This window comes from Ceratotherium simum, chromosome 3 (genome assembly GCF_057802395.1).
Source record: "Ceratotherium simum simum isolate JZ-2026a chromosome 3, ASM5780239v1, whole genome shotgun sequence".
NCBI lineage: Eukaryota > Metazoa > Chordata > Mammalia > Perissodactyla > Rhinocerotidae > Ceratotherium > Ceratotherium simum.
This window is the reverse complement of record NC_141902.1, coordinates 43,509,884-43,581,972: the sequence shown is the minus strand read 5'-3', so window position 1 is coordinate 43,581,972 and position 72,089 is coordinate 43,509,884.

Here is a 72,089-nt window from a genome sequence, read left to right as displayed (position 1 = left end):
GCTCTATGTGGGACACCGCCTCGGCATGGCCCAACAAGCAGTGCTTCGGTGCACGCTCAGGACCTGAACCCGGGCCGCCAGTAGCAGAGCTTGCACACTTAACTGCTAAGCCATGGGGCTGGCCCCTGAACTTATTAACAAAAGCTGTTTTGAAGTCTTTGTCTGCTAAATCCAACATCTGGAGATAATCAGGGACAGTTTTTATTAACTGCCTCCCCACTCCCCCACCCCTAAATATTGGTCATACTTCCTTGTTTCCTTACATGTTTTGGAATTTTTTTTTTGGTATGTATTTTAGATAATAGATTGTAGTAACTCTGGATTCTGACTTTTATTACCTGAGGGATGTTGCTTTTTTTATTTTATTCATTTGTCCGTTAAGTAATTTGCACGGACTAAATCTGTGAACTCTCTCTCCCTGCAAGTTACAGCTGCTGATGTTTTCATTTGTTTCATTTTTACTTTTAAGCCAACTTCCTAGGTATCATCTCTGAGTCTGCATAACTTAGTGTTCAGGCAAAGACTGGTCAGAAGTTATGCTCAAACACCTTGAGCCAGTAAGGCTTCCAATCTCTGCTAATGGATCTGGGTGTAGGCTGGGGAGCTCATTAAAATTTCAGGCCATTCCCAAGTTTGTCCTGGCTGTTGCTTCCTTCCTGGTTTTTTTCTATTTCCTCTGAGAACGTGGGCATAATCCATTGACCAGGGATGCTTGGATGGCTTGAGCCTGACCCAGTCTTTCCTGTATAGCTGCACGGTGTCCAGTTAATTCAGGACATGTAAAATGCTTATCAATCCCCTTATGCCTATTTCACCTCCCAGAACTTCCTGTTAAATCTCTGGCTTTTCTGACAATCCAGTCCACTGATTGCCCCAAATAGGAATGCAACCTCAAGTTTTTGGAGCCCCTCGACCTCCCTATTAGCTTGCTACTACGCTGACCACTTTAACTGCCAATGCTCCAATATAGGTGAGCATTCTCCAACACAGGTAGCAAGACTGCTGGTTTTCATGAGCTAATAGAGTTGGGAGAGAGATGGGAGAAGCCACTGACAAGAACATCACAGACTCATACCGTTTTTAGCTGAAGTTCAGTACTTTTCAAGAATAAATCCTTCTTAATTTGTTGTATGCCTTTGGTTGATTTCCATAGCACTGAATGGTTGTTTCTGTCCAGTCTTACAGTTGCTTTTTTGGGATACACTTTGTTTATCTTCCCATTCTGTCATGCTTGAAAAAAAATCTCTTATTGCAGGAGTTTGGGGTTTTTTTTTTTTTTTTTTTTTTTTACCAGTCTTGTCTTTGATTTCCTCAGCATTGTGCATTTACTCTTTGATGTGTCCTTACAATGATGTTTTCCCAGATGCCTTTGGTCCTAGTGGCTTAGGAGATAGACTAGACCGATTCTGGAGATGGCTGAGCCAAATAAAATAGATGGAACTTTCATTTCCAATCTCTATCTCTAGAAAATAATGAGCTTATTCAAGCATCCATGCGTTTTCTCATCTAATTATTAGCACTCTGGAATGTATTACCTTCCCCTTTTCAAACCAGTTGCTTCTCTAAGACTCTGCTCAAGATCATCCTCCTTTATATAAAGTCATTGCTAATTACTTCAATCCACTCCAACTTCCCTTCTCTTTGAACTCTTGGTTCTTATTGTTGCCATTATTTTTGGAAATTACACAGATTCTATCATATATTCTTCTCCTAACTATTCTCTTTATGCACTATTCTTTCTTATCTCCCCAGAAAAATCCCATTTATTGAAGGCAGAAGCACAGCTATTATTATTTTGCATGTCTCATAGATTTTACTGAAATCCTAGATAACTAGTGCACAATTTAGAGTTAGTTGAATTGAATATGATCAAGTGAATGGTTGCCTGATTTGTGATCATATCCTATACTTTTAGAAAAGTTGGAATCATAAAAAGATGTTTTATACTCCTCTTCACACAGAGCAAGTCTCTGCATGCCTAAATCACCCTACTTTTCAAAGTTTAGATAAAATATCTCCTTCATGAAGCCCTTCCTGATTCCCTCCTTCCTGAACTTGCAATGTATCCTGTACTTTGCCTGTGGTGTTTATCACTTTCCATCCTGCACCGTAGCTTTGTGCACATGTCTTTTTCTGTTAAATATGAACATCAGGTTCAGGCAAGGATTTATCTCTGTAACCTCATTGGTAGAATGTCCTGGTGTACAATTGACTTGGTACTTGCATACTAAATGAATGAATGAATGAATGAATGAAGCTCAATCTTGCATTTATAAATTACACTCAGTTTGTAGAATGTAATGGTTGAATGTAGAGAATGTGTCCTGTAAAGTCAGAGGAGGTCAGTGCTGGAAAGAAACCTACAGATGATCTAGAACAGTTGTTGCTTCTCAGATGGGATCACTGAGGTCAGGTGAGGTGAAATTACTTGATCCAATGAGTTAGTAGCAGAGGTCTCTGGATGGCTGATGAGATTGCCTCACATGCTTTTTCCAATTCTTCCCTCAGGAATGCAGAGTGAAACTGGCTTTGCACATGTTCCACACAACTATTGGCCTCAACAGAATTCCAGGTTTCATTTAGTGCTTCTCTTCATGGCAATGAGTTTATATTCAAATCCTTGCACCACCAATAGGTCAGCTGACCTTGCATTCCCTGTAGGGTAACAAATTAATCGTCCCACTCTAACAGCAGAGTTACTAGCTCTAACAACCAAGGCTCTCCCTTGGATGAAACGAAGTTAACAGACTCCAATGTATTGACTGGCCCTTAACAAGGAAGTAAATTCAAAACTAACAAGAAAATGTAAACCTGATGTGATTTCCCTAATGAAAACAGAGAGCAAATAGGCCCACTCTCTGTGAAGTGTACAGCTACTAAACTTTAATGACAATATCATTTCTGCTTCATGAGGGCAATAGTAAGTCCTTGGTTCATCTATTATAAAGATTGGAATTCAGGCTGATTTCACCGCACTTGGCAGGTGGCCGACCATTAGCGAGTTAATGCAGGCCATATTCTAGCTCTGTTGAGTGAAGGCAGCACCCAAGACATCAACTTCAAGCAAAAAGCTTATCTACATATCTGGTTCAAACTTAACACTATAACATTGTGTTTGCCAAGTTGCTGATGTTTAATAGCATGTTAATGGCAAGTTAAAGAAATAGTAAAATCATAATTGTAGGTTCTTCAAATTAAATCTGTGCTTTCATTTTAATAGGGTGAGGGTACTTTTGGAAAGGGCATTAATACAGTGTGACATGCACCCCCATAGACAGACACTTCCCTCCTGTTCTTTTAAAACAACCCATGTTTACATCTTATAATAAGCTACCGTAGAATTTTTCCTAGGGCCCTTCCCTAGGCCCCTTCTGCTCCTCTCCACCATCTTGACTCCTCCTCTAGCATAGAAGAATAATACAACTAGAGATAACTGCTTTCCCTAATTGAGAATGTATTATACTCCAGGCTCTCTACTGTATGCCTTTTAGTGTTTATATAATCATGACAAATCTTTTTTTTTTTTTTTTTGATGTTTTAATGGTTTCTAACATTGTGAAATTTTGGGTTGTACATTTTTGTCTGTCCATCACCACATATATGACTCCCTTCACCCCTTGTGCCCACCCCCCACCCCCACTGCCCTGGTAACCACAGTCCAGTTTTCTCTGTCCATGTGTGGTTTATATTCCACATATGAGTGAGATCATACAGTGTTTGTCTTTCTCTTTCTGGCTTATTTCACTTAACATAATACGCTCCAGGCCCATCCATGTTGTTGCAAATGGGACAATTTTGTCTTTTTTATGGCTGAGTAGTATTCCATTGTATATATATACCACATTTTCTTAATCCAATCGTCAGTCGAGGGACACTTAGGTTGCTTCCACTTCTTGGCTATGGTGAATAATGCTGCAATGAACATAGGGGTGCATAAGCCTCTTTGGATTGTTGATTTCAGGTTCGTTGGATAGATTCCCAGTAGTGGGATGGCTGGATCATAGGGCATCTCTATTTTTAATTCTTTGAGGAATCTCCATACCGTTTTCCATAGAGGCTGCACCAATTTGCATTCCCACCAGCTGTGTATGAGGGTTCCTGTTTCTCCACATCCTCTCCAACATTTGTTGTTTTTTGTCTTGGTGATTATAGCCATTCTAACGGGCGTGAGGTGGTATCTTAGTGTTGTTTTGATTTGCATTTCCCTGATGATTAGTGATGTTGAGCATCTTTTCATGTGCCTATGGGCCATCTGTATATCTTCCTTGGAGAAGTGTCTGTTCATTTCCTCTGCCCATTTTTTGATCGGGTTGTTTGTTTTTTTGTTGTTCAGTTGTGTGAGTTCTTTATATATTATGGAGATCAACCCCTTGTCAGATGTATGTTTTGCAAATATTCTCTCCCAGCTGGTTGGTTGGTTGTTCATCTTGATTCTGGTTTCATTTGCATGACAAATCTTTTAAATTAGGCATTGCTACATGCATCTTAGAGATGAGGTATGCAAGACTCAGAGAAATTAACTGACATGCTCAGGGTCACATAGCCAGTAAGGGGTAAAGACAGATTTTGAACACGCGATCACCTTTGCACTGACACCTTGATTTCATATTTCCATCCTTGATTTTGACTTTGGGCACCCCAATGACATCACTCCCAGTTACTGTTCTCCATCTTCTTTGTCCTAATCTCAGAGAAAAGAAGTGCACAGACCTAGCCCTGTTATAGTCCCCTAGGGCTCTCCGTTTAGAGAAAAGGGCTCCATAGTAGGGAAAAGTAATTGGGGAAAAGGCACTTTGCATAATTTTTCTCATTTAGTTCTGTATGCCCAAAATATCTTTGGGGAGCCATCCATGGTGTACACTTCTATAGTGTGGCCTGTAAACAATAACAACAAAAAAAAATACAAGAAAAGCTATGAAACCTTTTACTACTGTATTATATGAACAATGCCAGGCCTAGTGCCTCATATATAACAGATGAGCAATACATACAAATTTGTCATTTTTATAAGGAAGTATTCTCCCAAAAATTCATTTCTTGGTCTATTTCATATGATAATCTTTGCCTATCCATTACACACAGTTATAGTGTTAAGTGAAAAAAGCAGAGAATAAAATCTTATCCATGCTATGATTACAACAAGGAAAAATTATCAGTGCATATGGAAAATAATTGGAAGGAAATGCAAAAATGGAAGCAATAATTTGTTGGTGTGGTGGGATTGGGGGATGATTTTCTTCTTCCATTTTGATTCTGATTAAAGCTATTATGGTGTTGTTTGTGCAATAAATAATTTTTAAAAGTATAACAGTGAATACCAATTAAAAATAAAACACATAAGGTGTGTACCAACACCATCAGGAAGCATAAACGTGGCATTTCTATTTCTGCTGGAATTCTGGCTTCTAGTGAGATCTTTATTCTCATTGTCACAAAGTACAGTCAATCCCCAGCCAACTGTATTAATGGAGGGAAGCACTGATGAGGGTCATCTCAACACAGGGATACCAAGGGGCCCGGGGCATCCTACCAGGTACTCCACTGGAAGCTTTTCTGTTGTTTGTGGGCCTGAAAGCCTGACAGGCATGGTTCTGTAGATCATTTCTAAATAATTTACACTGAATACCATGGAAGTATCTATACTTTGTCTTCCTTAACAGAATTTGACCCAAATTGCAGTCATCACCTATTACATCATGTGATTTGATAATGACCAAAGGCACAGCAACGTCTAAACTAGTGGCTTTCAAGTGTGGTCCCCGAGTAGTAACTTTGGGGACTTGTTAGAAATGCAAACACTCTAGCCCCTCAGTCTTTGTGAATCAGAAACTCTGCGGGTGGGCCCACAAACAAGCCTCCCAGGTGATTCTGATGATCAGTAAGTTTTGAGAACCCCTGGACTAAACATACCCATCTTGTCCCCAGCCTCCATTAACCAAAGGGTATAATATTTTACCTTTCTCAGGATCAATCACTTAGTTCATATTACTCACTTTACTATTTCAGGTTAAAACAATGAAAGTTATTTCAATGCAAATGTGTTGGGTAGAAGAGGTGGTCGTGTTTTAAGATGTTATGTGCCATTAACACATTAGATTGAATTCATTTGTCAGTTTGCCTTGAAAGAACAGGTTCTTTGGGAGTTGAGAGTTGAACAACAGTGAGCAGTTACGAGAAGATGAAACATGACTGTGGGGCAAGAGAGGCTGTCACAGAGGTAGTCGGGGGTGAGCAGCATTGGGACACTCCTGAAAAGGGTATCCGAGTCATGCGAACAAAACTCGCCTATCTCTTAGACTGCACAAAGCAGCATCCTATGCATTCAAACCAGCTCAATGTCTTTGGGCCATGGCTCCAGTCTACCTCTCCCCTTGTAAGTAAGAGATGGAGGTATCCACTCTCGGAACATACATGAGGGATTTAGTACTTAAAATGGGCCTGCCAGGAAGCCTCAACTCTTGTCCAGAAAACACTGCCTTCTTATGAGATGCAAAGCTATTTTCAATCAGAGCAAAAATAATGTGCAGCTCAAATCTTGTCTTCACATATAATTATGAATCATTTATCCTGGATTGAGTCCTGCTGAGAGTGGTTTCATCCTCGGATCACCGTAATCCCCCTGAGAACACAGACCTCCTTGCTTCAGCACTTCCCCACTGAGGGCTTATTAGAGAAAACATACAGGAGCTACACGAGCAAAACAAAACGTTTACCTGAGACTATCAAAGATGTTACCTACAGCAGCGACGTACACTGGAGGACCTCAGGGTCCGTGTACCCGTCAGGTAACGCCACCATTCATTATCTGTGTGTCGCTTTCGGTTTGGCTCTGCAGCCACAGGTCTTGCTAAAAATGAGCAGCAGGATGACAAAAGAGTGAAAACATAAAGCTGCTTTCTTGGGCATTAAAAAAACCTGAAGGCTGAAATCATTAACACACATTTCCTGTCTAGGTAGGGCCATGATCAACCCTACGCCGATTTATCCTGAGACGAAGTTTGTCTTCTTCCATCACTACATCCTTTTCTCCCCAAAGAGCACCTCCTTTTCTGAAGTGCCAACCCCTTGTTCTGTAGCACCACACGGATTGACTGTGCTCCTTTCCTCAATAACTTGCATTCACACCTTGTTCCTGCTCCTCTTCAGGCTAAATATCTCTAGTCTTCTCTTTTCTCATGATTAAGGAGGGAAGCTGGAGAGAATAATAATTATGCACATGGGCTCTTAAGCTGGAGTGTCTGAGTTCAAATCCTGTCCCCACCACCCAGTGGCCATGTGACCTTGGGCAAGTAGTTTGACCCTCATGCTTGTCAGCTTTCTCGTCAATAATGTGGTGACATTTAGAGCTACCTCACGGGGTGGTCAGAGAGGGTTCAATGAGATAATATTTAGAGACCCGCTGGCACACAGCATGTGCTTATTTTTATTTTATTTTATTTTTTTTGTGAGGAAGATCAGCCCTGGGCTAACATTCATGCTAATCCTCCTCTTTTTGCTGAGGAAGACCGGCTCTGAGCTAACATCTATTGACAATCCTCCTCCTTCTTTTTTTTCCCCAAAGCCCCAGTAGATAGTTGTAGTTCATAGTTGCACATCCTTCTAGTTGCTGTACGTGGGACGCGGCCTCAGCATGGCAGGAGAAGCAGGGCGTCGGTGCGCGCCCGGGATCCGAACCCAGGCCGCCAGTAGCGGAGCGCGTGCACTTAACCCCTAAGTCACGGGGCCGGCCCAGCATGTGCTTAAATAAAAGTTTGTTTCCTTTCTCCTGCCATTCTACATCCTGTCTCATCCTTGTCTTTCTCTTCTGGTCACACTCCTTTGTCACCCTTCTTCCTAAAATGGTTGCTAAGGGCACAGTGTACCTGGAATGCATTGTGCCTGGGGATGGTTTTCTCCTGGACCTTATATTTCTCTAATGACATATTCATCTTTATATTTAACTCACTTTCTAGAACAGAGTTTGAGAAAGCCCCTCAGATGCAATCTATTTGTTTACAAATATTTTACCATTCTTTTGCCTTCTCATCAAACAACCCTGAAATGCTCTTTTTAAGATGAGAATAATATAGAAAAAAAATGCTTGGGCCTCGCACACAGCTGAATGAAGCCTGGTTTGCACCCCAAACACAACTTCAACCTCATTTCTAATCATGATTTAAAGGCCTTTTACCCCCCTGGTGCTCTCGCTTTCAAGTCCAATATTCGCTGGTACAATACATCAGTAGCTTTAAAATGTCTCTTTGAGGCAGGAAAAGTGAGCTATTAGCAGGGCTATAATATGCCAGCTGAAAGGAAAAGGGTGATAGGCGTGGGTGTGGGCAAAACGTGTTTTATGCGACCTCACTGGGACACCATCACTTTAGAAAACAATTTTACAGCCATATAGTTAAATTAACTGGTAGTTAAAGGCAATTACATGATAAAGTAAAAATATTTATGTTCTTTAGAGCTCCAAAACTGTCATTTGAAGTGTGACAAATTTTTAAGTAATTTCACCTGCAACTTTTGAAAGATTAGTTCTATGACTAAGGGCATAAAATTGAAACAGGTTGCCATTGTGAAATAAAATCAAACCTATCTCCTCCTTGTAATTTTGCTTGAATTTAGTGCTCACGAGATGTCTCACTGCCATAGATCTCACACTCAAAATCTTTGTTTTCTACACAACCACAACTTGGAACGTAAGATTTAAGAATGCCATCGCCCCCTGGGAAACCTGCAATGCGTGCCTGTACGCATGCAGGCTCACATGCACACACTTCTGGGTGCCTTGCCCTACAATTTTTTTCGCCGTTTTCTTGATGATACACATAAGCTCACACTTTTTCCCTTATTATTGTTAAAACGTATATTGGAAGCCATAAGGCATAAAGAAAGAAAGAAATCACCTGCCATCATATCTTCTACATAGCTATATTATGGTTGCTCATTACCATTTTTGTCTCTGATCATGTACATTTACATTTTTACACAATTGCAACCATAGTGTATTACAATTTTGTGGTTTTCCTCAGTATTTTATATTGTGCATTTTTAGTGTTGTTACATAGTCTTCACGACCATCATTTTAACAGGCTGCACAATATTCTTTTGAATGACTGCACCATAATTCATTATATTATTCTTCTACTCTTGGGCACTTCGATGGTTTCCAGGACTTCATTACTGTACATGGTGGTGTGATGAATATTTCTATGCTTATAGCTTTCTCTTTCTTTTATTCCATTTCCCTAGGCTAGAGTTCCACAAGTGGGATTACCAGGTCAAAACATACCCACTTTTTACTTTGGTAGCTCTTGATACCTAAGGTCAAATTGCTTCTCAAAGTGTTTTATCAATTTACATGACCTCAAGCAATATATAAGTTCATCTACACCTCTGTGTATTTCAATTTCACAGCAACATGTTTCTATGGTTTCAATAATAGTATACATAATTCTAAAGCATTTACTACGTCTCTGAATCTTTGGCCTTGGTTGAAGACTTTTGTTCCAGCAGCTTTAGTGGGTGTTAACATTAGCATTCAAATGCAAGGGCATACACAGACACACACATACACAGCCCCAGATGTTAGACTTCGGGTGGGGTGGGGGATGTCAGTTAAGTATTTGCCTTTCTGTACTGGAAGCACTAAGATGTGAAGAAAAATGAAAAGTAGTATGTGGAGTTCAGTCTTCACACTTTCTCACTTCATTCTCATCTCTTTCCACCAATTCCAAGCCCCAGTTCCTGCGGAGGTTGTATTGTCTTTTACTCATGACAGGACGCCAACCTTTGTGCATTACTGTTGGTCCTCCTGGCCTTTTGCCATGGTCTAACTGCCTCTGAAAGTCACAGTGAAAATACGTGTATATTCAGTCCATCCCTCTCCCAGCCCTACAAACTACCCCTAACCAAATACACAAAGGACTGACCGCAGAGCTATGCATGGAGCAGGCCCCTGGACTGCAGAATAGCACAGGGGATAAGCATGCTCCTGGCTGGCCAAGCAATGGATAACCTCTCTGAGCTCCCACCAAAACGGATCACGAGTTGTGGTCATGTAATCATGAAAGAATGGATCAGAGACAGCAGCTCATTTCACATGGTCACTCAGGAGCCCAAGATAGAAATCAATTTGAGTCAATGCAATCAAAAGGTGAAAACCTCCATATGACTGGAGGTGTAAGAAACAAAGCTTATGGATATCTTGAGTTGCTCTAGGTCTCATAAAAAATCATAGCTTTAACCTTTCATATACAATGGTTCTAGTCTAATTTTTATTATAATATCATGAATAATGTATGTCTATTTTATAGCAAATGCGTACTTTTGAAAATGATAATGCCCTATTTACTTTACATTTTCTTCCACATATAATTTCTTCCCATTTTAGGAAATTTCTACTTGGGATGGCAATCATAAGTGTCAGCTCCTTGGGGTTTATAGGATATTAGCTTCCCAGCCACAGGAGAGTAAGTGAGATAATAATACAGGCACCACGTATCTCTGAAATAATTCTTGCAAATGAGCTTTGAGGGTTACTTGAGTTTGAAAAAAGAACCGCTCCAGACTTTGATGAATATGATGCTCACTTGTCCATTGCAGCTTAGAACTGGGCCCACATGGATGAGTGGGTGGGTTTCACTAAGCAGCTGGATTAGCCCATCAGTGGAGATGAACATAGTCATAGATTCTCCTGAGAGCGCTCCCAGATTCTTTTGCTATAGTTTGGTTCTGACATTAGGGAATACATTTTGTATCCTATAAAAATGGTGTTGTTTCTATGAAGATTTATATATACAGGCATACCTCAGAGATATTGTGGGTTCAGTTCCAGACCACCACAACAAAGCAAATATCTCAATAAAGTGAATCACACAAATTTTTTGGTTTTCCAGTGCATATAAAAGTTATGTTTACACTATACTGTAGTCTATTATATGTGCAATAGCATTTTGTCTAAAAGACAACTTACGTACCTTAATTAAAAAATACTTTGTTGCTAAAAAATGCTAACAATCATTTGAGCCTTAGTGAGTGGTAATCTTTTTTGTTGGTGGAGGGTCTTGCTTCGATGCTAATGGCTGCTGACTGATTAGGGTGGTGGTTGCTGAAGGTTGGAGTGGCTTTAGCAACTTCTTAAAATAAGGCAACAATGAAGTTTGCCACATCTATTGACTCTTCTTTTCACAAATGATTTTTCTGAAGCATGTGATGCTATTTGATAGCCTTTTACCCACAGTAGAACTTCTTTCAAAATTGGAGTCAATCCTCTTGAACCCTGCGGCTGCTTTATCAACTAAGTTTATGTAATAGTCTAAATACTTTGTTGTCATTTCAACACTCTGCACAGCATTTTCACCAGGAGCAGATTCTGTCTCAAACAACCACTTTCTTTGCTCATCCATAAGAAGCAACTCCTCATCCATGAAAGTTTTATCATGAGATTGCAGCAACTCAGTCACATCTTCAGGGTCCACTTCTGATTCTAGTTCTCCTGCTATTTCCACCACCTCTCCAGTTACTTCCTCCACTGAAGTCTCAAACCCCTCAAAATCATCCACGAGGGTTGGAATCAATGTCTTCCAAACTCCTGTGAATGTTCATATTTTGACCTCTTCCTATGAATCATGAATGTTCTTAATGGCACCTAGAATGATGAATCCTTTCCAGATAATTTTCAATTTACTTTGCCCAGATCCATCAGAGGAATGACTACCTATCGCAGCACAATAAAATGAGGCGTGCTTGTACAAAATTAACTGAGAGCAGGAGCAAACAGCATAACTATCTGTCATTTAATGGAAAGAAGTGAGGGAGAACATGGTATCTGGGTATTTTCTCTTTTGCCCCTCTTCCTCGATAACTCTGCCTCTCCCACCTCCCCTGCAGTATTAGGGGAGTATTTGAGTTTTGTTTTACTTTGCACCACTAATGTTCAAAAATGGACCCAGAAAAGATGACTGGCCATTCTTCCCTAGGATCAAAACTTCAAAACTTGGAAGGAAAGGAGACCCTAGCTCAAAACTTTATTTTTTCAATCACTTTTGCTCACTCTCTTTTAAGTTTAGCTTCCTATGATATAATAAAATTAAACTCTCTTGAAAGGTTATAAAGTAAAATAACAACAAGTTCTATATTCTCTCAAACATGCCAGCAGGTAGGCAGCAACACCTCTCTTCTCTCTCTCTAATGAGAACTTAGACTGCCCATGGAGCATCTTAGGATGAAAGAAGAGAACACTGAGAGATCCAGATTTCAATGACCTTTGTCACCATCTCCTGTGCACTTTAGGCAAGTACCGGGACTGGGCCTTTAACAAGAATGAGACTCTCAACGGTTGGTGACACTTGCCCAGGTCTATAGTGAAGAAAGACTCACTTTTCACACTTCTGGAATCCCTTTCATTTTCTTAAAGTTAAAATATCTGGGGTGGGGAGAGGAAGGGCTATACAAAGCTGAACTATAAATGTTTATAATCGTCATCTTGGTTTCAATAACTCTAAAACTGGCTTTGGTTATGGTTATGCTATTTGGTAGCACATAAATGAATTTATTTCCTTGTGCATAAAACCCACAGTCAAAAATCTGTTGATATTCTAGGTTTTTAAAAAACCATATTTAAAACATCTGTTCCATTTACTATAAAATGGGATTAAGTGATCCCCCCTCACATGACACGGCATAGCACTGTAGACATGGAGAATCAGACACCACCACTGACTGACCACAGAGTGGCTTCATGCCCTGAGAGGAGTTTCATAGGAAAGAAGCAGACTGTGCTGGTGAAAGTAAAGGACCCTCGAGTATACCATGACCTTGTTACCAGAAGGCTGGGAAGCCTCCCTTCAGGCACACAGCTGGCACAAAGTTTCCTAGGTTTCCCTTTCCGGGGAAGCCTGGGTGAGCCCTCCATCCGCCACTCCCACAGCTGACTGCAGGCTCTCCTGCCATGTGTTTTCTTTGCCAGTTGCTGTGGGGAAAAAAAGTACATGGGTGGCTCCACAGGGCCTGGGGAATAGTGATACACATAGCTAAGTGAATAGTGCATTTTCAGCCCCAGGGTTGGATGAGTGGATTCAGATCAAAGTGTAATGGTCTTCAGCAGCATGTCCTCATAACTCATGAGGCGACTTGGAAACTGTGGATACCACACTTCATGCTCCATGGTTGGTGCTGTTAATAATATTGATGATAATAATGACATTATAATTAATAATAATAATGATAGTAACAGACAGGAAGTTCTCCCAGGAACATATAAATTTATGGGATCATACTTTCCTGTATTTTTATAAATGTTTATAATGGACATATGTTATTTTAGATTCAGAAAAAATTATACATGTGTGTGCATGTGTATAATCTTTACAATACATATGTCTGTATACATATATGAGTGTGTGTGTGTGACACATACACACACATACATATATATATCTCTCAATCATCACACTGAGGGGGATTCTCTTATTCTGTCAACCATTTTTTGTGAGCACAATGTGCTGTCCTAAGAGCATTCATGCTGCTTTGAAGAATGTCCACATGGCAACTGGGATGACTCAGGAGAGTTCTACGAAAGCTACATTGAAAGGACAATGGCTCTTTCCATATTTTTTAACAAGTGCAAATTCCCTTGCCTACACTTTGTATACCTCCCCATTTCTGTGTTTGCTTCCAGAAGGGAGAGGGCCAAGAAAGCTGTGAACTTGTTCCAAAGGGAGGTGTTTCTGGCAGGTGTGAGGATTTTAAGATAATAAAAACGTGTAGCAACTAGCAGTCCCCTCAGCTGGGCAGCAGCTGCCTCTCCACTCTACCTACTAAAGCCTGCTTTGGACATGTTCTTGGCTTCAGAAACTAAGCGGACCCACTTCTGTGTTTTCAGCCATTTGATCTTCTTACCACTTAGCCCATCACTGGGGATTCCCAACTACTAAATTAGGAAAGTTTGCAAAGCTCTTCATTTCAACACCAGTTCCCATCAAGTGTGGTAGGCAGAACACATTGTTTTATCTTAAGCGCATCATTTTCCTCAAGGAACTTTTGGCAAATAAAAGTACACAGGGATAAAACTGAATCAAGGGGAAGAACGTGTCAGCAGTTACATCTTTTGGGGGAAAACAAATTTTGACCTTAGAGGTGGGAAATTCCAGAATCTTCTGTGTTTCTGGGGTAAACTTAGCAGAAATATAGGTGAGAAAATGGAGTTTTCTTCTTTATTTGGTTAATGCGGGTGAGAGCCACAGTGAGCTGATGTTGGATTCATTTTGATTGCTTTCGTGTAGGTAGGAGAAGGATATTAATAATGTTTTAGACATACATTTTTATAAGAGTTTTAGAGGCCTTAGGCCAACGTGGCTGGTTTTCTAAGATTTCTTTTATGCCGTTTGCACATTTTTGAGCTTCAAACTAAGATTCTATGAGCCTGCTACTTTCAAGTGCAGATACAACATGATTGAAACAAATCTCTATTAAAGAAGAACAAAGATGGATGACCACGTTTTCTTCCATTTTATTGAGACTTACCAAATGTTTAAAGTTAAAAAAAAAAAAAAGTCAAAAACCAATATAGCACAGAAACAGGAGCATTGCTGGAACGCTTGATGTTTAAAACAAGAACAAAAGCAAAAATCCTAGTCAAGATATTTCACAAAAATTAGTAGTAAAGTTGTAAAACAAAGCATTTTGGTCTGCAGCAAGGTCTTTCTCAAGCCTCGGGCTATATAAAACTAAGCAGCGGGGGCCGGCCCCGTGGCGCAAGCGGTTAATTAAGTGTGCGCTCCGCTGCAGCGGCCTGGGGTTCCCCGGTCAGATCCCGGGCACGCAACAACGCACCACTTCTCAAGCCATGCTGTGGCGGCATCCCATATAAAGTAGAGGAAGATGGGCGCGGATGTTAGCCCAGGGCCAGTCTTCCTCAGCAAAAAAAAAAAAAAAAAAAAGAGGAGGATTGGCAGATGTTAGCTCAGGGCCTATCTTCCTCACACACACACACACAAAAACTAAGCAGTGAATATTAATTTAGCCCCACAACAATTTTCCTCAGTTAGTGGTAATGGTGTTGTTGCTAATGTTTCCGGAAGGATATCAGGGGCTTGTGTGGTATAAGGGTTTATAAACTGGCAGATTTTGATATGGGTCGTGTATTTTCATCATTTCCCTCCTGTATTTTAAGGCTGTCTTGACTCTCTAGTCACGTACATCAGGATCCCCCCAAAATAATAATCTTCCCAACAAGTATTTATATATGCATAATTTGCTTTACATGTAAAAATAGTGTCATTTCACAAGTGCACATAAAGTCAGAAGTATTTGTGTGTGTGTGTATTTTTATAAGCAATGATCCCATCATCAACTCTCCCCAGAGCAGCCTAAGCCAGGAACAGGCTATTTCTGTCAGCTAGAATGTCTGGCTCTTGATGCACGAGTACTAGACAGAACTGGGTTACAACATGGAGTGATGGGGCCAAGGTCACAGGCTGGACACCAATTAGCTTTGCACAGAGGATACAACGGTGTCCTAGGGGCACAGATGCCCCCTGGTCATCTGACCAGGAGCTGCATATGGTTGATCTCAAGGGAAATCCAAGTGTGAATGGTGCAGTATGACCAGTCGTGTCCACTGAGATGCACACCAAATGCACATGCCTCACCACTATGGGTTTCTTCTTCATGGCCACAGGGTGCTGGTTATGTGTCCTAAATGTAAAGGGTTGGTGGGGGATGGGAGGAAAGCTCCTCTGAGTTCCACGGTGTTATTTTCTAGCCACTTTTAAGCCAAGATTTGATTGTAATCCAAAACCATGTTCTGCACTGAGAGAGAATCCTATTTCAAAACACTTAGAGATGTAATATACTTACAGATATATACCCACACCTATCTAATACGGGTTTATTGGCTAGATTTCATTAGACAGCAAGGCAACAGGGTAGTCAGAAGAAGCTCAACTTTGGAGTCAGACAAATTTACATTAGAATCCCAACTCCATACTACTTTCTAGTTGTATAACCTTGGGAAAATTAAATAATTTACTGAGCCTCCATTTCCAAGCCATAAAATGGAATACGTTTGATACCTCTCATTTGATTTTGGTGATACTCTGACCTCCTCCTTGTCTTTCCTCACACTATTTTCCAGCTTTTTTCATTTACATGGCTTTGGAGTTTTAAGTTTCCCTAAATGAAAACTTCCTATGCCAGTTCATAACAACTTTGAAAACTGCCCTACCCCTGCCAGTAGGATCAGTTCCAACTGACCCCTACGCAAATGTAGGAAGTGTGTGCGCACGTGCGTACATGCTGGAGATGAGAGCTTCAGGCAGTACTAATCCCCATGCCCTACACTTTTCCACCCTGAGTTGTGTGAAGCTTTCTGCTTCCATCTACAAGGGGACTGTCACATGGCCCAGCACTGTTGCTGCATCGAAGGGGAAAGAAGAAAATGAGCAAGAAGGGCTAGGAAAAGGTGGTGTCACACGTTAAGGACAGAAGACAACATCTAAACTGGAACAAGATAGGATGTCATTCCAAGGCTCCTTTCATTCATTCTGTCCTCTGAATGGCAGAAGATATATATTTTTTCATCTCCTAGCTCTTTCGTAAAATATGAGGGATACTATGATTATATATTAAAAATTGATCATGTTTACTTACATCTTAGAAGCTAGATTTAGAGTAACCTATTCATGGACAGGCAAAATAAAAGAAGACTATGTAATTCAATTCAGAAACTTACAAATGGGGAATACATGTTGATATTCTGAGCAAATAGCTATTAATATCAAGAAAGTGTGATGTCTTGCTACTGCCCTATGGTAAGGCTGATGTAGCATGAGGCAAACTCTAATCTGATTAGGTATTATAGCCTAAGGAATGTGCCTTTCAGGATAGACCACCACCAACTTTAGTTATTGATCATCCAATCCAGAATAGGTATTGGTAGATAGAGTGTAAATCAATAACTGTCCACTGTATTCACCCAGTGATGGATAACATAGCAGCCTATTTCAATATACCTTAATTTGCAATTCAATTGGTTACACATTTTCCCTCAAAGTGTTAATCAATTTTCAATCAAAGCAGATTAAGTGTCACCCTGGGTCCCTTCAGAGTCCTAAAACATTATTTATTCTGGAAATAAAAACTCAACCCTTTGGTATATGTCTAAATTTTCCTGGCAAGCCTTGAGCTATAGATCTGTTGGTTTACCGACCTACTTGTATAATTAAAGGTCCATCCCTTCTTCCCCCACCCCATGCCATCTTGCAAAAAAACCAATTCATGTACAATTTCCCATTATGGCAGCTTTAGATAAATTTTAATGACAATTTGCCCTTCTCCAGATTTAGATTTTTCCATATAGTTATCTTTCAAAAGTATTTGTCCACTTACTGACTAACACAACCATTTAGATCACTTAACAGATTACTGATCTAAGTTCTTAAGACAAAAAAATACTTGCTGCAGGCTGTAGCTGTATTGAAGGCTGTCCAAAGAAAATACAAATCCCCCTGCCCATATGTTTCCCTCTCTGTTTGCTCCTTCTGGCTCCCCTAAAGCTGTTTGTATTACTAGAGCCACATATGGGAGCATCGTACCCTGCTGTATATTACCAAAGTCCTTCATATTCTAGAAACCTTCCTGGTTCCTTTCTCCACCAGAGTTTAACTACCCTGAGTTCCATTTTCCCAAGATTTTTTGGATGACAAGTACTAATCTGAATTATTTGACCTCAGAGGTTAACGGGCTATGCTGGCCTGATGTTACAACACTTTAGTATATTAAATTATAAGCTGCACAAGAGAATAGACCATAGTATTATTTTAATTTACTTTTGAGGCCTAAGTTCCCAGCACAGTGTCTAACAAATAGTAAGTACTCAATTTTGAGCCCTTAATAAGTATTCAATAACTATATGTTGAATAAATGAATAAAGGATACTTATTTGCATTCTAACAAGAGTCTTCAAAGTTTTAACCCAAAGAGGTTTATGATGATGGTGATATCAAAACTCAGAACGCACTTCAAAGGAGTAATTTTGGATCGGGGTACTCCAGAAAGCATGGTCAATGCTGCATACTATTGGTTGTCTGATCTACCACAAGTAAGGTTAATAAAATTAATTTCACAAAAATAAGTTCTTATAAAATACCTGGTAACATCCATTTAGCAGACATTAAAATGTTTTAATTGAATTTGAAATATTTAACTTTGAGCCTACATTCTTTAGTTTGGTTGATTCCAGTGATCGAAATTAACAAAATAATTTCTTCATCTACTATGTTAGAGATGAATAGGAAATCTTCTGATCAATGGCAGACTTCTGAATACTCCAAGACAAGTCTACCAAGTGACTATGGTATCTTTATTTGGGCAGTTCACTTCTTCTAGTCTGGCAAATTCTTCATTTTTCGATCTCTCGCATGCATCGTTTTAGCTTTATTCTTATTTGTTCGGAAGAAATCTCCCCCCCTCCATTTGGCACTGTGAAGGTACCCAGAATCAATTTTATTAGGTTAACATCTTATCATAGAATCATAGGATTGAAATAACCCTCTAACAGTTACAGAATTCCAGAGCTGGAAGGAAACACTAGAGATCACTTAGTCCAAACCCTTTAATGGAAAAAACAGATTTGACTTAATAACTTTCTCAGGGTGACATGGCAAGTTTAGACTAAAATTTAGTCCCTTTAATTCCTATTCCAGGATTCTTCTGTAGCACAATGGTTCATCCTTAGTCATGAAGTCATTAATTCATTGAAAACCATTTTTATTGAACATCTATAATGAGTCAGACACTGCTAAAGCACTGGTGATGCAGGGATGCAAAAAGTGCTAGCTTAAAGATACCCTGCTGTACTGTCCCTGCCCTCAGGGTGCTCACAGTCTAACGAGCAGAAAAGATGTCTAAACAGATAACTACCAGCAACATAAAACCACAGGGCATTGTGGGAACACCCAGCAGGGCACCTAGCTCAACCTGAGGTGAGAGAAGACACCTGAGCTGAAGCTTCTCTTCTAAGCCCCATCGCTAACCTCATCAGACATGGGGAATCATTGCTGAGAAGAACATCTGACTTACTGGGCAGGTTTCCCCCTGCTTTTGTGACATTCTAATGATCTGCTCTATGTAGTATTGACTATAACCAGCAGAAAAGATTGACTAAAAAAACCAGATGTCTTAGAGAAAAGAGAATAGCACTGCTCCAAGCGAAAGAGTATTCTACATTTTTAGAATGGACAAGAAGGAAAAGCAGGAATGCCAAAACCTCTAGCTTGGTAAGATGTTACAGCCAAAATAGGTCACGTGTTCAATGGTGTCATTACTAGTGAGCTGCACACAGGCTTGACCAGTCATTGTGAATCAACGGGCAAAACAAGCAGGTTCACAGGGCTAGAGTGCAGGAATTGCACATGTAGACTCAGGCATCAGATGCATTTCTAGGGTCTGCTGAGAGAGAGTGCAGCTATGGCAGAAAGGAGCTCCTAAGGGTAGTGACTTGTTGCCCAGTTCAGGAAGCCATGTAAGTTCTCCAAGGTTTATATATTCCAGATAGCACAGGATTGGCTTGCAGTCTAATCAGCTCTTCACCAAAAATATTCTTGTCAGACCAGTGGGTAATTGTGCGTTGGAGAAGAATATTTCTTGAATATTATAGTGGAAGTTAGAGGAAAACAGAACATAATATTATAGGAATGTATGATTGGCTGATTATATAACATATCCATAAACTGAGGTGCACCTGCCATTCAGTTCTGTGACGGGTCTTCATGAGGATTTCACTGACTGTCAATGTCTTCATTTTTTCTTGTTGTAACAGCAACCTCACACTGTATATATGCATATATAACAGGTTTTTAAGGGAATGTGAAACATTTCAAAGGGTCTTTTTAAAAATCAAATAAGCAGCTGCAAATGGGGAAATAACCATTCCGACTCTGTTTGGGAAACAGCTCTGATCACTCAGGGTATTCAGCAACCACACAGGGAACTTATTTAGAACAGCTCTGAATACACCATGAAAACCAGCCCTAAGCTAATTCGTCTGATTGTACTCTTGGCAGCTCTTTTTGGATTGCTAACACTTTGCAGCTGTAAAAATAAAACAAAAACACCCTTGAAATAAGTTAGGTGCATATATGAAAAGCACAGCTGGGCTACTCCCCCAGATCATCTGTAAATATAAGATTCTTTTTTGAATGCTGTTTTGCAAAGGGGAAAGACCATGGCCATCTCTGAAGAAAAGCCAGAACTGCAAAGAGGATTCATTCACAGTTCTTTTCTCCCCTCTCCACCTTTTCTCTCCCGTGTCTCTGGCACCATTTTACTGAGCTCCATAGAAACTGCTGTTAGAAATATCAGTTTTGGCTCAGTCCACACAAAACCAAGCAGAGATCAAGAAATTTTTTGGAGGCCCAGAATAACAGAGAATCTGGATGATTCTAGGCATGAAAGTTCTTTATTTACTATAGGGATTCTTTCATCTTGAATTCTTTGGAAAATTGTTTATGTTCACATGATCTTCATAGGAACACCCTTAGAAATTATGGGAGTCAAATTACCTCGTTGAATTTTGAAGCTAAAATATCTTTCTGGAAAACTTTCAGCCCATCTCCAGCCCACCTAATAGCACTTTTAGAACCACACACTTGAATATCCCTTATTTGCAATTTTCTTTACTATGTTGCACATGAATGTTTTGTTATGTCCAAACTTCAGAGAGCTCCCTGGGGGAAGGGTCTACATCTCTTCTTACACACAGCATCCTTGCATAATGCTCATCACAAATTTGATTGTGTCATTAAAGGTCTTTCATGATTCCCCTTTGTCTTCATCATAAATCTTGTAATTACACTTGATTTTTACTTCCTGTTTAGTCTTCTCTCCTGCACTATATTCCATCAGTTTTATTCTCCATCAATAACGAATTACTTCTTCCTGCAACACTCCACATTTGCTCACACCTTTGCTTTCACAAAAGCTTTTCCCTCCGTCTGGAATATGCTCTCCATTTCTGCCTGGGACGCTCCACTTGTCCTTCCTGTTCACTATGACCTTCCTTTTGAAGCCGTGTTTAACTTCCCCAAGGCAGCCCTCCCTGTCCTTTTCCCAGCTCTTCCTGAGGACAGCGTGAATTACTTCATTATAGGATCGATCATATTGCTTTTCAATGATATGGAACACTCCCTGGGGCCAGAGCCTTGTCTTCAGAAGTGATATATAGGCAGTGACCAATTAGGACACCAGCCACACATATCCAGTTCATCTGTACTGGTGCATGCTGGCTGAGTGCAGCCTGCCTGTGTTGCCAGTGCCAGCAGCTGCCATACACTCATTCACCATTTACTGAACAAATTGAGAGATTCGATGGATGAAAGAATGGATGAATGAATGAATGACTGTTTTTTCAATATGAGTTTATGGAATAGCTTACTAACTTCTCTGTTGGTAGCAAAGGATGCTTTTCTAATTTTGAAATATTATCTCACATTCAGAGGTCACTCACCATAGAAACCTGGAAATACAGTTTCCAGACATTCTATTCAGATCCTGTTTAAAGTGCATCTTTCTGAGCTACAGGCAAATCTCATTTATATGTGGGTGGATTCTCTGAATTATGGTTTATTCACAATAAACCATGTTTTAAAGTTCTTATTAAGAATTAGCACCTACTCTAAATTAATTAAGTGTTCACAGTGTGGCTTCATTAGATGGTTTGAAGTGTTGTGAATTCCCAGAGCACCAGACACATCCATATTCAAATGTAAGCACACACAAAAAAATTAAAAAGCACATTACATAGCTAAATATAAAACCTTTAGGTCATGCTCCTACTCATTCTTACATGAGCAGAGTCCTTTACAGTCTCCAAAGTGCATTCTCATGCATTTTATGAGATGAAGGAAGCTGATATCATCCCCTTTTACAGATGAGAAAACAGGTAAGGTCAGGATCAACGATTCCCCAGTGAAACACAATTTAATAACGACAGACTAGGGCCCAGATCCACCGTCTCCTGGATCAGACCTGGACCCATGCCTTCTGTCCATTATCTTTTGGGCGACATGTCTCTGCAGTGGTACCTGTGTTTTCAACAGTGCTAAGCACAAGTAAACAAGAGATGTACTTCCTTTCTCTGCTTCTGTTTGTATATTTATTTCCTTGGTATAAAACTGAGCCAAGGATTATGTGGTGAATGGCCTTTGTCAGAGGCATTTAAAATTACATTGCTATAATATTATTAATCTTTTGATTATGTGAGGCCATTTCTTTTGAGAATAAATTTACAATGTTTTAATTGTCACCAGGGTATGTGGTAGCTAGTGACATAGTTGTAAGCAGATGTTAGTAGAAATTTCAGTGGCAGTACCAGGTGATGACAAGCATATCACAATATAGGAAAGACTGAAATAAAATTTTTATGTTCTAAATGATCTGGCTAGATCATAAAATTCAGCAAAGCAGGATATTTCTTGCAATATGCTTTCTAACACCTTGTCCAGGGAAGGCATGATTATCAATTTCCCTGAAGCTTAAGTCACAGCTCGAACATTTTCAATAAGAAGAGGATTTTTTCAGGATTCTTAGCTTAATGTCCCTTTTCTTAATTTTATCCTGTGAGCTCTAAGTAGATCTTCTTGATACCAGAGAAGTTATTTCTTTTCTTCCTCTGGGTTTGCTGCGTGGTTGCTGAAGGTGTGTCTGTGCTTTCTTTCTCTTTATTTTATTTATTTTTTTTGTGAAGAAGATCAGCCCTGAGCTAACATCCATGCCAATCCCTCTCTTTTTGCTGAGGAAGACTGGCCCTGGGCTAACATCTGTGCCCATCTTCCTCTACTTTATATGGGACACTGCCACAGCATGGCCTAACAAGCGGTGCATCCATGCGCACCTGGGATCCGAATCCGGGCCGCCAGCAGCAGAGTGCGCGCACTTAACCACTAGGCCGTGAGGCCGGCCCTCTTTCTCCTTAAATAACTGAGTTTCCTAAAGTAAATTCCTTTTGATAATATTTGCCATACATCAGTGTGCTGACACCAAATAATAATTTTAATAGATTTTATGACCATTGGAAAATCCTGAAAAGGTTATTTGTTATTAAGCTTAATAAAAAAGGACTTTTTTATTAGAACATTAAAGTTTGCCTGACCTAAGCCTATTTGTTGCTGTTTCAAACAACCACACTCTCTCAGATATTATAATAAATATCAATAGCTATTGTGCTCAGCTCACAAACCTATCAACAGACCAGTGGATTCTGGTACAGATAATTAGTTTGACTCTATAAGATACCTTTGCTAAGCTGTCTGCTTTCTCTTCTGAAGTTGGTATGATCCAAGTTTACTACTAGGACTTGGTTTGAATTTTTAATCCAAAGAGCTATAAAATACCTGGTGCTTTTTTAGCCCTCAACTTGCCTGATGTGCTCCTGGGCCCTTTGGGAATTAGAGCGGAAGGTGAGACATATGGAAAAAGTCTTTAATCCCATTGTAGCAACTTCCAAGTTCTTAAAAAAATTTTTTTTTTTTTTTGGTAAATATTTATTGACCAGTCACTGCGCTAGAAGTGGGAGATACCATATGAGCCAACATAGACACATTCTCTGACCCCGGGTAGCTCAGGTGAAAATGAAAGAAACCACATTACTCAGATCATATAAAAAAGTTAGTTACATCTGTATCAGATACTTCCAAGGAGAAAAATATGATTTGATGAAAGTATATAACAGAGTTTATCTAAACAAGAAGTAACTGGTAACAAATTTAAGTTGATCTATTATAGAAACTCAAAGATGATTAAGAAGACTGGCATAAAGGGCTGAGGGCTGAGGACAAGCAGAAAAATAATAGGTAATACAAAGAGAGACATAGAAGAACAGAAGGGAAAAGAAAGGGAGAGGAAGAAAGGAAAGATGGGTGTAGGAGACTAAAAGAAAGTTGATAGAACTTCACACAATGGATTTAACATCTAGATTTCCAGACTACATGGGATTTGATGTGCTAAAGAAACAGAAGATGGTGATAGGAACAGACTAAGATTCATAAAAGAGTAGAGATCAGAACAGAGATGGATGTGAAGCAAAATCAGAATCAGGAGGGGTTTGGATGGAAAGAGAAATGAGGAAGTAGAAATTTGAACTATGGACTGTATTCAGAATGTTCTTTTTTTTTTTTAACATATTTTTTTTTAATTTTATTTATTTATTTTTCCCCCAAAGCCCCAGTAGATAGTTGTATATCATAGCTGCACAACCTTCTAGTTGCTGTATGTGGGACGCGGCCTCAGCATGGCCGGAGAAGCGGTGCGTTGGTGCACGCCCGGGATCCGAACCCCGGGCTGCCAGCAGCCAAGCACGCGCACTTAACCGCTAAGCCACGGGGCCGGCCCCACAATGTTCTGAGTCTTGAGCAATTAGAAAATATATGGTTCTATCAAATTACTATAATTTTTGAGAAAATATCTCATCATGCTTGCCCTTTTACCTCTCTGATCACATCTCCTCAGTTTCCCTACATGGACCCCGTTTTGTATGTGCTCTCAAGCTTTGGTCTTCCATCCTGGCTTCTTCCTGAATCACCCCTTTGAAGAGCACATCTAATCTCATATTTCATGACCACAGCCATATCCTTGACGTGCAAACCCACTCTTTCAACCCTGACTGCTCTCTGCACTGCAGCCCCATATTTTAAATTTGGATAATCTGTTGTCAGTTCCAACTCCACACATCTAAAACCAAACTATACATTCTCCCCTCTCTACAGGATCTTCAGCTCAGCATTCCCACTTCTGTTAATAGCCATGTACTGTCCCAGACACAAAGTACAATCCCTAGAGACATGCTTTCATCATCCTTGACTGCTTCCTTCCTCACACCTCCATATCCAGTCTATCCCCAAGCCCCCATGGTTTATCCTTTGAAATGACTCTCAAGTTTGCCCCATCTTCTCATTCCACCTGCCAACACCCTGGCCCAGGCTTATGTGGCTTCAAGTCTGACTTATGGTTGAGCCTTTGATCTGATCCCCCAGGCTCCAGGGCTGTCTTCTCTCCAATTTATTCTAAAAAATGTTTGTCTAATATTCTATAAATTAAATTTTAAACATGTTTTTCTCCCTTTTAAGAACTTAACAATGGCTCCCTAATAGCTTATAGCATCCAGTCTAAACTCTTTGCCTAACTTAGTTAAGCAATCTCCCCACTGCCTCCCTCTCAGGCTGGGATAATCTCTGCCTTCTTTCTACGTTGTACTTCGATTTGCCACAATTCCTGACCAACAAACGTTGTGCCCTCTCCTCCTAACCCATACAAACTGTATTTTTTCTTTGGGTCTACATTTCTGTTTTATAATCTGTTTAAACCCATCCCTACTAGCCATGATATATTTGTCAAGCTTTACTCTCTATTATTTGTATTATGAAAATAAGAATGTTTTTCTCCCGTTTCAAATATAAAATTAAGTCATATTTATCGTGATTTTCTAAATTATGCACCACCTGCAAGAGATTGTGGTAACTAGCATTCCCTGTTGAGAATCACTGGCTCTACTCTTCTAAGACGCTTCTTACGCCACCTTGGTCCTTTCTGACTTTTATATCTAAATGCTTATAGATGCATCACAGCGATGTTTTCTTAATTAAATGCTATCATGCACTATTATTTAAATGTATCATGAAGATTCTTTAACTTAGACAAATTGTAATGGTTTGAATCATTTTTACTCTTTATAAGTAATGAAGATAATGATATCAAAATAGTTTCAAAGAATTCCCTGTTTAGACCTGGTGAATACAAAATTGACATACAATTTTTGGAAAAAAGAAATATTTTGTAAAATAAAGCAATAGGAATTCTTTAAAACAGCATGCAATGCTTTTACATCTTCCTTAAATATTCAGAGATAGCTTATCTGAGTTGGGCAACTCTCTTGGTTTTTCCATCTTGCCAGGTATCTCCATGACTTCTGCTTTGTAGAATAATATGGTCATTGAAAATTGTGGGTTTTCTTGTTAGTGACCCAAATACATTCTGATCAGCCTAGTTATAATGGATGTGGAACAGCTGATTGTGTTTTGTTCTTGACTACATTTTGTTTTCTCAATATTCATAATCAATATTTACCCTGGAAAAGACATCTTGGGACCAGTAACGAGATACACTTTCCATGTGAAGACATGGACATCATTATTCATTTTTGCACACTAGTAATTCTTCCAAAGTGTCCCTCAGTGATAGAAATCATTTGGTCTGAATCTGGAAGCCAACTGTGCAGTCTGACAAGTGTGACTGAGCTTGCACTGGCTAAGAGAAAAGAAACAGGCTCCTCATAAGTTAATTCTCCAAAAGCCTTCACTGTGCCCCAGTCAGAACTGATATCCTTTTCCTCCTGGCCTTCGCAGAACTTTGCACATCCTCGTAACACAATACCTGCATGGAGCTCCTCCAAGTCAGGGATAATATCTTATTTATTTCTATTTCCCCAAACCCACCACGAAACCATGTTCCTAGGAGGTTCTAGATATGATTATTCCATTGAATTGAACACAAATGAACAACTTTATCCACCTAGACATTAGTACTTCAAGTAACCAAGTCATTGGATTAATCTTCCCAAAGCATAGTTGAAAAATTTTTCATAGTTCCCAACCAAATAAAATCCAAATACTCTAGGTAAGGCATTCAAAGCTCCTCATGGCCTGAACCTGATTTACTCTTCCTGCCTCACTGCCCACTCATGAAGCCATCACAGGCTAACAAACTACCTGGTGTTCCCTGTATCCACCCACATTTTTCTAACACTGTTTTCCCTTACCTGAATATCCATCCAATCTTCACATATCTAAATCCAATTTATCTTCTAAATGTCCCCTTCATGAGGCTTTTCCTCATACACTCTCCCTCTCTACCCACATCCCTTAACCCCTATTAACCGGAAATGAATCGCTCTCTTTTGAGAATTCCCATACTATTCATCAGTGCCTTCTTTTTTCTTTTATTTAAGTACATTCTACCTAATATTATAGTGGTTTTTATAGCTGTCTTAACTCCTTTTAGGGTAGCAGTCTATCTGATTTATTTACTTCCCCAAGTACCTAGCACTACTGCATAGTAGGTGCTTGAAAAGTATTAGTTGAATTGCTAATAAAATGGTTTCCCAGAATCAAGAACTATCTAGTCCCTCTGCTCCATTTTAGGGACAAGGCTTGGGGCTGTATAGTACACTCGTTAATAGCATGGACTTTGAGGAAAACTGACTCAGTCCATATCCCATCTCTGCTTCTTCCTAGCCAGTGAGCTTGAGCAAGTTACTTGACCTCTGTCTGCCTCCATGTTCTGATCTATGGAATAGAGTAACACTCATATGTACCACATAGGGTGTAGAATTTAATGAGTAACATATATAAAAACACCTACAACAGTACCTGGTACTTAGTAAATATCACATAAGCATTAGCTCAACCCCTCAGAGTTTTCTCAGATTCTATTACTAATTTTCTGAAAGGTTATTCCCTTTCATCTCACTCGTTTCCTGTCACATTCTTTCCTCTCATTCCTCTTACTTGCTTGATCCTGAATCACCTGGTGTTGAGTGATTTTTCCCCCCATAGCTGTTCTATTCCTTATTAAGTTTATTTTTAGTTTTCTTGAGGTTAATATTACAAATGGCTACATTTACATTTACTATGCATAGGCTAATGTCCATATATAGAACAAAGTAATAGACCTGTAATATGCAAATGACAAATGAGTTTTTTGTCAGTATGGCAGGGAGAGATATGGGAGAGGCAGTATTGTGGTAGAAACAGTATTATAAAAGGAATTGGTGTGTGTGCATGCAGGTAAGGGGGAGTGAGATAGGGCAAAAATTCATGCTGGGTGAAAAACTAACCTTTCCACACGGGAACCTTCTTCAAGAGTCAGAAATATTTAGAAGTGTTGCATGCTTTCCTCAACAGCAGGGTACTGTCAGCCCAAAAACCTTGTTTGCATGAGCATATGTTTATGACAGTCAACGTATTAACATATGCGTAATATAATTGTATTAAGTTTAGTAACTATTCTATTTCTTTTTAATGAAAATTGTATTATTAGGGTGCCTCAGCATTTAGCTTTAAGGAATAAACAGTCATTGGCTTAGATGCATTTTTGCCAGTGACACATATAGGTGGACACATACTTAGTAAATTTTCACATTCTCCTCTCTGCCCTGCTCCCTCTCCAGGTAATAACCATGCTGACAATCTGTGCCACAAAAACCTATACAACTTTGGATTGATTTCATATGTGATGATTTAATATCACATACATATCTCTGTCTTTGCACTTCAAAGTTAACACCTCAGTAACATTTTCCAGTAAAACTTTTAAAAGCACTTACATTACTCGCAAATCTGACACGATTCTGCCATTTTGAATTTTGAGTCTTTTACCCAATTACAGCAATCATAGCACATTCAGTCTGAGCATCACAGGCCTGTGCGACAGCCCCGTTTGGGCTGTTAACGTTAAACTCAGAAAACAAGTTCCATCCATCCCCCATCCGTTTCAGAAGCCGAAAAGCTTCTCTTTGCACGTTCTTTGTCCAATTGACCCCCTGTCCTCCCACAAACAGAATATAGTGGTCTGGGAGGCGCAAAGGCAAGGGGTGCAGCTTTGGTAGCGGTAATAGCCCCTCATGCCTCTGGCAGCCATCCACCCCTTAGAGCCCAGCTCAGCTCAGTGAACTGTCACTTCTCTGTGTCTCCACTTCCTATACTTCCCACACACCCCACAGAGAGCAAACCTACAGACTTTATTTAGAACTTTAAAGAAATGACCAACTGAAAACTTCCTGCTGACTATTGTCCTCTCTACGATATTTCAAAAGATAAAATAGCCATAAACAGTCATTGAATAACCTCCATGATATGTTTTACAGATAAATACTATATTCAATTTATTATCACCATGCCTATGCTTGAAGTGTTTTTTTTTTTAATTATTTTAACAGTTTCCAGAAGGGAGTAGAGCCTGTCTCTCTGCTGCCTTGAAATACTTTTTTTGTTGGGTTTATTGGTTTACACTTATACGTCCTGAACTAGATTCAAGCTTTCTTTTTGCAAATTTTCAACTAAGTGATCATTATAATTTCTTATTATCTACAGAGCTATTAGGCAGGTAGGAAAAGAAAATGCAACATTATCTCAGGGATAAAAATTTTAGATACCAAGGACTTCTCAATTTTATTATAGCCATTTTGTGGGTTATCAGTGGTAGCACATAAAATATTAATAATGTCTGAGGACTTTTTTTTCTATTTTACTTGTGAATGTGACATATAAGATGGGCTGATTCTTCTTCAGGCTTAGTAATCTCATCATTATCATCATCATTAATATTATCAAGCAATTTTTATTAAATGATCAAATTAGAATGCCATTGTACTGAATAATATATACTTCACTATATACCCATGCCGACTAAAATCGGCAATGAGAACACTCAAATGTATATATTCAAATCGTGAATTTTTTGTTATCCAGCAGTACTGAGATTTGAAATGTTTAGCTTAATAAAAGGTTTCAGTGAAACTGAGATATTTAGTCAATGTGTCAGGCATATTCAACTTCCCCTTCTGGTTTAATCTGCCATGGATAATAGCCTTGAAGGGCATATCTCCACAGGAAGGGCATATCTCCACAGGATCTCTCCCAGCCACTGCTGATTAGGCCAGAAGTGGACAAGAGACCCCGGAAGAATCAATCCACTCACTGACCAGCCAACAATTAAATATTCCTTCTTAAGAATTTGAACTGAGAGAACCAGAATAACAAGGTGGGATTCAACTCTGACATTTGATAGACGTTTGGGGCCAGAATCAGTGTCATAACAACATAGAGCTTCAGGAAAGCGAAAGTGATGGGGAGCTAGAACTAAGAGCCTTGAAGAAAAGTCAGCGTGCAGTGAGAACAGAGCAAGTGTACAGCAGCGGTGAATGGCAATGCCCACCCAGAGGACGAGGGAGAGGGACGGACAGAGGTTCCACGAAAGTCAGACTTCATGAAATTGGATTTTTATGAGACTTTACTGTAGCCTTTTAATTAATGCCTATATTCATTGAGTTTCGCCCCCAGTGGGAGAGGCAAGGTGTGTAAAATTAAACTATTCTTGACAAAGACACTAGTCCACTAAGACAGGATAACTTTCAGAGGATTAAAATATATTAATGCCCATTACAGGAAACCTTCTTGGACTGTGATGTGATTTCGCATTGATGCTTGAGAAAGTTCTCCAGGATCTTGCTGTGGCCAAGATCTTTGGAGAACAAAAGAGAGGTGGAGGGGATTAAGCGCTGGGAGTGGGGCTGGGGCACATAGAGTGCAGCGAAGAGTACAGGTGCCATCCTACCCCAAGGAACATTCTATTAGTCCACTGGGTGTTTTAGAACCAGAGCCACCCCACATCCCGCCCCCAGCACACACACAGAACAGTGCACAGCAACATGATCTCCAATCAGTAACTCTTTTGGCAAGTGAATAAATAACGATGGCTAGGTTAGGGGTGGGCAGGAAGAAGGGAAGACAGCTGTAACCAGCCAGAGCCCTCTTCCATTGATTCCCAACACTCCATTTTGTCCTGACAGTGACCCCCTAGAGGGGATGACTCTGTGTAGAGACTAGTGGTGTCCCCCTGTACCCTCACCAGTCCCTGTTCTAATGAACAACCACAGCCGAGGAACTGGCTAAACTACTGGATTCACTTGGCAAAATGCATATGCACATATGCATAGTCCTTTTTCCTGAGAACATGTGCAATGATATAAAGTGCTATTTAAAATAGCATCTGCCAAATGTGCAGCTCTTTTGTAACACCTGATAATTTTGGTCAAAACTATCTACAGAGTTCAGTGTGTGTGGTCATGCAATGAAGGCCCAAATGTAATTTGTCTATGCATACAGAGGCAAAAGGGCAGAAATGAGGTTATGATGATGATTTCCTGTTTGAATTCTAGTTTTCTGTGCACTTCAAATCACAATCTTAATGCCAAGCTGACGTTTTACATGTATAATTTTAAAGTGTCTATTTGCTATATGCATAGTTGTAGCAAACTGACAGTACATAGCTTTTTTCAACAGAGTCTAATTTGGTGGGAAACTTTTCATACACACATAAACAGTACACATTTTTGACCTATTTTTATTTTCAGTTAGATTTTGTTTTTGTTGTACAAAGACAAATTGGATAGACTGTCATGATTCATTTTTGCGTATTTTAAATTTTTTCTGCAAATTTGTTATATGTAAAAAAAATCATACCAATAGTAATGTACAATTATTGAATGCTTATCCTGGCCAGATAGTGTGCTAAGTTCCTAACTTGAATTATTTCATTTAACTCTGTCAGCAACCATATGGAATAAGCATCATTAGCCATATCTTACAGATAAGGAAATTGAGACTACAAGAGGTTTTATAACTTCCTCCAAAATCATCCAGCTAGTAAGCAGCAGTGGCAGGACTCATCTCCAGCTTGCCTGTCTTAAACTTGACCATCATCACTACTGAGCCACACTGCTTTCTCTCTATGTGTATCTCCTACAAAGGCAGATGATGTAAGCTAAAATTTGTATTCTGGGAAGGTGGATCTTAAAATCATCACTTCTGCCTTGTAACCTTTAGAAATGCCCTTTAGTACACTGAGTGTATTCAATTCATCTGAGGTCTCTTTAAATGTCTCATGATCTTAATTACATAAACTAACAATGTTGAAGAAATAATGTCTATGTCGAAGAAATAATCATAGAGGAAATTTTTAAGGGAGCAGGAGGGTTTGAGTTTAGGTCTACATTTTATCTGACAGTAGGCTTTTGTACAAATGGTCCAATTTAGGGGATCATTGGTTAATTATGAAGTGCCTAACTCTGTTGTTTTAAATTAGGGCATTTAGTATTCAGAACGAAACATGTCAATGCCTTAGTTCAGTCCCTTTGGATTACTCAGAAGTTAGATGTTCTGTCTAAAGGAGTTTGTCATGACAGGGAAGAATGTGGGAAAGTTTTAAAAATATGAAGTCTACCTTTTCTAAAAGTGATTCTATTGAACTGAAATTACCCTTCGTCTACTATTGTGGTGTGTGTCTGGCACAGCAAACAGTTTCTCCTGTTCTGTCATGTGATTCAGGGACTGAGACATCACTGAACAAGCATCTTCTTGGTGTAAAAGCACATGAAGAAATTAAGGGATGGTGTCCCTTTGCTTCCGTCCTGACAGCTGAGCTGGGCTGTGGAAACCGTCTCCTCTTCTCTATGGGGCTTGGCAAGCTGGGATCGAATCATGACACGTGGTGGGAGCTGCATATCAGACTGAGAGTATCACCCAAAGAATGAAGACAAAATATGTAAGGCTTTAAATATCCTCCCGGAACACACACTTCCAAACTCACAGCAAATCGATGGAGCAATCAGCCCTTCACATGAAATAACCTAAAGATTAAGAAAAATGTAGGTTTTGACAAACAAATGTGATATTCTTCCCCAAACCCTACATCTCCAAGAGGTTTATACCAATGATTTTCATTTGTGGAACAAAAAAACTCTTTCTTAATGGAGATACTGAAGACATTATTAATAAAAGATTGAGAAAATAAATGAAGAAAAGTGAAAAATATGCCTCAAAGTAAGGCTGACTTTTTTAGTGCCACAGTTACTTAGTGCTAAAATAGGGAAAGACTCAGAAGAATAGGAACCTCTTTTCTGAGTGTGAATTGGTTAGCCTTAGGAAAGTAGTTTACAGCTTATATTGAAGCCTACCTTCTCCTACCCTCTCACCTCTGAGCCTTATCTACTGGCTCAAATCTTGTTACCCAATATCTACTTTCTCCTTATTCATAGTAATAGAATTATCAGTTGGGCACATGGACGCCCAGGATAAAGACTACATTTCCCAGCCTCCCTTGCAGCAAGATGTTGCCTAGTTTTGGCCAGTGGGATGTAAGAGAAGATATCTCAAACTTCTGCACTGCAAACTTAAAGGAGGGGCTTTTCCCTTCTTCTATCCTGCTACATGCTGTTGGGCCTTCTTGGACCACACATATAAGAGCAACGCCCTAGAGAGCAAAATATTCCTTCATTCCACAATGAGAGATGAGGCTTAAAGTCTTCTAAATGTTGGCCAACTAAAAGAGATGGAGGGGAATGAAAGGATAAAGGTAAGACTCAAGTTAAATGGTCCCACAGACAACCTTGTCTATTTTCCAACACTACTCCAACTTGAACTTCCTTCACTGAATGTTGAGGACTGTACTCTTAGTTACCTTCAAAGAAGGATTGGACAATTTAACCTTAGGAGACATGGAGTGATGAGAAAGATGGGGGCTTTCCTCTTGGGAATTTTCTCCTTAATTCTTACCTAAGTAAAAACAAAACCAGGAATACATAATAATTTGTTATGCCTCTGATCATTTATATAGTGAATAAATGTGGGGGAGCTGAAGAAGCATCACCTTACTCAGCTGACAATGAATTCAGTGTTCACATTAAAGTTTAAAACACAGACTCAGGATTACATCAACCTGGTGCCTTACACTTTCCTTGGCTTTGTTCTGGGTGCAGTCAAGCATGAGGTGTTGAAGTTCTGACCCTCCCACTCAGAATCTGGCTGGCAATAAAATGATACTACCTTTTGTCAGCTAGGAAACGGTTCCTCACATAGCACAGGAACTTCTCCTGTTGAAGTAATACTGGAAACCTGGTCTTAAAAAAATAATAATAAAGAATTGTGCTTTACTACACTGACATGCAATATCTTGAAATCTGCAGGGGATTTTCCTACCTGCTGGGGGTTATAGAGTGTGAAAAAACAGCTGTTAGCGTTTCAACAGTGGATTATTTTACAGATATTTTCATGAAAAAAATTCACATGCATTTTCCAGTATTTCTTCTTTTTTTTCCTTTCTTCAGGAAGCATCTAAGGAAGAATATAAATTTAGTTTTTTTCTTTTTTTCCCCACTGTTCTGAATGCCCTAAAGGGAACAAACGTGGTGGGGAAATAAAGTAAGACTACGAGTTTTATAAGATTGGCATACAAAATTGCCTTCCTCATTTTGTGCTGTGAACTCAAACACTTTATTTTCTCTAGGAAAAAAATCCCACACCCAAAAACACACATATACAAGAATACCTTTCATCAATTACTTTCACAGAAAATCTTTGAGAACTTGATTTTCTTGTTCTTCTTTGGAACTAGGTCTATAACAAACTCTAGAACACTCAACGTGATATCACAAGATTTTTTTTTTTTTTGTCATTTCCCTAAAATTTGAGGTCAAACGCCCTTTTGCCAAAATATGTATCCAAGATACTCATACATTTTTAAAACTCTTGTATAATAAAAACAAAACATTTATTCTTTATTCTTTTCAAAATTTCCTCTTAGCAAATGTACATATTTAGTATGTCACTGCCAGTTTGAAAATTAGAGCATTATTTTTTTGGAGGAGATTATTTTGTCTGTTTCTGCCCTTTTATTAGAAAAGCACAATCATCATGGTTCAGGCCCAGTTTGCACCGACTCAATCTGACAGGACTCTAAAGTATTTGGCAAACATTTCTCTCTTGGGGGTAATTCCCGTCAGGAGCCGGTTGTTGAGCTAACTCCTGAGACACTGAATAAATGATGGACAGTCCAATTAAGAATTGCTAGTTCCATTTTGGAGCCAAATAACAACCCCACCACCAAAACCCAAATCCAAAACAAACAAAGAACAATTATGGCAGGCCAGGACAGCTGGTTGCCCACCACCATAACGATGATACTATTTACTGATTACAGATCCGAAATTTAAATATCCACTGCACAGGCATTGCTGAATATTGGCCATATCTCCAAAGGACTGGTTAGACACTTTGATCTGAATAAGTCTCATCCTTGGGGAGATTATTAATAACATTCAGGTCCCCAGTAGTGCTTCTCAAGTCACAGCTTACCTCAAAGCCAGCCTTTCATGAGTAGATATTTGCCTACATGGAACATTTTTAGAGATGCTGCTCTGGACTCTCAGCCCTCAAAAAGTTTCCCCCTCTTCAGATTTCTTCTTTCAATTATGGTACATGCAAGTTTTGAGGTCTTTTTCAAGTTCTCTAATAAAAGGCAAATAGTTGTAAGAAGTGGCCATAGGCCCTTAGTAGTTCCACATGAGAGAAATACAAGTGACAGCTAATAGAGAGCAAAGTCCTGGAGGAATGGGGTACCAGCTGGTAGAAGAGAGGGAAGCAACAAAAATAAAGAATTAAGGTACAGATATTAGAGGTAAGAAGATGCCAAAAACTGACTTTGGTGAAGAACCCAAACCCTATTTTTATTTATTTATTTATTTATTTATTTATTTATTTATTTATTTATTTATTTATTTATTTATTCCCCGCAAAGCCCCAGTAGATAGTTGTATGTCATAGCTGCACATCTCAAACCCTATTTTGAGAGCACAGAATTCCTCTTTCTTACTGCACTGCTTGCTGAAATCCCACAACTTATCAAAGAGGCAAGCGTTTTATCTGAGAGGCTTCCCCACCACCCCCCAGAGATGCAGAGAGCTTCTATAGAAGGTGGTCTGCTCCCTCCCCTCTTCCACCTCACTGGACTGGTTTTTTTGTTTTTTGTCTTTTAAAAATTATTTTAAATGGCACATGCGTAAATGACATCAGAAGCTGCCTTTCTGATTTCAGAGACCCCTCTGAGGCTCTCTTGCTTCTACCACCCTTGTTGGAAGCTTAAACTGTGCAAACAGAATTACAGGATTTTACAGTGGGGCCTGTAAAATGCTCTCAGATGCCTGAGAGCATTTTAAATCAGGCTCCAGCCAATTGGGGGCTAAATCAGCTACATCAGGGGCCCTTTCTTAACGTTCTCCAGTAGACAAGTAGGAGAAAGCAATTATTTTGGAAGAGAGGCTCCCTGTTAAAATACTTATTTTCAACTTGTGACCCCTCTTTGGGGATGACTTTTTAAAATCCACCCTGAAAAGCAAGATTTGATAAAAGAGAAAGGGAGAGCATGAAGAGATTGCTAAAGAGAGGAACTAGAAGGACTACTTACTCAGGTGGCAGAAGAATTTGAAGAGTCCAAGAGGAAGCCCTGAAGACTTTCTTCATGTAACCAACCATGTAGCTTAGGTCCCACCCTGGCTTGACCTGAAAGCTTTGGAGCACCTTCTAAGGTGTCTCATTTATAAAGCAGTTTTTTGCAACAAGATAAGGACCATAGCTATGTTTACATGAACGGTCCATGGTGATTTGAGGCCATGCTTCACAATTATAAATCTCTTATTTCTGCTACCCTAAAGGCAATCATTTTGCATCTTCTCTATCTCTTTAAATCATCTATTCTCATTGATCCAGATCATCTATGATAGAAGAGGGGAAGGGCAGAGAGAGAGAGTTTAGTGGTGGGGGTGGGGCAGGAGGCAAAGCCCCATGGAAAGATGACAGGTGAAGACACTGAGTGGGCAGAGGAAGAGACACTCTATTACTGTGAAAAGAGAGGAACAACAGCAGAAAGGGAGCCCATTTCCTACCTAGCCAGCCCCTCTCTAGGAAGAGAACAGCCTGGAGAGATGCTCAGGTCGCCATGACTGTTACTAAGTTTGGCCCATGAACATTGTCATGAGCAAATACTTTGTCATCTTATTATTATGCTCATGCTCTATCTGGTTCCTGGTAGACAGAAATCCCTTCTGTTATGAGTTGCACGCTTATGTTCCCCAAAAGTCTTATGTAGCAACACTAACCCCAATGGGGTGATATTAGGAGGTGGGGCCTTTGGGAGATAATTAGGTGTAGATGTGGTCATGAGGGTGGCGATTCCATGATGGGATTAGTGTTCTTATAAAAAGAGAAAGAGACTAGAGCTCTCTCTCCCCACCATGCGAGGACACAATGAGAAGACAGCCACGTGCAAATCAGGAAGAATGCTGGCACTTAGATCTCAAACTTCTAGCCTCCAGATGTGTGAGAAATAAATGTTTGTTGTTTAAGTCATCCAGGCTATGGTATTCTGTTATAGCAACCTGAACTAAGACAGCTATGATCAGCAGTCTCGGGAAAGGCCCTAACATTCGCTGCCTTGGCCTAGTCCAATAAAGCAATTATTAAGCAATATATTTCAGTAGCCTGAGCCCAGTTCATCTACTCAGGAAGATAAATATCCTTATTTGCCACTGGGACAATGCTAAATATGAGGGAGAAGAGACTTTCTTGCATTAATGAAAATCTCAATACTGTAGTACTGTCTCCAACTAATTAGGTTTCAGAATGATCACACCCCTGAATCTTTTGGGTCTGACTTGGTATTCAGTCATTTATAATTAGGCATAAACTACAGCAAGCTTTCTATTTGTCTATGATTTATCCATGGTATCAGGCATCTTTGGGAAACTAAGCCCTTTATATTTCTTTTATCGGCAGAAACCTCATTAATTTGTTGTGTTTTTTTTCCCTGATAAGGCTCAAATTATTACCAAGGTAATCTTCCACTAAGTTTCAATCAGCAGCCTCACAAGGGGGAATGGTATGCAGGCAAGTGAAAACACAGGCCCCAGCCACCTGCATGAAAAGCCTTCTGCTCATCCTCCAGCACAATTCAGTCTCCCGGGGAGATGAGGATTAGGTTGAGCATGTTAATTCAGGATGGAATAAAACGGCTTAAATCTTTAGGCAGTTCCATCCATACCTAGATACAGCAACATTTCACCATGAAGCAATCTTGTCAGTGAGGAGACATAATGCACAAAACTGTCACTAAATTATACACTGAAGCCAGTTTGTATCGGTGGCAATAGATTTTATGATAGATCCTATGCTGAAGCAGGGCACATAATTTATATCTATCCCACGTCTGTCGCCTCTCCTTGATAAAAGTCAGGAGGAAGGCATATTTGTATTCCGCTGTTCTCTGCTGAGGGTGTTTAACATGCTTATAGGCCAAATGAAGCCGCTTTGTTTGTTATCTCCTGGCTTGCAGAAATAGTGGGCTCTGATAATGTGCCGCTGGAGTTCTGAGTTACCACATGATGTAATGGCTCGGGAGTACAGCGAAACCACAAACGTCCAAATGAATTGACATAATTTCCTGCAGAGGAAGCAATGTGAATATAATAGGCAGAAATTCTGGCTCCTTTTACACTTAGAGGAGATGACAGTCATCACTGAAGGGGTGTCTGGGAGTGTTCTGGTTGATCCACAAAAGGGAATGCTCACAAAAATCAGGCTTTTCTAAATGAGTGGTGAATCCATCCAGTCTTCTTTATTTACCTTCTTAGAGCAAATTGGGAGCAGGCTTGTGGAGTAAATAACCAATGCTGAGAACCACCAAGCCATCCTGTTTAAGTTTGGGTATCACTTGAAGAGTTCCATAAAAGGATCATGTTCTCTTTTACTTCCTGACTTTGCATCTGCCATTTCCTCTGCTTGGAACACTGCCTTCCTTCCTTCCCAACCACTCCTCCTTTCTTCCCTTGCCCCATCCTGACTCCTTCCCCGCCTTCGAGTCACAGCTTCAACTTGTTCTCCATTTGGAAGTCTTCACTGAAGAAGCCTGGAATTTGGGCGAGTCCTCTCCATGTGCTTTCTCAGCAACCTCATCACCCGTTTCCTCTTAAAGCACAGTTATGTCCACTAGACTGGGAGCCCTTGAAGGCTGGCACTGTGCTTTATGCATTCATTCTTCTGTATGCAGCAGCCTCCACATGCTCTGTACAGAGGAGATGCTCAACCAGTGTTGACTGAAAGAATATTGGAAGAAAGAATCCAAACTATGGGGCTTTGTTTGTTGTTGAAATTTGTTATTTTGGGTTTTTCTCTTTAAGCCCATAAAGATATTTGTAAGTTCTCTCCAGCCGACCTGTGGTTTTTGACAGGGCCCTCTATGCTGGATATTCCATTTGCCTTTCAGCATCTACTCCTACTCTTCTGCATGTTATTCTGTGCCCTGGGAAGCTGACTTCCTGGGCTTCCAGGTACCTGTGCCCTCTGGCTTTCAGTTCGATTCAGCCAATGAAGGACACCATTAGGAGATGGAAGATGAGAGGAGAGTGAGATGACGGATATTCACCCCCGCCCCCCCCCCACACCAAATCCCTATTGCTTCCTTGGTGGCTTGGCTCTGTCCCTCTATTGGAATGCCATGGTCCTTTTGACAGCCTTTTTCTACAGCTCTGTGGCTCCATGATCCCTCGCTTCCTCTGTCCATAGAGGCCTAAGGGTAGTGATGACTCCTCTTATTGTTAGGCACAGATGGCCTCATCATCTCTTATACATTTCTCTTAACCCATGTAAACGTCCATTCATTAAGTTCTCCCTAATTACCTGATTTGAAAGTTGTCATCTGCTTCCTGCTGGGCCCCTGATGGATGTACCTTCCTTCCTTAATTCTGCCCGTGGTGAACAAAGAAGATCACAGAAAGTCATTGTCACTACCATCCCATGGTGGGAGGGCTTCATCACTCTTGCTGGAGCCACCACTCCCACCTTCTATAGACCCCCTTTTGCCTCCTCTCCTTAAGGAAATATCATTAAGAACTTTTGGAAGGGGGCTGATCCACTTAACTTTTCATTTATTCATCATTTAACAAATGTGTATTGAGGCTCTGTGCTTGCCCCTGCAGACAAAGTGTGAATAAGACAGGCAAGGTCCCTGATCACGTGGAGCTTACAGACTAATGGAGGAATCAGACACTAAACAGGACATATAATTTAAAATTGTAGAAAACGGTACAAGGGAAAAATGCATGGTGCCAGGAGATTTTTGGGAACATGCTATATAGTTCATATACGAAAATATTTCCTGTATGGGTTTCTGTATTTAAAAAAATCCAATAAACATGATTTTGAAGTATCATTACAAATGTTTTACATTGTTCTTGAAAAGCACAAGACATTCTGAGACTCCCTGTAAATTCTGAATGCACAGCTTCCTCTGGTTTCATGTCAGCTGCATGGGACATGCTGGTCCAGTAGACCTGGTAGCCACAGAGCTCTGCCATCTGCCTGTGGTTTGGAGCTGATTTGGACAAGTGTAGTCAGATTATTGGTAGGTAAAAAGGGATACAGTCCTGCTAAAGGGCATTCCTGATAATGAATCTTTGTGACATATTTGTTTTCTAGTTCTGAGAAAGGATGTTTTTTTATATCAAAATAATTTATTATTGCCCACTGTTCTAAGGAGATGGTAATCTGGAGTGATGGTATATTCAAAGTAAATGAAACTCTTTGTAAACTGGTATCATGCAATGATTGTGAAGGAGTCATCCATTTATTCAACTAACATTTGCTGAATGCTTGCTATGTGCCAGCTCTGGCACAGGCACAGGGGAGGTAGTGGTGGATACAAGGCAAGCAGGTCCTTGAGGAGTTTACATTTTAGCTGAGGAGATTGCCCAGAACTTCAGGGCAGGAGAAGAAGCAACCATCAGAAAGGCAATGGCCCTGGGTCTTGAGCAATAGCAGGTGGGGAAAAAGTCTCCTCTAAAATGATCTGTGGAAGCCTGAAGGTTTCATAGAACCCAGGGTGCTCCTTCCACAACTTCCCCTCTCACTTAGGACATCTCTTCTCTTCCGAGTGCCCTCAAACAACACTGCAACCTATGTCCAGCCAGGTTATGTGCATTAATGCAAAGCTGAGTGAGCCCACATTGACCCATGTACTATCAAGGCAGTCCTACGAATAGCACAAAGTTGCTCTTGTCAGTGGAGCACCTCTGAGCCAAGACTTACTAGAGGAGTTGGTTCTACTCTGGTATAGTAACACAAAAAAGGCAACTTTTACACTATTCCAACCCCAATTCCAACCCCAGTCACCCTACCTGAAGCAGGGTAATTAAGACTCAGGAAACACAAAATCCAAGTTTTCTCTTCAGTCGTTGGAGACTCTTCTGCCTCAAAACATGGCCAGCAGAGAGACAACATAAGCAGGCACATCTGCCTTTGTTAGATGCTGGCTTTCTTCCAGCACCTTCCATTCTCCTTTGCTTTAGTTCGCCAAAGCAAAAAAAGTGCCTAGTACTTGATGTTAGATTCTCCACTATAATATCCCATTATTTGACCTTTGAACCCCTCAACCTCAACTCCTCCATTTCACACCATCCCCTCAAGGCCCTGCTGTTTGTGGCAGAGATCACAGGTGTTCATGGGCTACTTCTCAGAAATAACTAGCTTCCAGAATTTTCTGAAGACCAATGCACAATGCCATATCTCTTCTCCTGGCTATTTCTTGTACTATATTCTGACAGGTGGAATTGGAGATAAAATTTTAGAGTCAGCCTCTGGTAGTTCAAATTACGTTAAATAGGTCTTGTCCAAGATGTGAGTAAAAAGGTGTTACAGCACCTTATGTCCCCTCGGGTTGAGAAAGTGTGATGTGATGAGAAAGAAATGAGCACTAGTTTGTGTCTCAGGAGACCTGGTTCCTGCTCATCACTCTACCCCTGGCTGGGGCCCTCGGGCCTTGGCTTCTTTGGGTTCCAATTTCCTCATAGCACTCTTCTACTATTAGCATTTGTTATGTGTCAAATAAATTCCCAGGTCATTACTCGCTAAAGTAAATTTTAAAGTATACTTTAAAACTAAAGGAAAATCGATTTTGTATCATCCACTGGATTCTCCGTTGCCCTATCTGGTGAGAACTGCCCAGGTTTCATGGACTCACACATGAACAGACGCAAGAAGACGTGGGGATTCTGTCTATCATTTTCCTAAAGGTCTTGCTTACCGAGGAAACTCTTCTCCCCCTTTCCTAAGCTCCTTTAGGAAAGAACCTGGAAGGTCAGCAGCATGGAGAAAGATTAACAGAAGCTGAGAATCCAGTGCTGAAAACAGGGTCTGTCCTAGCATGAAGCACAGCGTGAAAACATTTTCAAGCGTTTCGTGATGATGATAATAATGACAACATCTTGTATTTCTCCAAAGAAGCTCAAAGAATTTCACAGGCCTAGCATCAATCATCCTTGCCACTTCCCCGTGTGGAAGAAAGAGGGCAGGCACTAATATGATATAAATGGCAGCAGCAGAGTGAGCCATCACATTGAACTAGAGCCTTATAAATTGCTCGTTGCCCCTTGTAACCAAACAGCAGCTACAGTGAAAGGCAGGGAGGGAGCTCGGCCCCGTCTCAGGCCAGAAGCTATATCCCCTTGGAGACCTCCAGACAAGTCGGTGCCCCCGATTTTTATAAATGGCACTTTGGACAACCATTTATCACTGGTTAAGGCCTGCCCGGTCTCATATTTTGAAAGTCATTTTTGCCATGCTGAAGTTTGTTACTGCATAAAACCTGGTTTCCACAACCTAGTGATTACGGGATTTTCCCTTACCCCCCTGATTGTCATCTGTATAAACAACTACTTATCACTCCCTGATTGCCATTTGAGTTCCTGTTCCTGGGTTCTTTTTGTCTAAAACGAATGAGCCAAAGCGCTTCTCATGCTTAGTTATTACCCTTTAAAAAATAAATAAGACAAAGCCTTCTCCTGCCTCTCACCCCTTACATTTCTCCCAGGACTTCTGCCTAAATATCTGCCTCTCTTCTTTGTCCTCTCACTCCCTCTGTCCCTGTAAGTCTCCTTGATTTCCTCCTTATTATTAAAAATTAAATTCCTATTTTGTGCTCTAAATCACACCCCACATGCACATGTAATTCTAGTTTAAAAAGTAAATAAATACCCAGATCCCTGGCAGCTGTAATTGTCTTCCTCTCACTACCATTATCAACATTTAACGGGTCCTGTGAAGTTCAGAACGCATTATTGGCCAAAGAGAACTGAGGCAAAGCTGTAGTCCTTGCCCTCAGGGCAATCCACTTCTTGAAATAAGTTAGTATAGCACAGCTTGGAAAATAAACAGTGGGTCAGAGTGGGCTCAATGGGGGAGAAAAGCAAGAAGCCTATGAAGGAGATGGCTTTAAGACATTTCCAGAAGGTTGAGAAAAGACAGCTTCTCCCACTTGTTAAAAGACAGCTTGTTCCCACTTGCTGGAAAAAGCAGTTTTATTAGTCGTAAGGTTAGAGGTCAGACTATCAAGGGTTAAAGAGAGTATGGGGTGAGGACCCAGAGGCATTGGGTATTGGTCACTCTTCTTTAAAAAAAAAAGTGACACTAAGGAAATACAACAGCTAAGGGTCATTCCAAGGTCAGAAGAAGAGTCTCCTCCTAGGGAAAAATTTCCTGGGGAGGTAAGGTGAGGGGTTGGAGAGGAAGGAGGAGAAAACCAATCAGCAACAAAAAGAGCAACAAAAACAAAAAAAAGCCTCTCCATCTTATGTTTTTTAGGCTATATTTTGCTCCTAGTCTCAGTTTCCTGCTGTACCTCTAAAAAAGAAAAAGGAAAGCTCGAAATAGAATTCACTCATTCCTTGTACCACAATGTAGGTGTGTAATGAATGCATGGAAGGGAGCAAATAGGTTTTTCCACAAAAAAAAAAAAAACCACACTCAGCTGTCATGCCAGAGTCCTTCAAGTAGGAGGATTTCAGAGTGGGACTGTCTGACCTCAAAGACGTCTGCCTTCCAATCTGAGAGTCTATGATCTAATTTCCAACACACCTACTTTGAAAACTCCTGGTAAGCAATAACCGACAATGTGATCACACTGGAAAAATCAGGCAGCCAGAGAATCAGGGGCAGCCATACAACTGCCTCCTAGGAAAGTGTCTTCCCTTTGAGTATCTAAGGATAATAGATGATGGTTCATTCTTCATTCATTATAAAGCTAAAGACCTGAAAACTCTACTGACCAAGTTATTACATTTCCTAGAAGCGCAGCTGGAAAATTAGAGAGTAGCACTGACTCTCGCAAGTGGTGTTCTTCTAGAAAGCACTGCTCTGCACCCCAGGAGATTGTTTTAGTCCAGCATATCCCTCAATAAGCCTTAATTCTTCTTTGGGCATTTCAAATTTATTTTTAAAATTTGTTTTCTTCTTTTTACAAAAAACAAAGTTAAACAAAATGCATTATTCAAAAGCTACTTCTAAGTGTGGACTACTTGCCACACTTAAGACGCAAGGCTCTGGATCAGCTACTAGGAGAATATTTTGGTGCTTGCTAATCATTTTGCATGAGCAAGTCTTATATCAATACTTATCACTTTAATGATGTGCTCTGCTAACTAATTTCTTTTAAGAAGTGAGGCACCTCACTTGTTAGCTTGGTGGAGCTGCAGCCAAGGGCACACTTCTATGACACATACTAATTCATAGTGTGTCCACCAGGAGATGGGACTTTCCTGTCCCTTAGCTGTCTGTCCATAGGAGAACAGTGGGAGGAGCTCTGAACAGTTAGTATTCTAGGCTTCCTCCTATTCCGAGAAGGTATAACAAATTGATGAGACAGTAAATTAGGCTTTTGTTAAACCAACTCAGTTTGACTGTAATGGTTAAATTCAAAACTAGAACATCAATAGCACTGAAAAGTAAGTTGACTCTGTCACTCTGATGTGCCAGTGTCTGCCGTGATCATCTGAGAGAAAATAGGCAATGCACACCATTTCATTCTAGAAGATTCTTTTGTAATTTCATTTAAGTTAGTTGTGAGGCCTCGCTACTCATATTGTGGAACTGGACTGAGGTGGCTCGGCATGTTAAAGAGCAAGTTTACATCAAGGTAACTGGGTGCCAATGCAGCTTACGCCATTATGGAATGAATCCAGCCCTCCCGGAATTAGGGTTGTAGAGTCACTGTAAACAAGGGCGTTGCTCCTATACAAAACCATCCATTCCACATGGCTCAATGGGGGCACCTGTGAAGTAGAATCCAAAAGCTCACAAGTCTAAGGCCCCATTCTGCAGTCAACCTGTTGCCCACAATTTGAGAGGTGGTGTTCTGGTTTCCAAAAGTAACTTTCTATCTCTGTCTTCCTTTTCAAATCCACCTAAATTACAGCTTTGGTTGTGAAGAAGAGTCAGAAGAACTGGATGAGATCACCCAGAGAGTGAGTGTAGATAGAAGATAATAGACCAGTTAACAGCCCTGTGGCACTCATTTCCCACAGCTCCATCAGGGATCTCCTGCCCACAGCAGACAATACACAGGAAGCCTGGAAAGAGAATTCTCTCTCAGGTTTCTCTGGAAGCATCACTTGTGAACTGGGTGTTTGGAGCCTCCTCCCAAGCCTCCTATGCCACATCTCAGTCATGCAGGTAATAAAGCCACTGTGCCTTTAACAATGACTTATGCACAAAGGCAGAGAGGATGAAAAGGTGTACCTTCCCACCCCCTACAATCTCAGTTTCCATGATGAAGCTTCATCCATCAGCATGAATTATCATTTGAATGGTCAACAACTTGGTTGACCTATACAGTTTGTTGAAATAGGTGAAGAACAAGCATCCATTTGAGGTAGCAGCACGAACATTTATTTATTCATTCAACAACAAAGAGTGAGCAATACAACATGTCAGTACTGGCCTAAACAATATAGAAGCTACAGAGAACATCCCCTATGGATCCTGCCTATCTGACTGCTTCAGTACTCTTAACAGCTGAGCATGGCTTGAGATGCTTCAAGAACAAACGACACACACACACACACACACACACACACACCCCTCTATTCTCCCTGGGAATCTATCTTGGATCCGCTTCTCAAACCTGCTCATTCCATCTGGCCAAGCTTCTGTTGCAGATTTATCCCTTAACTACCTTTCTTTTCTCTACCTGCCACCTTGCTAATGGAACTTTAGGCTCATCTATTTTCCTGGAATACATATTTGGCTTAGTTATACTCATGTTTAAGGCCAGCTGCAGTTCCCAAGACCCAGGGAGGGCAAAGCTGTAGGCCCTCAGCTTATTCAGGACAGGAGATGATTAAGTATTCTCCTTAAGAGAAGTATGGTGTAATAGAGATTAGTATCATAAGATTGCTTGATAGATGAGCCAGAGTATGTATGTGTGATTATATATTTTGATGTACACGTAGAAGTGGACTCTTAGTAACATAGACACTATCACGTAATTTATGGACCAATGGTTCATTCTGCCTTGTGTTCCATCTCAAACTACGGCGCCATTTTTTGGGGGGTGGAGAGGATTAACATTCCCTGATATCTATCCAAAGGTTAAGTGTGTGCCTTAAAACTTTCTGGTTTCTATTAATAATCCACTCTGGATCTCTCATCCATGAATTTATCTATACTTTTCCTGAAGCTATTGACATTTTAGAATGTACCACCTCCTGGGGGTAATGACATAGCATTTTATGCATCACTAGAAAGTGACAATGGAGAAGAAATCTGTCAAGGCCTGCTTTGGTTCCTGCTCCCACAGCCTACCTCTCCCCACTGCAGGGGACACATTCCTCCCACCTATAGACTAAGGCCTGCCCCAGGCTCTAGGACCAATTCTATCTTTAATCACCAGAATTTAAAGAGTTCTCCTTCAACATTTAGGTGACTCACAATCAAATCACCACAGCTGTCAGTTCTGTTGGACTGCATGACCCAGTTCTATAAATGAGCTTCTGTCTAACTGTTCCTGAAATCAGCTTTCCACCTTGCACCCCAGTTCTGGCAGCATCATCTTTGTCTTGCTCCTTTGTATCGAAGTCCCCAACTTGCTAACCTTCCCAGTGCTCTCAGCCTTTGGGAATAGTTCCTGCCTTTTTTCCCAGGGCCTCTGCCTGAGTGATGGGAATCCTCCCTGAACCCTGGAACTGCCAGTGTCTCCTAATGCTGCCTGTTTGCATGTCTGCCTGCTTCGTGATCCCACATTTCTGTGCTCTCCCCACCTGTCAGGACCACACAGTGTTTGGCATCTGACCCTCTATACATGTTGCCTGCTGCACCTGTTGTGGATGGTTTAACTGTGTGGACACTGTGAGTGAAGCATGCATGATACTTGCTCTACCAAGTGCACACATGCAAGAGAAATAAAGAATATTAACCCGAGCCACTGCTTACTGCTGTGCAGATTACATACTGCTCAATTGCAGAAGGCACCATATGCGGTCTGAAAGGTACAGCATATCGCAATGTAAATCGCACCCCCTGGAGTTGTGCTGTGCAGCAACCCTGATGCTAACCACTGCCTGATATCCTGGGGATATAACTAAGGGATTGTGTTTATAGCAAGTTAAGTGCTTGTCAGCATATGCATCAGTATTTAACATATCATCAGCATTTAAGTTTGGGAATGCTGACTCAAAGCCAGATAAACTTTAATTACAGCCTAATAACAGGGTCAGATTCAAAGGAAAAAAGGCGAGGCAGTATGCCTAATCTCAAATGCTTGGTAAAGTTAAATAATTTAACAGACAATAAAAATAAAAATTTTCCTGATTGAGGCAGGCTGCTTGCCCAAGACAGGTGGCTTAATCCTAAATGATACAGTACGTATTACAGACTGCAATGATCCTCAGAGCATTTGTGTGGCCTGAGGTGTGCCAAAGGCATTCTTGCTTTCAATCATCTCCTCCTCCCACCTGCCATAGAGCGTACCTCCTCAACATTAAAGTCAGGTTTTAGGATTAACTGGATTGGAGCCCTCCTCAACTCCCTCATTTTCTTCTTTAAGCCTCTCCAAAAAAAATTTATCTTGGAAACCTATTAGGTAGTCATCTTAACACAAATCAGCATTATTGACTTAATGGCTCATATATAAGTTTCCGAAGGGATATGTTATAGGCCAGGTTTGAGGGGCAAGGAAGGGAGACAATATGTCAAGATATAGGGGCAACCTTGGGCCCGCCCGGTGGTGTAGTGGTTAAGTTTGCAGGATCTGTTTCAGCGGCCTGGGGTTCGCAGGTTCAGATCCCGGTTGTGGACCTACACAGCATTTATCAAGCCGTGCTGTGGCAGGCATTCCACATATAAAATAGAGGAAGATGTGCACAGATGTTAGCTCAAGGCCAATCTTCCTCAGCAAAAATAGGAGGATTGGCAACAGATGTTAGCTCAGGGTGAATCTTCCTCACCAAAAAAAAAAAAGATATAGGGGCAACCTAATATATTTGCGGGGGAGTGGAAATTGAACTGAGAGGCAGGAGATGTGGGATCTAGTAGAGGTTAGACTACTAACCAACTGTGCAACCTTGGTCAAGTCATGCTACATCTCTGGGCATCTGCCCTTTCAAGTGTAATGAAGAGGGAGTTAGGTTAGATGACTTCTAAGGTATTTTCCACCACTAACATTGCAGATTATAAATCTGGAAGTCAAAGCTTTTTCAGCATGGAGTCCCACAGTGGTGATCTCTGGACAGCACAAGGATACAGACTAAACTGATGCTAAAGGAATCCCCAACAAGGGTGAAGGAATGCCCAAAACCAACTCCACCTCCTCCACAATTCGCCCCAAGGCAGCTCTGAAGGAAGATGAATGCTTAATTGCAAAGTAGGCACTCAAACAACAGTCATGTGTAATTGACGAGGTGGTTTCATGGGCACCATTTAAAACCTAAGGAAATTGGAAATGGTACACGTTGGCATTCATTCAGAAGGTGGTATTGTGAATACTTATTATACACCCAGATTTTCCTCTCATAAATTAGACTATAATGTACTTGGTTAATTCTAGAAAGGTATTAATAACACATTAATCTGAGTCATAAAAATAAAGTATTTATGGATCTTATTCAGCCCTCTGAGAACCAAGTGCCATATGGAAGGTGGTGTTGGAGGAGGTGTGAGGTTCGTAGACGAGTCTCCCTGCTCTCATTCAAGGAAATGCATCCTTATTCTTCTAGGTCCACTGACATCTTCTGCCCTTCAGGCTTAGCTCACATCCCATTTCTCCACGAACAGCCCCCATAAAGCCAGCCTACAGTCTCTCCTCTTACTGATTTCCTGTGGCACTTACTGCCTGCACTCATCATGCACCTCTGCATTCTGACCATTTAATGTTTTTTCTAATCATCTCATATATGCAAGCCTTGACATTCCAATTAGATTGTAAATTCCTTCAGGTCAATGTCCCATGATGCATCGCTCTTTTATGTCTTCAAGGGCCTGGCACTGAGGCTGGCACATATTTAATGCTCAACAAATATGTTTTGAACAGAATTAATTTCATAGATTTTTGAGAGTCTACTATGGGCCAGGTTGGGAGATACAACAATGGATACAGCAACCTGTCTTAAGCATTCGCCAATGGAAAGAGAAGAAAGAAATGTTTGCAAATAATCACTAAGACACAAAGGTCATGAGAAAAAACAAAGAACAAAATGTTTTGCAATCAAAGAGGAGAGCACTTCATTTCAAATGAGGGGCTGAGACATGCTTCTCTAACCTTCGCATGCATTGGAGTCACTTAGAGGGCACACTTGGCTGGACTCCACTTCCAGAGTTCCGTATTCAGTTTGAAAATGGCCTGAACATTTGTACTTCTCACTAGTCCTGGGTGATGAACTAGTCCCTAGTTCAGGGGCAATACTTTGAGAAGCACTGGACTAAAGGACAAATGGGCCTGAAATAATACATAGCATCTCAGCAGCTATTTTTATCTTCTTTAAAGGAGTGGGGGAAGACTTTGCCAAGTAAACCGTATGAGTCAAGTGGTAAAGATATGGAAGCACCCACAATGTTTAGGGATGGCAAACAGCTGTATGGGGAGCTGAGGCTACCAGAATCCAGGGCATTATTCTGGAGGCCTTCAATGTCATACCAGGGAACCTGGATTACTTATTGGGTGATAGAGAATATGGGGAGTGTTGTACACAGATTCCAGGAAGAGGGTGACAACAGGAGCCAGTGGAAGACTGGGCAAGAGGGCTTGATAATTAAGCCACTAAACCAATCTGTCTTTATTAAGGAGAAACCAAAATAGAACTGAGACACATGTTCTTCCAAAAGCCACTCCATATGTTTCTGGAGCTCATCTGAGTAAGTGGGACAAAGGTCTCAATTTGGCCATTGCCCAGGGTTTTGGGATTCTGCTTGTATTATCACTCATGCACACAGAAACACACAGGTACACCAGAATTTAGGACACACCTCTTCACACACCCACACGAGGCTGTAGCACTGAAGTTAGGATTTAGCCGCAGAGCTAAAGGCATGGGTGTAGAAGCATTACCCAACGCACAGGGTGAGATAGTCTCTAACTCAAGTCAGGAGCTGTCCAGAACGGAAACTTGATCTACCAAGTAGAACTAAAGAGGAAAATGGTACTGAACCCTCTAATCAGGCTCTATTTGAAAGAAAAAAATTGAGTTTGAGCACTGTCTCCCAAAATAAAAATAACAGCTAACACTGCCAGACTTTGTTCTAAACACAATAAATACATTATGTTGTTTAATCCTCATGAAAGGGATGATTATTATCTCTATTTTACAGATGAGAAAACCAAGACACAGAGAAGTCAAGAAATGTGACAAGGTCACACAGCTAGTAAGAGGTGGAGCCAGGATTTGAATTCAGAAAGGCCAAGAGTCAGCATTTGTGTGTTTAACCACTTCACCAGGTTTGCAGCCTCAGTTGGGTAAGGATCCTGAGGTTATCCATGCATGTGAAAAATGAAGTCTTGATTTGTCTCTCATTCCTTCTTCCCTCCCTTCCTCTGTCCTCCCTTCTTCCTTCTCTTCTTTCTTTCCAAATTATTGAATGTCTGTGGTTTGTCAAGCACTATGCACATAGAATGAAGCTGCTTTTAAAAAGTTGAGCAAAGTAGCTGTCCTAAGCAGAGGGATACTTCTAGCAGTGAATTACACAGGTGGGCCATACACAGGGTCTTCAGAAAGATCAAACCGCTTCATGGGGCCACCGTCTTGGATTGTAGCCTTGGCTATACTTGCAACTTAATAAAATTCCAGGACCTCGTCCCCAGCCTCATTTAGTTTCCTATCACAAACCATACTGAACCTTTTTGCAATGCCAAATAGGATTCAAAACCCCCTGGAAGAAGCGAGTGTAAAGAGGGCTTTTATATAGTTATGGGGAAAAACATTTCTTAAAACACATTCATCTGAAGCCTTCTTTCAATTCTCCCATGGAATGCTAACCTTTATTTGCAGTTTGTGAGCTTCATGTCAAAAGCTTGCTGTAGCCTGAGGTTTAAACCAGAGAGATTCTGACTTGGTCCTGAGGCAGGTACCTTTGTAGCTTTCTAATCTCTCTCTCTGAAGTTCGGGGTGGTGTTCCCTGCAGAGGATTTTCTGTCATTCCATGGGCAGGAATGCATGGTTGTGATACTAAGAACTGAAGTTTAAATTTCTTTACATTGTGCTTAATTGCCATTATTGGCCTAATTGCAGGTATGGGCTCAAAGAGAATGCATGTCACTTGCCATCTGTAGCCTGAAGGTGCTTAAATCAAACGGAATCTGTTCAGGATGCAAAAGACACTTTAGCATGTGCAGATGCCCCCAACGGCTTTACAGACCCAAATCCTTTTAATAAGCTTAAGACAGGCCTGAATTTATTTAAATGTCTAATTCTAAATGTACGTATGCCTGGTAGTAATGTTTACCATCTGTCTGACGCTGCCTGTTGAGGTAATTGTCAAGCTACAGTATGACATATGGTGCACATATTTGGACCTTAAATATAACAGCCTTGGCATGAAACAATTGGAAACCAAGATTTAATCTTTGGTATCATTCAAGTTGGAGTTGAACAAACAGACAGTTCTGGGCTATTACTGTTTTCTTCCTTTATGATAAATACTCCTCCGTAGGCATGCTTGAGAACAACATTGGAGGGGCAGGTCTGGTTTCAACGCACTGCTTTTTTCCTGCTCTGGCTCCAGCACTTAGAAACCCAGTTGGAATGGCAATTCTGCAGCGGAGGCCAGAAGCCTCGGGCCCACGCAGCATCTGGTCTCAGCCAAGGAGTATAAGGAGGGTTCCATTTGAGAGCCCAGCAGAGCTAGTTGTCTGGGTGGAAGAGGCAGAGCAGAACACAAGGCAAGGGTAACAACCGCAGCTCTTCTTTCTACTCTTTACTCTATTTGCCTTTCTTCTCTTTTCATCTCCATTCTGTTTTCTTGCCCTATTTAGTTTTCCCATCATCATGTCAAATATGATGAGGTCGGAGGAAGGGAGGGGGAAAGGGTAGAGGCTGACAGCTCCAGGAGCCCCCCTAATGCCCTGGGGAAATGCACATGGCTCCAAGAGATGAGAACAACATCTTTTTCAAGTTATTTTGGTTAAATGGTAGAGACCCTAGAGTGATAAATAACTCAGGCACTGCTCCCTTTTTTCTTTAAATACTAGCAGCACTGTAGCATTAGATACAGCTGTGTAGATGCCTAAAGCCTGACTTGAAAGACCTACTTCATGCTTGGATTAGAGGATGAGTGTAGCTATTGTGGTCGCAGTAGCTGTCTGGATCTAAAGTGATGTAAATATGGCAACAGGAATAATGTAACTCTTGCAGTAATGTAACTAAGAATGTGGTCAATGCCTCTTCTCAATGGGGACGGCCTGTCATTATACACGGCACTCCATACAATAATAGCGTCCAGTATAAAGTCAACATAGACACTCTTTCTCTCACTCTGCTTCTATCCTTGGGCTCCTCTGCATTTTCATTAAAAAGGAGGCATGAGGAATTCTTTAGGATGAGCAGGATAGTCAACAACGACCATTGCTCTGTGTGCATGCGTGTGTGTGGATGCCTGCAGAGTTTAGAAGGTCTGGAAAATAAAAATGACAATATGTGAGGTTAACCATGGCAGTAATTCGGCTTTGGTTTTCCCCACAGTCTGAAATGATGACTTGATTCCATATTTTGGTATCCTGCCAAGTTCTGTATTTAAGCCTGGAGCTTAACATGTCCTCTGTTCCTAATTAGCAACTAGGTTAAATTTAGCAAAGGTTTCTCTGGTGCCACCACAGTCACGAAACAATTCTAAAATCTGACATGAAGGCATGTTCCTTGATGGATTTAGAAAGAGACAAAACAAACCTGAAGGTGCCTCTCTGGAAACTGATGGCCTGGGATGCTAAGAAATTTTGAGGCAAAGGGATGAAATCAGCCATTGTGTAAATATTTACATTTTGATATGGGAAAGTCCCTCCCTCAGGGCTCAGAGTACACAGCGTGGCAGCTCAGAGTTACAGTCTCAGAGAGGCCTGGCCCGGGGAACAATGAGAAGGGAGCAAGATTCATTTCTCATGCCTTCCAGCTCCCCATTAAAATCCTACTGCTCCTCTATCCCAACCTCTTCTCTCCGACCCCAGGACCATCCCAACAGATCAAAGTACTCCCAATTTCTCTGTACCTGGAGAATTCATTTGCCTGCCAATAACATCCCACACGTCAGCCTTCCATGCTGGTTGGCCCCTCCACCTCTCTACTGGTTCTTCCCTGCTCATCACAACTTTTTATTTTTAAAAATTTCAAATCTACAGAAAAGCTGTAAGAATAAGATGATGAATGATGAACAGGTGTATAACTTTCACCTCGGGTCACCAACTATTAGCATCTTGCCCCATTTATTTTTCTTCTTTTTTTTTCCTTATATGTGTATGAGTATGTATGTACATGTGATAGACGTAACATTTTTTATTTTGTTGCTGAATCACTTGAGAGTTAGTTAGACATCCTGACTCTTTACTCTTAAGTATTTTCACATGTATCTCCTAAGAACAAGGACATTACCTAGATTACCACAATTACAAACATCACACTTAGGAAATTTAACATGGATACTCTACAACTAGCTAATAGACAGCCCATGTTCATATTTCCCCAATTGTTTCACAGTGTCCATTACAGGTCTTTTATGTATGATGTTGATGTTTATGGAAGGTGTAGGCCAGCAGTTTTGCAGAATGTGCCCACTGCTGTAAGTGTTGTCACTTTTGCTACCTCATTAGTGGTCCCAAATGTCGCTGGACATGGTTAAGACTTAGGTTCTTATCCTCACTTAGATAAAGAATGAAGACGATGGATCACCCGCTAGAGGGCAGACACCCAGCCCGGGACCAACCAGAGGAGTCAGTTTATGGTCCTTTCTTTTCCCTTCCTCTTAGATCTCCCACAACCATAACTCTAACTTCAGCAAGGTCTGATTTCTTTTCTTACTCCTGGCCTACACCCACTTCTGCAGACAGCTCCTCTGAGCCACTGGAATTCTGTACTCCATCCACGTGCCTGCCTGGTTGCCTGTGTCCTTCCAGGCTCAGATGACATGAATGAAAGAATTCTCCTGATAGGGACAAGACCTACTCCCCACTCCTCTCTTCTCCCACAGAGGAAAGGGAATTTCCACTCCCCTCTACAAAGATAAAAACAATGGGGGATACTCGCAGACCCCCTCCTCTGTGAAGTGACTGGTATAACTGGACGACAAATCTGAGCATGCCCAGTCAGCCCCTTCCTCTTTTGTTTCAGGCTGCCTATCCGAACAACACACTTACGTGCTCACAGCTCCCCTGTGTGTGTTTGCATGTGTGGTGGGTGCAGTTAGGGAGCATACGTCCAATTTAGGGGGCAGAGTTAAGTTGCTCGTTTGGTAGCACATCAAAGCCACATTACATTCTCTAATTAGCTTCATCAGGAATAAAGCTGCTATTTTGACGTTTATCTGTCTGATGCCTGCAATCCCCTGTTGTTTTCCATCTCAGGAGGGCAAAAGGGTCTTATTTATTGGCTCTCTGAATCCCAAACTTTTCTATCAGAGCATTAACCATAATAGAGCAACACAGGTTTCCCACTGCCCTTGTGGTGGAGTGGAATGAACACCGTGCTTGCGCTGAACTCTTCCCTTTGGAAGGAGACAGACGGGTTGCCTAGGCTGTGGGACAATGAGACACTCAGGGCTGCTCAGGCAGGGGGGGGGCGTGGTGAGGACAGAGGCAGCCAGCCAGCCTCAGCTGAGCCCCACCAGCTGGTCTGCCCAGAGACTCCACAGGAGAATTCAGAAGGTGGGAGGAGAGGCTCATGATTCTACTAAGCAGGTGCAGAGAAGATGAAAATGGACAGGCAAAATCTCCATTTTAAACTCACTAGTGAAAAGGCAAACCTGGCTGAAACTGTCTGAAATGCACTAACTCTGGTCTCTAGGCAGGAGGCCTCTGGATCGCAGTGGGAGGAGCAGAGGGCTTTGTGTCCAGCTGCCAAGGGCAGCTATGGAAACTGAGCCTTGGGGTTCCCACCAGGTTCTCTGAAGACACTTGGGCTTCTCTACCAGGAGGTGACTGGAGCTGTCCTTTCTAGAACAAAGACTTCCCCTCAGATACAAAGAAAAATGGCCTGTTGTTTAGTAGGGGCTGTGAGGGTGGGATGAAGGTTAAGTGGCAGTAAATATAAGGACTGGGGTCTTTCAGCCTTTTGCTTACATCACTAAGACGTTAAATTATCCTGAATGATGTTTGGTTCATCTCTAAGTGTGGGAAGACATGAAAGGAAAAGATGTCTTATTCAAAGCAGAGATGGAGTTGTCTGGGCCTTGAGTTGTCACACATAGGGGTATGATGTGTGAGCGAGTGTATGTGTGTGTGTGCGCACGCACAGACACAAGCAAAGATATTGATGTTTCCCCAAGCAAGAGTGAAGTTAATGTTCATGTCATTTCTACATGGCCACCAATACTTGAATAATTCCGCAAGTGCCGTCATCTCCACCTCTATCTCCACCACCACCACCACACACATATGCTCGTTTTCCTTCCCAGAATATGAGCAAAATGGCCAAGTCCCTTAGCCTGCCCCCCAGTCCTGACTAGAATCATTGTCAGCCTTGGTGTGCTGGGCAGGTTTGAATAAACGGATTGGCTTCTCATGTTAAGCTTTTGAGATTCTGTGATCATGGGACAAGGTAAGTGTCTCGTAAATGGTAGACATATTATGTCCTTTTCTGTGGGTGAAACAGTAGCGTGTGGAGGTTAATGGATACGGTTTTAGACACAGTTCTGTCATTTATTAATTTGGTCACTTTGGGTACATTTACTTCCTTAAATCTCATTTTCCTCACTTACAAAATAACAATGACTATCTTGTGCTATTGTTTGAGGATGTCATAATATGGCTAAAGTATGTGGCTGAATTCCTGGCAATAATCAGAACTCAATATAATTTTGGTTGGAGCTGAGGGTAGTGCTTTATCAATAAATTGCTATATTGGAAAAAGCCTTACTGAGCCTCTGCTCCTCATCTGCATAACTAACATGCTTGGATTAGATTCTCAAATTAGTCAGAAAGTGTCTGTCATTGTTTTTTGTGCAGATATGTGTGGGGTGGCAGTGCAGGGACAGGGGTTGTCTTAGGAAGTCTTCATAGGAGGCTTTGGAGGCTCTCTATAATTTGGGAAATTTCAACAAAAACTCTCAATTTTACATAGTATCTGCATTAGTCCAGAGTTAGAAAATTGCTTCTTTGGACACATAAAAATCTCAAAGTATGTTGGAAAAAATTTAATCTGAGATAAGAAACTTTGACAGATATCGTAGGACTTCTAAAGTCTTATATTGTCCCCAAATCTAAACATAACCCTCTCCCTTTGCCCACCAAGTATTCTGAATTAGACAGAATGGACCAAAATCTTGCATTTCTATCACACTTACATACATGATAAACTACAAAGGAAGCACATGCTCTTGTAGCAACTTAAGGGATTGCTAAACTCAAATGTCTAGTCTATGACTAAATTAATGCACTTTGCTGCCCAGTGACATTATTTTAGTTGTGGAACTTCCCCCAAGGCTGATATCATTACAAGAAGAGGGATTTCATTTGTCTTTAGAAGAAGCAAAAACCATACACAGGCTCCAGAGATCATATATAGACTGAACATGTGTTTAAGCACATGTGTGTGTGTTTGTATGGACATAATGAAAATGCTCAGAAGTGGCTAAATGCTGAACACTTTCAATTTCTCATGCTACTGCCATCTTATTTGTTTTTTTTCTCTGTGACGCTCCCATTTTGTTCTTTATCTTAGGTTCCCTGAAGACCCAGGGTTCCTGTCTTCTACATGCTGTTAGCAGTGGATGCAAGGAAATAAAATGAACCTATGCTTCAAGCCCAGACTTTCTAGGTAGGATGAGAGGGACCTGATTTCTACATGAACATGTAAAAGAAAGCAGAGCACAGCACCAGGCATGTACCCCACCCAAAGTCCTACAGTGACACCCATCCTCCTTTGAACTGACACTAGTAGTTCAAGTTCACATTATTTGGCCACAGCACATTCAAGAGCAGAATCAGGGCTACCATTGCCCTCACTGTGGACAGCCATGCAGAGGAATAAGAGGACTATTGGCAGCCCCTCGCTCAGACTGCCTGATTCTCCCTTTCTCACTGGCCAACAGACTTCCCTAGGGATCTGCCTGGGTCATGCAGGCTTCTTTCTCAGGATCTCCTCAAACCAGGGCTGCCCTTATCATGAGAACCCTTGAAGTGCTCCTCAGTCCATGGCTTTGAATACAGACAAGTGACATAATATATGAAAGAAAATGTTGAAGTTGGAGAGAAAACGTGTTTGAAACCTTTGGCTCCTCCTCTTGAACTTGGGCAAGTTACTTAAACTCTTTAGAACTTATTTTCCTCATCTGTAAAGTGCAACTTGTGTATATCCCCAATCTTGATATTAAGGTGAAATGAAATACATTTTGAATGATACCTACCCTTCAACAGATGCTCAAATGTGTAAGCTTCTTTCTCTTGGTGACCATAATACCTACATGAGGGCTGAACAATAATTCTGTCTTTCAGAAGACAGCCTGTCCACTGGGCAAGCTTTGCTAAATGACAGCAGCAACAACCACAGTCTAGAGAATGGTAGGGCCCTGTGTTGGAGAAACCAAAATACTGAGAGTCAGGAGACCTGGGTTCTAGTTTTGGCTCCTTCCTTTACTAGCCCGTGACATGAAGTCACCTGCCCTCTCTGGGTCTATTTTTGCCCATCTCTAAATGCCTGTTCTACTAAACTCACAAGGTGTTGTAAAGAGCAATAGAGATGCTAATGAAACAGTGTCCTTTCAATGGCGAGGCTCCGTATAAATACATCGGATCAACAATATCAAAAGCCAGCGGTCAGGTGTCAGCTCTAGAGGCTCCTTGCTCAGGACTGCTGCTCTGTATGGGACTGTCCTTCTTATCCTATTCTGTGGACACTTGTAAAAAGATAGCACAGACATGTCTCTGAAGTAAAAACCAGGAGCAGGAGAGGCCTAAACTTCCCATATCTGGCCCAATGTTATCAGTTCCCAATACAAAGGATATTATTATATCAGAACTTACTTAGCCTGAGTCTGAAAGAGATCTATGAAGATCTACACTCTTAGGATAGTTCTTGGTATCCTGGTCTGGCCAGGGAGCCCCAAATATGGATAGCTAACTTTTCATTAAGTCTTGCACTCTAACATTCATTTACTAAACATTTACTACATTCACTAAGCATTTAGCAAGTGGCAGGCATCAAGCAAAGATGATCTATTTTATCTTTACAGAAAGTCTGCAAATATTACTTATTATCTCCATTTTAAAGATATGGGAACTTCAAGTTGCCCAAGGCCATCTAGCTGGTGAGGGACAGATCAGTTGGAATACTCCAAGTCCATCCTCTTTTAACTTCACCACACTGACAACCTGACACTTTCAATGAGCGACAGATTTATAGGGATCTGGTGTGGTCCCATTCACTTTGTTTTTCTTTCTGGCAAAAGGAGAGTTTACATTTGGAATGAAGATTCATTCAGTATAATGAATGGTGATTCAGATATATATCACTTCAAGGAAAATCAACATACAGAAAAACATTTTTTTTCCCTAAGTAGTTGTATCAGCAGAGGGATATTAGAGTTTTATCTCAAAATTTATCACAAGATATTACTAAAGATCAAGTTTCCCTAAGATATCTAATATACAATTTGAGTTCCAAAAATCTAGTTGATGCAGATTTTTGTTTTATAATACTTGAACAAAGCAAGTATAAGATAATATACAGTCAATAAAATAGGCACCATTCAAGGCAGGAAAAATTGTATTGGCTCTAACAGAATATCAGCACAACCATAAATATAATTACTGATTTTACTGATATTTTGTATCAAATGTCAAGACAAAAATACAAAATGAGGCCAGGCTTTAAATAAAAATAAGATTTGGTGAAGGGTAGGAGGAGATCACAGTGTACTCATCTTTTTCATTCTTCTTTGGCTCAGTTTTTATGGGGAAATCATAGTGAGAATACAGTCTGATGACAATATTCCTGAAAATCAATGGACACATGTAGTGTCTTGGATCTAATGGTTTAGGTCAGAGGACTCAGGAATGGAGGAAGGCAGAAATAGCATTAATACATGAGGTAGTGTCAAGAGACATTTCATGAACCAGTGAACATTTTTATGATCTCAATGAATCTGAAAATTTACTACAAAAGATGTTCTATTCATTTGGGTAGAAGGGAACCATCTTTCCAAGATGATGTGACATGGCCTTATCACATTCACACAGTTTGGGTCACAGATTTTACCAATTACTGCATAGCTTTTACTGTTTTCATCCCATATCAATTTTCTTCCATTCGCACCTGAGGCCAGAGGTGGGCGGGTAGCATCTTTCCTTCTTTCCATGGCAGGACAAAACAAAGGAGCACAGACCATGCAGCTGAATGTGCTGGATTCCCAGAGAAGCTTACTTTCTGTAGTGTACTTTTAAATCACAGAATTTATTTATGTTCTCTCTCTCCTTTCTGTGGTCAATGACACGGGTCAAAGGCATTTAATCAAACCCTTGTAGAGAGATGGGTCCCATCACCAAGCAGTGCGACGATCTAATTTGTTTTCTGTCAAAAAATGTATTTTGGGAACAGAGCTGAATATGATAAGTGTGATGTCGTTTTACGGTCACTGCTGAAATATGTGTATGGCACAGATTTGCTAGGATCATTACTTCATCTGTCTCTGGTTAAATATTGCAATTATTGTTAGTGCGGGTACTAAATAGTGAGGCAACATGGGAACATGTTTTCTTTACTCCACTCTGAGTTCAGCTAGCTAAAGCCAAAATTACCTTCTGATTTCTAAACCAGAATAACTGATGACCAAGAAGCAATGCAACAACAGGAAGGGCTATAGGCCAGATGCCTGATTGCTGTTAGAGAAATAATGATGTAAATGAAGCTTATAGGAAGAAACAGAAACAAAAACAAACTCCTCCAGCCAGCAGGTGGTGCCACAATTTATAATGTTTGGCTACTTTGGGCTTTATGGACAGCTTGCTAATTGCTTTGTCAATTAATTTAAGTGATGTAATTTAATTCCTTCTGCTGTATCACATACTGGTTTATTAAAGAACTCATATCCAGCTCCTTGGCCCTGGATAACCACTCATTTGTTAATGCTGCTAACAGTTTCCAGGCACAGTCTGCTGATTTCTCCATTCTTCTAACTCCAAGAGGAAGGAAGAAGCTTGATCCTAGGTATTAACCAAGCACAGATATAGACCTAGTTTCTAAACTAGACCTTACATCTCAAACTTAAATCTGAACTTGTAAAGTAAGAAGACAGAATCATGTCCCATTCTTAAGATATTGGAGAAAATCTATCTTTGGTTCCAGGTAGGATCCTTTCCTCTAAGTCCATTCTAAGTTTTTGCTATACGACAGACAAAGCCCTGGTCAGTCCTCATGTTTTCTCCTATGCATAATCTCCTTCCTTTTCTTTGCCAAAGAAGCAGAGAACACAATAACACATGAGACAAGGAAGAGAAGTGAGAAACTTCCAAGAAACTTGACAGAAAGGGAAAATTCCACCTCTGAAAACAACTGTAACCAGTGATACATCTCCTAGAACTTAGAGAGGTCCTTGATTAATTTCAAGCCTGGAACCTTGAAAGCTAGATTTCTAATGCAAAGGAGAGAACTGAGGAGCTTGTCTGAACTGATGAGGAGAAAAAACTGTTTGTCGTTGTTGGGATTCCGCATTTGCCCAGGTGCCAGAAGTTACTTCAATTCTCTACACTGCCTTTTCTAGAGATACCCAGAGCAATACTTCCCTCTACTGCTTGGAAGCAATTCTACAACACGAGTCAACCAGAATTATTTATACAAAATAGCATACCTGTTTCACAGGTGTAGAAACTGAGGCATAAGTGTTAAGTTGACTTCTGCAAAGTAAAGTCAAAAGGAAAGTTTAGCAATAGTTCAAGACTCCCTCACCTCTGTAGAATATCTATATGTAAGTGTAGGCCAATTTACCTTTCTGAATGTCAATCTTAACCAACTGACTCTGTGAAGTGAAGAAATGAGGCTTGGCAAATGGAAACCTTTAGAAGAAGAACAGAAGTGTCAAGTTACCGAGGTATGTATATATTCATGCCCTTGTCCCACACCACACTGATTACATCAGAACTTTTGTGAGTGGAACCTGGGCACAAGCATTTATTAAAATTCTCCAAGCAATTCTAATCACTACTAAAGTACTAAAATGTAATCCTGGCTAGTAGGATATTTGAAAGCAGTAAAGAAGGAAATTAGAATGATATCTGTTTTATTAAATTCATATAAAATTGTTTCAGCTTCTTATTTGATATAAGCATGGAATAAATTCATATACATTGATTATATTACAGTCAATTATTGTAAATTATATAAATATATGCAATAGTCACAATTACTAAGCATAGGAACACGCAATTTAGGAATTGTCGGCAGATGTCGGTATCTTTATATTTTCTCCCATTTATAATTTAGCTGCCCAATTACATTTGGCGGCATTTGTTGAATAGCTACAGACAGAATGGAAGTGCACAGTGTGAGTGTAATCAGATTCTGTGTGGCCCACCAAGTACCTGTTACACAAAGAGAGCTTTCTCAAGGGCAGAGTGGCTTCCAACCAGTCAAAACATCCTCTTTCCTTCAGAGGGGTCATTCTTCTGGTTGTCCTACCTGACTGGCTATGAAGATGACTTCTCAACGAACCAGAAAGGCTGGTAGGATTGCAGAACCAAAGGAATTCTGGCTGGGGAGGAGAGTTTTGGTTTATCAGTGATGGGTAAAAAGCTAAACCATGAGCAAATATCCTTCAAGTAGCCATTGTGATGTCAGGAACCTCTGTGGGTGGAAATATTGGTGCTGCCTTTAGTCATTGGAGAAAAAAAGAAAGCTCAAACCAGTGGGACAATCACTCATATCACCATCTGTGAGCCTGCTGCTGTATGGGGGAAAAATAACAGGCTATAAACACATGATTTACCTGCAGAAGCTTTAGGACTGCAATTTCAAGCCTTACAGACATAGCTCTATCTTTTATTTAAACAGCCTTTTGTTTCCATCCAAGAAACTATAAGCAATTTATAGATACAGTTGAACTCCAAGTTTCATAAGGGGTATAATCTTGAGAAATAAAATGTGACAAAATCATGTAACAGAAAGCATAAAATTATCTTAAATCAGTCCTGAAAGCATGATCTATTCATCATATTTTATGAAGCAAAATATTTAAATATAACATATCACAATGACATTAATAATCCTATTCAAATGTTTATGTTATACTTTGATGAAGTTACAAATTAATAAATTACTAATTAATTTTTTATACAAATGACATAAATGTTCTCTTGTGGCTGGTCTTATCTGGCTTTGCAGTGGAAGATACGCTGAGTCTGGGAAAGACAGCAAGGCAAAGTCTTGAGTGAATGAGCCTGGAAAGGGCACAGAAGCTGGGATAGCAAGACCATTTCTGGGGACAGATGAGTGGCTTAGAGAGAGAAGAAATCTTTGGTCTTAGACCTTGGTCTTGGTCCCAGTCCCACCATTTACTAGCTGTGCAACCCTGAACAAGTTTCTTAATCTTTATGACTACTGTGCTCTGAATTTTTGTGCCCCCTCCTCCATTCAAATGTTGAAATCCTAATGCCCAATGTGATAGTATCAGTAGGTGGGGCCTTTGGGAGGTGCTTAAATCATGAGGGTGAAGCCCTCATGAATAGGATTAGTGTTCTTATAAAAGAGGCTCCAGCAAGCTCCCTAGCCCCTTCCACCATTTGAGGGCACAGCGAGAAGGCACCAGCTATGAACCAGGAAGAAGGCCTCCAACAGAACCTGACCATGCTGGCACCTTGATCTTGAACTTCCAGCCTCTAGAACTGTGAGAATAAATTTCTGTTGTTCATAAGCCACTTAGTCTGTGGTATTCTGTTATAGCAGCCTGAACTGACTAAGACAATGACCTTCAGTCTCCTCATCTGAAAGTAGTAATAGATAATAGTCTCATGAAATCGTTTTAGGGGCTAAATTAAAATGATACATAAAAGTGTACAGCAAGCACACAAAAAGTGTCAACAACAATAATTTATATAATTATTCATAATTGGTCTCCACTGAGTTACTTGAGAGAATCATTAACCATGATTAAACAAGTAAAGTTTGCTGTTACAAACCACAGCGCATGATACAAGTAGGTGACAATGTAAGGAGCAGTGCAACTGCAAATCTACCTGGAATATCTACCTTGCAACTTTTAATTTCCACCTCATATTTGAGGCCACTGTCTTCTCTGCCCATATCATGACTATCCTGGTCTGCAGACATGAGGACCTCTTGTGCATCAGGTAGCTCTTTAGGAGGTTAGCATTAATCTCTTTGAAGTGTTCCCCAAGATCCCCGAAGCAAACCTTTCACACAGCTTATAATGTATATTTTGAGTCAATCCTTGATAGCCATATCTTCCAAATTCGGTGAAAATATATCTATCCATTTTCATAATTGTGGTAATATAGAGGCAGAAACATACTTTTATTTACATTAATTAACAGTATTATTATCCTTTAAATAATTCTAGACATCTATAACCCAGAGGGGCTCAGGTTCCTGAAATTCCTCATTCTAAAATAAGGTCACAGAAAGGGACTTCCTTTCCCATCCAAAGATTTCTCACCTAGTAGCCTTGAGACAAGGATTTGATAATTTGATGTAATTATCAAGACCAATGAGAGATGCAGGAAAGGAGGTGGGTGAAGTGTGCCAAAATCAAATTTACCTATTATTCAGTTTTGCTTCAGGATGGTACATAACTCTCAATCCTTAGGAGAGAAAGGAGGTATTCCTTTCCTTGGGAAGCCTAGGGTATATGCCTATGTCTTCCCATTGCTAAGTCTTGGGAACCTGGAATGATAACCTCATGGTATAAATCCAGGTTATAATCAGATCATTCATTTTATTGTCGTGGAAACACATGATCTTAAAGTGGTATTGTGGGAAGTAAGGTTGTTAAAATAGGATGAACCAAAATATGAAGACAATAATTGCCACATTTTGGAATATGGACTTGGTTTGGTAGGTAGTGGGAAACCAACAAGGGTTTTAGTAGTATTGGAGTCATGATTTAAGAAAATAATCTGACAGCAGTGTACAAAGAGATAGAAAATCTGAGAGGAGATTTATTGCACAATGGATCCTCTGGGAAGCCCTGAGGTCCTGATGTATTGTTTTCATCAGAAGGAGAGAGTTAACCTCTGCAGAAGTAGAACCTACTGGAAACTGACTAGACATCAAAGAGGGTGAAAGAGAGAAGCATGAGAAAGAGAGAAGAAAGATTAGGATGACTCCAAGGCTTCAATAGTGGTTGACTGGGAATAAGGTGCTGCAGTCAAGAGAATTAAAAGATAGTAGTCATAGTGTAAGGTGAGCTTGATTTTACATGTAGTGGTTGAAGTGCTAAAGCTGTTATAAAATTGGTCAAGAAGCATTGGGAATGGAGATCTGGAGCTGTATAAGGAGGTTGAGGTTATACAAACATACTTAAGAGTCATTTACTAGGGAGATATTTGCCACCATGAAAATAGATTAATTTCTTGAGGGAGAGAATGTATATTCATGGGAAAAAAGACAGTCAAAGAAGAGAACCAGAAAACAATAATGACAAGAAAGTAGAAATTTCAGAAAGGAGCTAAATAGCAGTGTCAAGGTTGTGAGACCAAAGCAAAAGATAACTGAGGAAAAGATGACTGAAGGGGAGCCAAGGGTGTAGATTTTGTTTGACACTGAAGGGAAGGAAGGAAGAAATAAGGCATCAGCTTGGGCAAGTGGCAAGCTTGAAAAAAGTTTTTTTTTCCCTTTTTTTTTTTTTAGTGTCTGGGGAAGACAGTATAAAAATTATGTTGAAAATGCCAGAGTAAGAGAATGGTTTATGGAGCAAGAGATTAACAGAAGCAGCCAGAAATGAAATCAAATACAGAGAAGAAAGGATGAATTCTGGCAATGAATAGGAACTCTTCTATTTCGCAGACAGAGAAAGGAAGAGATGGCAAATGAGTGACAACTTGTGACACATAAGACAGAAAATTAAGGGAATTGTGTCAGATATGAGTTTATCCATTGAAAGTGTGGAGAAAAAACTGAGACTAGGATTATGAGACAATGGAGAGAGTTTAAAATCTTTGCAGGGAGTTTGACTGATGCCAACTAGTGGTGAATAAAGGGACTGCCATGCAGCCATGATAGCCCAAGAGAAGAAAGACAGCAAAAAGGCTTTCTCAGCAATTTTAGTGGCCCGAAGCATCCAAAGATCTTCTAGATTGAAGACTAGCAAGGTGGGAGGGTGGAAGATCAAGTAGTTGAGACATCTTTGAATCATCCTGACTCAGATGTTGAATTTTCTGAAAAGGAGTTCAGGTTAAGAAGAAAGTAGGAAAACATAGGAAGAAAGGTAACATACCAGGAAAATGAGGATTCAAGTACCAGAAAGGATGTTGAAGATAAACATCAGATTTAGATGAAGGGTAGGAACTTCTTATCAGAGGTGAATTAGGACCACTGCAAATATGATGAGATCTAAGGTGTTGACTGAGTCACTGGTGTCTGAGGTAGAATGAAAATTTAAGTTTCTGGAGCTGCAAATCAGAGGAGTAGGTTCTGAAATCACTGAGGACACTGGGAAAGTGGTAGTGAATCTTCAATGAAATAATGGAGAGGATGTTATAAACACACAGAGAGCAAACATTTCAAAAAAGATATCTACCTCCCTTGACTGAATCGGTAGTTGGATGGTCCCTGACTAGACAGAACTAGCACTTTCAGAGACAACAAAATATGATTCAAGTCTAATCATGGAAATGTACTGCTTAGTCTTTGACCAGCTAGAGAAAATACTGAATCTGAAAGTATAATAAATTAGCTCCAGTGTTCCATTAGGATACATTAGCATCAGTAATCAGAAATCTAAAAAAGAAGTTTAATGGAAAAATGGAGGTGAGTCCCTAGTGTTTTCATTATACTCCATTTTTAGTGAACACTGTTTCTATCTCCTCTGGAGAATTTCCTTGAGGAGACCAAGTGAAAAATGTGTCTATAAAAGAAATATTGATTAGTTTAACAATCTCATTAAATTTGATTAACCTTTTAAGAGCATTAGGTGGATCTTTAAACTATACAAAGCTGAATAATACTTTTATGTTCAATGAAGGGCACCTTTTAAATACTTCAGAACTTTATGAGAATTGGATACTTATAAGACTAAAGTTAACATTTAGCATTTTAAAGTGTGTTATTCTTTCTGTATCTTATTTATTTTTTTAAGGTTACTCAGAATTAAAAATAACTTGATAATTGTTTTATTTTTTGAAATATTCATAAAGAGAATGATACACCACACTAGGCTAAAAGAGAGGCCGGGAGAAAACAGAAAAGTTAAAAAGAGCCCTAGGACCTTCTTTTTCCTCAGTTTTTACCTTTTTCAAGATATATGTCATCCCATTTATGATTCACAGATTCATGAACAAGACCTAGTAACAAGAGTTCTAACATAACTAGTAATGGAGCTAGTAGGAGAAAGGACTAAAATCAGTCCTTGAAATGCAATAGCTAACCCCTCCATGTCTATATCCTCAGGAAAGTAAGTTCTTAGGCATCAGCACAAAGTCAACTCAACTCCATTAAGTTTCAATTTACCACCAAGGCATAACGTGGGTTTTAAGGGAGAATAGAACTCATCAGTAAATAAAAAATCAGAGAGTTTTTCTTTCTTTTACTTTTCTTTCCTTTTTAAAAAAATAATTTATAGTAAGGAACACCGCTATTTCTCTGAATGGATGGTTGCAAGAATGGTTATTATTTACACAATTCCTCTAATCATGCACGATCATAAGAATGGCTTTCAGTTTTCTATTTCCCATTTATAGCAGGTTTTTAAAATAAAAATGGTAAGTCATCAGAAACTTAGTCCCATATGTAGTTGACCTTTTAAAAATTCAGTATTTTTATTGACTGTCCATTGTGTTTTCTTCCCCTGAGATACTGGTATGGTAATCAAAGCACGGGAATAGTCAAACATTATTATAAAACCCCAAAGCCAAATGCTCCTTCCACAAGGAACTGTAGTACTCTTCCAACAACTAACTCTGTTTATGATTAAATGCAAATATAAATGCTAGCAATCAAAACAAAGCCCTGCTCTCATGTGCAGAATGATTCATCAATTAGTGTGTGTGTGTGTGTGTGTGTGTGTGTGTATAATCTCCAGGTTTTTTATTGCACTTTGGGGATAAGAACAAAAATAAGGGAAAAGAATCCAAGTATTTTAAATTATAATAGAAGATATTGCCAAATCCTTCAGCAGCTGTTTATTATGTCAAATGTTACAGTAACTATTCACTGGTCATATATATTGAAAATTCCTCAAATGCTACATTAATAAATTATGTCCAAGATGCATAAAACTTAATACAAAAACTTTTGAAAGTTGATTTTCAGTCCCTATATGTGACTTGAACGCCTCTTAGAAATTTCTTCAGGGCATTTAAAACTCCTTTTGTGACTCTTCATCAGCTGCTTTACAGACAGCAGTGATCCCTAGAATATACATTTTCAATTTCTGCACGGTTGAAGGAGTTCATGTGCTATATCCAATTTTAAGGTAGAGTGTAAGATTACATTTCTAGAATATAGAAAGCCATAACCACCGAAACTGCACCATTGCTGTTTAGAGTAATTCCTACTATTTACTGTTTGACAGACATTTGTGAATTGTAGAGAAGATGGTGCCAAGATGATCATCAGGCCACTGTAATAACGAGTAGTGCACACTGTCAGCTGTAGATAGGTCTGAACCAGCAAGCACTTGGGTACTCGACACACTTTGAAGTGAGCAGCTTCTTTGCCTTCTGGAATGGAACCAACTTGGAAGAATACGTTACAAAAATATATGAAATTCCATTCTGGCTGACTTTCTTTGTCTTATTGAAGCCTTCATGTTGAATAAGTTTGAGACTTCAATTTTCCATTGTAAATTTTATTAAAGTTGAAGTTTTGCAAACTACCCTATATTTCCAAAGGCCTGGCCATGAATTTTACAAAGGACTCCAACATACTTTCAAACAAAAAGTCTAGGATGGGCAGAAGAGTGGAATGATTATGAGTATGAACTTTGGATGAGGCTGACCTGGGATTAGATCTTGATTGGTCTTAGATAAATTACTTTGTTTCTCTGAGCTTCTTCACCCTTCAAGTGAGATCATTATGTTTTCTACCTCCCAGGGATATAATGAGGAATAAATGAAATAATACACATGAAGGAGGTAATAGAGTTTCTCGCAAACAGAAAGCACTCAGGACTGTTAGCTAGTATAACTGTGAACTCATGTACATACATGGGCCTTTTCTGTAAGCTATTGTTCAGTTTATTGACTGATTCCCTATCAAGGGTCGCTGTGAATGCTGGGGTATGGCTAATCTGCCTCCAATGCCCAGAACTGGTAACTGCTTAAGACATATTATAATGCGATTTTCTAGCTAAGATATTGTGCTAGTATAATTTTTCAATTCTAAACAGAAACCTCCACATCTGACCCTGATGATGCTTTTATTTGCCAACAAAAAGACCACAAGATGAAAAGACCGAGAGATGAATGTTGCAAACAAAACCTCGCATAGTGAGTTTCTCTGGCAGAGGTATGTTTTCAGGAAGCATAGTTTTCCCTATGCAAGTACCAAACTCTGAGAATGGGCCATTGTTCACCATTGCCTTCCTCTGAAGTGTCCACCACTCCTGTTACAGAACGCCAAGCATGAGGGATAGGAACCTCTTAAGGGGAATTGGGCTTCAGTGGACATTTGGAGAGTCTGATTGTGGTGGTTGATTCTTATACTAACTCAATTCTTGTTCTGCAGCCAATCCTTTTTCATTTGAAATCCAAGTTGTGTTTCTTTCCAATCTCAGTCTTTAAGGTTGGATGCAGGAATAAGTTTTAGTTTGTTTTCTTGTTCCCCCTGCTTAGGGGACCTTGGTAATGGATATGGAGGAATTTAATACCACAAAGACTCTTCAAAAGAGTCTTACTTGGCAAATATTTAAACCAAAGTTGGGAACAAGACAACCATCAAAAATATACGCAAAATGTTGACTCTTTCTCTTTTAAACTGTTCATTGTGAACTATTTGTAACATTGTACTCTTCCACTGAAGGGACTCTAGAGTTATGCCAATTCCTTCACCATTAAAACCCCTAGTATCCAGGTATTTCATGCTACCTACAAAAATATATGGGGATATAGAGTATGGTATTCCAAATCTCATTATCTCAGTATATTTTTTAGATGCACTTAAAGTAAGTATTTCCAGAGTTTTAAAAATGCTTAAGAGAAACAAAACCACATTCCAGTTCTCAAGTAGTTTTTCAAAACGTCTTTATGTATTGCTTGGAAAGGTATAAAAAATACAGACAGGGCTATGTAATAAATACACACATTTTAAGGTCCTGGCTAAAGATCAAATGTTCATTTGCCTCAGAAATGTGTACTTCCCTCCTTCATGGACTGGAAGTGAGAGAAAACTTTTTAAATATTAATTTTGCTCCCTTTGCCAGGAATTATAGAGACAATTCTATATTTCAATATGGTGGCTCTGTGGGATCTTGTGGAAAACATCTCTGTCTTCTTCCCCATCCTAATTTCAGTCAAATTTAGATTTACCTGGTTTTGAGTCTAATTTGGATTTTTCTCTTTCATTCTGGGTAACTTCATGTAACAGTATTTGAATTGGACATTTCTAGTTAGGATCCTCTTATGCTTCTGTGGCCAAAGTTACTCCTCATGGGTTTTCTTATATTAAGATAACCTGCCTTTACTGCAATCATAAATACTAATTGAAAATTATTGTGTTCTTGAATTTCCACATCTTGCATTTCATGAGAGAATCTAAAGCTCTGAAGCCTAATACTCAGCACTTGTGATCAAGACCCACCATTTTACAAAGGTAATAGCTAACCATAAAACAAAGAAGTAGAATCCAAATGCATCAGTTATGAATTAATTCAACCAGTGAGTTTACTTTTTTTAACTGCTCTCTGCTTCAGGGAAGGACAAACCACTGCCATGTAAATGAGGAACAATTAGAGCACTGACCAAGGAGAAGACGAATTACACAGAACGAGATTTCTTTGGTGGAAATTAGTAACTAAGCTCATTTTGAAATGGACACATATATATGTGTTTATATATGTATACATACATATATGTACATATGTATGTACATATGTGCGTGTATATACATATACATATATATAAAAACCTCAAATCGACAGACTTAATTAGATCAAACCCAGTGTTCATTTATAAGGTATTATTGACCTACGCATGGCCCTCTTTTATCTTATTTCAATTTAGAATATAATAAGCACACCACCAATTCAAGAACTAAAAACATTACAATTCACTTACATCTATTAATGAGCACCTCGTCATTCCTTGCCTCACCTAAGAAGTAAATAATATCTTGAATTTTGTTTTTATAATTTCCCTACTTTTTGAAGAACATAGTTTTGAAATCACATAAATAGATATATGTGCATAAATAATACATTGCTTAGTCTTGCCTATTTTTGAGTTTTGTAGTAAAAATGTCTTGCAGTCTTCTGGGACTTGCTTTTTCATTCCACATCATGTTACTAAGAGTCATCTGTGTCATCTGTAACTCTAGTTCATATGTTGTCGTTGCCATATAACATTCCATTGTGAGAATATATCACAAGTTATTTATATAGTCTCTTGTCAGAGTCCCTTGTCAAAAGACATCTTGGTTGTTTCCAGTTATAGAGTTACTTGAGAAGGGGGGAGTGGTGGGAGAATTAAGAACATTTTGTTATTTCACTGGTGAAAAATTATTGTCTATGCTTCCTGATGGTGCATATGTAAAAGTGCTTCTCCTTATATGTATACATGCATGTATAATTGCTAGGTCATAGGGTATGTAAATATTCAACTTTATGAGATAATGCCAAATATTTCCAAAATGGTTGCTTCAGTTTACATCTCCACTGGCAATTTTTTTTTTTTTGTGAGGAAGACCAGCCCTGAGCTAACATCCGATGCCAATCCTCCTCTTTTTCCTGAGGAAGACTGGCCCTGGGCTAACATTCATGCTAACATTCCTCCACTTTATATGGGACGCCGCCACAGCACGGCTTGACAAGCGGTGCGTCGGTGCGCGCCCAGGATCGGAACCGGGAAACCCCAGGCCGCCGCAGTGGAGTGCACGCACTTAACCGCTTGGGCCACTAGACTGGCCCTCCACTGGCAATTTTAAAGAGACCTCACTGAACCATACCTTCTCCAGCATTAGATTCTGTCAGATTTTTTTCCAGTCGAAAGGGTGTAAAATGGTATTGCAAATTTGCATCTATGAATACTAATTAGATCAAGCATATCTTCATACGTTTATTGACCAAATGTATTTATTCTTCTCTAAAATACCTATTGAGGTTTTTTAAATCCGTTTTTTATTGTGTCATTTGTGTTTCCCTTATTTGCCTGGTGGAGTGTTTTATAAACTCTGACTACTAACCCTCTGTCAGTTGTCTGTTTTACAAATATCACCTCTCCAAGTTTGTGGCTTGTCTTTCCAATTTTTTAAGTCTTTTAGAGACTAGAAGTTTTTTAATTTAATGAAGTCCAATTTATAGATCATTTCTTTTATGCATAAATTTTATAAATTAAATTAATATTGAGCACTCACTATGTGCATGGGTTATGACAGGCCCTGGGGACACAAAAATGCAAACAAAAATAGGCCTTTCTCCCTAGGAGCTCAAAGTCGAGCGAGAAAGACAAACGGGTAAATGATTATACAGTAGCATAATACCTGCTGTAATAGAGGCAGGAAAAACTTACTGAGGACAATTAGAGAAGCTTCACAGAAGCTGAGGAGATATCTAAGCTACTACTTAACAGTTGTAGAAAAGAAATTTTATCAGCATATGCCAAGGCCCAGTGAG